Here is a 72,089-nt window from a genome sequence, read left to right on the forward strand (position 1 = left end):
TTATACCTACATTATTATCTATATATTTAAAATGAAAGATTGTAAATGCTTTCCTATCTCTGTTCAATTAAGAATTTGTTGTTGCTGTTCAGTCGCCAAGTTGTATCTGACTCTTTGCAACTTCGTTACAACCTCATGGAAACATGCCAGGTTTCCCTGCTCTTTACTATCACTGGAAATTTGCTCAAATTCATATCCACTGAATCGGTGATGCTATCTAACCATCTAATCCTCTGCTGCCCCCTTCTCCTTTGTCTTCAATCTTTCCCAGACCTAGGGCCTTTCTTAGTGAGTCAACTCTTTGCATCAGGTGGCCAGATTATTGGAGTTTCAGCTTCAGTATCTGTCCTTCCAATGATTGACTTGTTTGATCCCCTTGCTGTCCAAGAGACTCTCAAGAGTCTTCCCCAGTACCACAATTCAAAAGCATCAATTCTTTGGCTGTCAGCCTTCTTTATGGTTCAACTCTCACATCCATAGCGGAAAACTATAACACTGATTATATATATATATACCTTTGTCAGCAAAGTGATGACTCTGCTATGTGGATTTGTCTTAGTTTTCCTTCCAAGGAGCCAACATTTTTTAGTTTCATGGCTTCAGCCACCATCCACAGTGATTTTGGTGCCCGAGAAAAGAAAATCTGTCACTACTTCCACTTTTTCTCCTACTGTTTGCCATGAAGTGATGGGACTTGATTCCATAATCTTAGTTTTTTGAATGTTGGGTTGCAAACCATTTTTTTTCCACTCACTTCTTTTTCACCCTAATCAAGAGGCTTTTAAGTTCTTCTTTATTTTCTGTCATTAGAGTAGTGTCATCTGCTTATCTGAGGCTGTTGATACTTCTCCCAGAAATCTTGATTTCAGCTTGTGATTCATCCAGCCCAGCATTTCAAATGATGTACTCTGTATAAAAGTTAAATAAGGGTGACAATATACAGCTTTGACATACTCCTTTCCCAATTTTGAACCAGTCCACAGTTCCACATACAGTGCTAACTGTTGCTACTTAACCTCCATACAGATTTCTCAAGAAACAGGTAAAGCGGTCTGATAGTCCCATTTCTTTAAGAATTTTCCACAGTTTATTGTGATCCACATAGTCATAGGCTTTAGCATAGTCAATGAAGCAGCATTAGATGGTTTTATGGAATTTCCTTGTGTCTCTATGATCCCACAGTTGTTGGCAACTTGATCTCTAGTTCCTCTGCCTTTTCTAAACCCAGATTTTACATTTGGAAATTCTTGGCTACCATATTGCTGAAGCCTAGCTAGAAAGATTTTGAGTATAACCTTGCTGGCATGTGAAATGGGTGCAATTTTATTTTAGTTTGAACACTCTTTAGCATTGCCCTTCTTTGCGATTGGAATGAAAACTGATCTTTTCTAGTTCTGTGTTCACTGCTGAGTTTTTCAAATCGCTGACACTGAGTGCAGCACTTTCACAACATCTTCCTTTAGGATTTTAAAAAGTTCAGCTGGAATTTCGACACATCCACTAGCTTTGTTTACAGTAAAATTTTATAATGCCCACAACTTCACACTCTAGGATGTCTGGCTCTAGGTGAGTGACCACACCATTGTGGTTATTTGGGTTTTCAAGACTATTTTAGTATAGTTCTGTATATTCTTGCCACTTCTTCTTAATCTCTTCTGTTTCTGTTAGGTCCTTGTTATTCCTGTGCTTTATCATTCCCATCCTGCATGAAATATTCCCTTGATATTTCCAGTTTTCTTGAAGAGATCTCTAGTCTTTCCCATTCTATTGTTTTTCTTGATTTCTTTGGATGGTTCATTTAAGACAGTTTTCTTATCTTTCTTTGCTGTTCTCTGGAACCCTGCATTCAGTTGGGTATAAATTTCCCTTTATCCCTTTCTTGCTCTTTTCTTATTTCTTCAATTAAGTATGGTGATCATTTTATCATCTTTCTAATCTTCAACTTAGAAGATGTACCACTTGTGTTTAGAAAACCACCATTGCAGATGACAGAACTGGTTTTATTTGAATGTAAAATATGCAGATATACAATTGTCCATGTCATTGCTTTGACAGGAAAAATGTGTCATGTGTAATTAAGAAGTCATGTGAACCACATTTCTTTACACTCATCTCTACCTGTATCTAGCCCTTGGCATTTTGGGTAAAACAGTTGATTCTCTGTGTATCATTCCTCCCAAGCCCATTAACTGTAGCATTTTGCAGAGCAATCTAAGAGCATGATAAGAGCTATCAACAACAGAGCCTCTGCTTCTCTAACTGATTCATGTGCGTGCTACTTCATGGCAAAGCTTGCCTCTTTCACCATCTCTTCCTCAATTCTTGATGTGTTGAAAACTAGCGTTTGGTTTTATTGCATGACAATGGCAAATATCAAGACTCCCTCCCCCCATTATTTTTTGGAAATGCATATTCTGTTGGCCTATAGCCTTGTGCTCTTCCTGGGATTAACTGAAGACATTTCCTTACCAATTTGAAAGCTTACTGAGCTAATTTTATGAAAGTGATTCTTTCAATGTGTGAAGTACATGATACCATTGGTCTGTCAGAAATGCTGATTTCTGATTTGCTTTCATGAGCAATCCATTGAAGAATGTTTCTGGGTGTTGCTGTTGTTGTTTTATTTTGCTTTATAAAATGTGCTGATCATAATATTTTAGATAAGTGCATGAATCATGTTTGACTAAATTGCTAAAAAGCAAATGGGAGATGGCAACAAATATATGAACATTTTGTGAACAAGATGCTCCCTGTGTTAAGCTATTTCCTATGTAAATTATCCTTTGTTGGCAGTACGATTTTGTTCAGTTTCAAATTACGATGGTGCTATAGAATTTTATAGTTAGCAGTCGCCTTTGGAAACCTTATTTTTAACAATAAGGAACCCAACAGTAAAGAAACTATTCAATTCACATAAGAAATATGGTTAATAACAGACTGAGGACTAGCACTCAGGTCTTGTCATATTCTGTGTAGTTTTCTGCTTTAACTTTAAACTGCTCATCCAAGTAATCTATTTTAGAGATGTGTATGAATTCCTATTTCATAATTACTGAAATTTCACATTTATTTCATTTGCTTGTTGCTGTTGCAAAGCATACGTACAAAAATAAAACAAAATGAAACAAACAAGTATTTTTCTAGCAAAACTAACATTTGGTTCAGGGCAAATGTTTCTTATTTTCTGTTTCATGTAAAATAAATGTTAGGTTTGCTTTATTTTGTGTAAATGGCATGTTTTTTAACACATCAATAAAATTTTATTTAATTTATGTGCCACAGCTGTCAACTACATCCAAATCCTGTTAGTGCAGTGATATGGAAACCTTTCCCTGAAATCTCATTAAAAATACCTCTGGGAATTCATATTCATATCCATTTAAAAGAGTGGATGAACAGAATCTACCTAACGTAATTTGGGAGCAAAATCAATAAGATTCTCTTATCAACTGTCCTCTTTGCTTTCTGGTTATTGTTAACACAGTAAGTATTGAGAAGTTTCTTTAATTTGTTCTATTTATTTTCAGAATTGTATTATACTTCTTTCGGAAAGTAAAGACAGATGTTCTATGAATTTTGGATACAGACCCATTACTTCAAATATTACTTGAAGGTTTAATTAGCTATTTTTTCCCTACACATCAGCCATTTCATAAGTTATCTTAGAGATGAGATGGTAAAATTAACCTCTGATTTTATGGGACACTGGAGTTTAGAAAGAGTGTGTCATTACCCAGGGCTGCTCAGTGCAGAGCAAGATGAGATTTTAACCTAGGGATATGACACCTTTGTGCACTTTCACACTCTACTTCACAGTCTTTTATGACATACACATTTTTGATCCCTTCAGAAATATTTTATCAGTTAAATAGTTTGGTTGATTCAAATTGAAAGCATCTGTTGATTAAAAACAGGCAAGTAAATATATTAAAAAATTAAAATCAGTGTTAATAAGTACAAATAAATAAATACTTTAAAGGCAAATTGATAGCAAATTGACTGTCTTATTTGAAATTCAACAGATATTATTTACTTAGCCTATGCTGCTGTAATAAAATACCATAACCTGGATGGCTTATCAACACAGAAATTTATTTTTCACAATTCTGCAGGCTGGGAATTCCAAGATCAAGGTGCAGTCTGATTCAATGTCTGGTAAGAACTCTTCCTGGTTGCCAACAACCATCTTACTGCTGTGTCTTCCCATGGCAGAAAGCAAGCTACCTCTCTGGTCTCCTCTTATAAAGACACTAATTCCATTCATGAGGGTTCCACCCTCATCATCTAATTATCTTCTAAAAGCACCACCTCCAAATATCATCACACTGGGGCTAGGTTTCCAACATACGAATTTTGGGGGAGACACAAACATTCAGTCCATAACTTTATGGACAAAGCTATAGATGAGACAAGTCCTTTTCTCTCACACTCTGAAGTGGTTTATAAAATCATTTAGGGACACATCCAACAAATACATTTGTGAGGGATCAAATAGTTCCTCTCAGAAGCAGGTGTTCTGGTGATATGGGCCTGAAAGAGGGCACAGGTGAATGAGCCAAAGAGCAGAAGAGATACTAATTATATGAACTGAAAAGGTAAATAAACATTTATAGATGCAAATAGAATATATTAAAGTAAAATATGTGAAATATTTAGACTTTTATCTTACCACATTGATAATCCCTATCCAAATAATGTTAAATGGACTATTTGGAGTGTAAAGTAATGCAGTTATAATGGCAGTTACTTACCCAAACTAAAATTCAAATTTTAGGACTTAGGATTTGTAAATTAGTTCTAGAAGCCTCCAAAATGCTTTGATTCTATATCTCCCTAAGCCAAAATATCCACTAAATTTACTGAAGGCTGAATGAAAGACAGTTTTGATCAGACAGCTTTTGGAGCAGGATATAAAACTGTTTTAGGAGTAGAAAATGGAGGTGTTTAATGTTCATTATGTTCTTTTGATTATATTGCCACTCAGATTGAAAATATAATCTTGTGGATATAAACCTGCAAAGTTGTCTCTGTTATCATTTCTGACAGTTTTCCTTACTAAATTAGATGTTGCTATCAAATAAATATATTCCATTTCAGTTACTTAATTTTTATATTATCCTTAAGAAAAACAATGTCAAACATTTGATCCTTTTAAATGGGCTCATTGTTTCTGTATATCAAATTAAAATAGATTAACTTTAAAATATAGTTTTAAAGTTGTAATTCAGAACTAGATATTTCTAAGTGCATTTCCCCTAACTTACACACACACACATAATTTAAATGTTGGATTTTTTTTTTCTGCTGAAAGGAAGAAAGGAAGGAAGAAAGTACAGTTAAGTGATTGTGAGTTCTGGGGGCATAAACTACAACTATCAACTAATCACTATGCTCAGTCATCTGTTCTGACTTTATGCTTTAATTTTTTTTTTTTTTTTTTTTTTTTTAATTTTAGTTTTTTATTTTTTAAATTTTAAAATATTTAATTCTTACATGCATTCCCAAACATGAACCCCCCTCCCACCTCCCTCCCCATAACAACTTTCTGGGTCATCCCCATGCACCAGCCCCAAGCATGCTGCATCCTGCGTCAGACATAGACTGGCGATTCAATTCACATGATAGTATACATGTTAGAATGTCATTCTCCCAAATCATCCCACCCTCTCCCTCTCCCTCTGAGTCCAAAAGTCCGTTATACACATCTGTGTCTCTTTCCCTGTCTTGCATACAGGGTCGTCATTGCCATCTTCCTAAATTCCATATATATGTGTTAGTATACTGTATTGGTGTTTTTCTTTCTGGCTTACTTCACTCTGTATAATCGGCTCCAGTTTCATCCATCTCATCAGAACTGATTCAAATGAATTCTTTTTAACCGCTGAGTAATACTCCATTGTGTATATGTACCACAGCTTTCTTATCCATTCATCTGCTGATGGACATCTAGGTTGTTTCCATGTCCTGGCTATTATAAACAGTGCTGCGATGAACATTGGGGTACATGTGTCTCTTTCAATTCTGGTTTCCTCGGTGTGTATGCCCAGCAGTGGGATTGCTGGGTCATAAGGTAGTTCTATTTGCAATTTTTTAAGGAATCTCCACACTGTTCTCCATAGTGGCTGTACTAGTTTGCATTCCCACCAACAGTGTAGGAGGGTTCCCTTTTCTCCACACCCTCTCCAGCATTTATTGCTTGCAGATTTTTGGATCGCAGCCATTCTGACTGGTGTGAAGTGGTACCTCATTGTGGTTTTGATTTGCATTTCTCTAATAATGAGTGATGTTGAGCATCTTTTCATGTGTTTGTTAGCCATCCGTATGTCTTCTTTGGAGAAATGTCTATTTAGTTCTTTGGCCCATTTTTTGATTGGGTCGTTTATTTTTCTGGAATTGAGCTGCATAAGTTGCTTGTATATTTTTGAGATTAGTTGTTTGTCAGTTGCTTCATTTGCTATTATTTTCTCCCATTCAGAAGGCTGTCTTTTCACCTTGCTTATAGTTTCCTTTGTTGTGCAGAAGCTTTTAATTTTAATTAGATCCCATTTGTTTATTTTTGCTTTTATTTCCAGAATTCTGGGAGGTGGATCATAGAGGATCCTGCTGTGATTTATGTCTGAGAGTGTTTTGCCTATGTTCTCCTCTAGGAGTTTTATAGTTTCTGGTCTTACATTTAGATCTTTAATCCATTTTGAGTTTATTTTTGTGTGCGGTGTTAGAAAGTGATCTAGTTTCATTCTTTTACAAGTGGTTGACCAGTTTTCCCAGCACCACTTGTTAAAGAGATTGTCTTTACTCCATTGTATATTCTTGCCTCCTTTGTCAAAGATAAGGTGTCCATATGTGTGTGGATCTATCTCTGGGCTTTCTATTTTGTTCCATTGATCTATATGTCTGTCTTTGTGCCAGTACCATACTGTCTTGATGATTGTGGCTTTGTAGTAGAGCCTGAAGTCAGGCAAGTTGATTCCTCCAGTTCCATTCTTCTTTCTCAAGATTGCTTTGGCTATTCGAGGTTTCTTGTATTTCCATACAAATCTTGAAATTATTTGTTCTAGTTCTGTGAAAAATGTGGCTGGTAGCTTGATAGGGATTGCATTGAATTTGTAAATTGCTTTGGGTAGTATACTCATTTTCACTATATTGATTCTTCCAATCCATGAACATGGTATATTTCTCCATCTATTAGTGTCCTCTTTGATTTCTTTCATCAGTGTTTTATAGTTTTCTATATACAGGTCTTTAGTTTCTTTAGGTAGATATATTCCTAAGTATTTTATTCTTTTCGTTGCAATGGTGAATGGAATTGTTTCCTTAATTTCTTTTTCTACTTTCTCATTATTCGTGTATAGGAATGCAAGGGATTTCTGTGTGTTGATTTTATATCCTGCAACTTTACTATATTCATTGATGAGCTCTAGTAATTTTCTGGTGGAGTCTTTAGGGTTTCCCATGTAGAGGATCATGTCATCTGCAAACAGTGAGAGTTTTACTTCTTCTTTTCCAATTTGGATTCCTTTTATTTTTTTTTCTGCTCTGATTGCTGTGGCCAAAACTTCCAGAACTATGTTGAATAGTAGCGGTGAAAGTGGACACCCTTGTCTTGTTCCTGACTTTAGGGGAAATGCTTTCAATTTTTCACCATTGAGGATAATGTTTGCTGTGGGTTTGTCATAGATAGCTTTTATTATGTTGAGGTATGTTCCTTCTATTCCTGCTTTCTGGAGAGTTTTTATCATAAATGGATGTTGAATTTTGTCAAAGGCCTTCTCTGCATCTATTGAGATAATCATATGGTTTTTATTTTTCAATTTGTTAATGTGGTGAATTACATTGATTGATTTGCGGATATTGAAGAATCCTTGCATCCCTGGGATACTTTATGCTTTAAAATGTAAAGGCATTTCTATAGTGCTACCTTCTTTGTTTATCTGAAAGTTATATTCAAATTCTTAGCTTTCTAAAAATCAAGTACATATCAAAAACTCAGAGGAGTATCCTATCCATCACCACAATTTTTATCTTCAACAAAAGAATATATTTTTTCCTAATAAGATATTCGTAGGATCTCTTAAATTCATTTATTGAGTTTTAGATTAAATCAAAATATGACAGTAGCTTTGAGTTTTTTGGATGACTGCATCAAAGAATGAATGGTTGGAAATCCCAATGTGCTATACTATTCCATATCTCATGTTTTAAAGAGAGAGGAATGCCATAATCTATAATTTAATTCAATGAGCTTTGAAGCAATGGTACATACTGCTGTTTATGGTTCAAGCAGTACAGTTGGAAAATTCTTACTTGACAGGGATTGGAACACCAGCCCATTTCTTATTGATTTAAGTTTAACAATAGATGGACCCCTCTTAAGGAATGAAAACAGTGAGGGCGGTAGAAATGTTACCTGAGGAAAGAACGTGTCAAATGCTCTCAAGTAAATTAAAACATTTGAGATTTTGTTTTGTTTCGGTAAATGATATTTCTGTAAATTTTGTGAAGTCTCCACTTCATAATGAAAAAATAATTTGAGTACCTAGGCACACTGTTAAGTCTCCTAAAGGTTTTAGTTTTTGGAACTCCCTGGTTATACTATGCATATAATGAATTGTCTCCCTTGATGTGATAAATTATGCATTAGAATAATGGACAGATCAATCAGTGGAGCTGTATAAGTGAAACACACAGCTTTTGGCAGAGCAGGTTCTGCATGTTTACATTTATCACCCAAATGCCTTGACTTTGATGCAGACCTTTGAGATGCATTTATTAATCATGATTTCATTAAAATTTTTGGCAAACTAATGACTTTTATTTGTCAGAAATATTGCTGATGATATACTGCTGGTGTTCAGAAACACTCATCTTCTTTTTGCTACTTAACCTTCTGTGTGATTGTTAAACAATAACTTGCATGAGACATCATACTTTAGATTACCAGAAAGGTCTTAGTGTCAGAACTAATCAGATTGTGTATTTGCTGATAGTGGAATGATGTGACTTTTTCAAGTACAGTTCCAGTTAAAGTTCACTTACAATACCTCATCTATAGAAGAAGGAAGAATTCTACTGTAGGGGGAAAAATACTTTTACTGTTAATATGAATGGTATGATTAATGGTACAAATTATTACTATTTTAATATATTTCAATGATTGTGAAAAACTTGAGCTTGAGTAAACTACTAAAATAACCAAGTGCATTTCCTTTATGACCTATTTCTCATCTATAAATAAAAACATCTCTTGTGATATAAAATCTAAGCAAGTTACTCTGTGGGGAAAGAAAATTGAACTTTTCCATAATCCTAAATAATTTACAATCTACTTAGCTAGACAAAAATTATTATGGAAAGTGATAAACTCATAAAATGTACTCTATATTTTTGAAATACCTACAAATAATAAAACAGAAAATGGGAAAATGAATAATATAAAATATACTACTGTTGCTTTAGAAAAAGAGAAAGATCTTTACAGTTTTTTTCTACAAATTACATTTAGTGGATGAAATTTATAATTAAACTAATAATCTGAAGTTCTTTGGGAGAGTCTATTTCCCAATGTTTAGAACACAATTATTTAAATATGCTATTGAGTCAGTTTTAGGTTATGATGTTAACTGTGTAAGTTATTTCTACTTCCATAAAAACATAAATTATTATAGCTTCATTTACTGGAAATTACTTAAAGAGTGGTCCAGTTAATTTTTTGTGTAAAAATAGGTGCTTTGTGTGGTTATATATTGCTAATTAAAATCACCCAGGTGAAAAGGTTCTTGGACTCCATGTTACTCAATCTGGTGTTGGTAACCACATATTTTTCTGACTAACTGGAAATAAACTTTACTTATTCTCAGGAACATGGCTTTCACCAAAGAGAGGCAAGCCAAGCCCTAAGCTGCCCATCACTAAAATTCCCCAGAATTCAGCAACTGAAAAAGAAGAAGGGTTTGTAAGAGCCAAGTTTCTTGCTCAATACTGTTTTTCTCATACATTCTCTTATTGTTGATTTACACAAAGTGCAGTATTTCCTTAGTTCATATTTCTTGATGTTACACATAGATGTAAACCAGGAGAAACTTATAAAGTTTAAGTGGATTTACTCTGAAGAAGGATCTTTGTTTTCTATATGATAATAGTTTTAACCCATTGCTGCTGCTGCCAAGTCACTTCAGTTGTGTCCGATTCTGTGTGACCCCATAGAAGGCAGCCCACCAGTCTCCACCATCCCTGGGATTCTCCAGGCAAGAACACTGGAGTGGGTTACTGTTTCCTTCTATAATGCACGAAACTGAAAAGTGAAAGGGAAGTCTCTCAGTCATGTCCGGCTCTTCATGACCCCATGGACTGCAGCCTACCAGGCTCCTCCGTCCATGGGATTTTCCAGGCAAGAGTACTGGAGTGGGGTGCCATTGCCTTCTCCGTAACACATTGCAGGTTATAAATTATTTGTGTGTATGTTTGTGTATGTGTAGGCACTCAGTTGTGTCCAACTCTTTGTGACGAATGGACTGACTATAGCCCACCAGGCTCCTCTGTCCATGGGATTTTCCAGGTAGGAATACTGGAGTGGGTTGCCTTTTTTTCTCCAGAGAATCTTCCCAAACCAGGGATCAAACCTGGGGCTCCTGCATTACAGACGGATTCTTTATCAGTTGAGCTACCAGGGAAGCCAATAGATATATATGATTTTCAGTTTTCAATTTGGATGAAATATACATCATCTTGACTCCATAATTCTGTTTTTCCTACATGAATCTATTCCTTTTTGTGATGAAAGTATCAGTTCATCAAGAAATTAAATAAATGAAGCATCAACAAGGAGAGGTTAGGAAAGGGATTCATTCCAGGTAAATTTTCATTTTATTTGTCAAATTTTAGAAATCAAGAAATCAGCTGTTGCCATACATATAAAGAAAAAAATATCTAAATATTGTAAGTCTTCAATTTCAAAGAGTGTGCACTCTTTTGTGGGGTATCATACTATGTGTAAATACCATGGAAATGAAAAGAGTAAACTTTAAAATTGTATTCTTTTTTAACATAACTTCTATGCTTTCAGTATATGTAATGTAGTAAAATTAAAATTAATCACCTTAGCCTGAGTTACATTTTACTATTTCATTTAAATGTAGTGGCATAAAAAACATGAAAGTAGCTTGTGATAAGGGTAGTTTATGTAAACTCTTTTCATGGAAAAAAAAAAAACAATTTGACCTGGGCCTGAACTATGGATCGCATTCTGTCAGACCTCTCCACCCTGACCCTCCCACCTTGGGTGGCCCCACACAGCATGGCTTAGTTTCATTGAGTTAGACAAGGCTGTGGTCTGTGTGATCAGATTGGTTAGTTTTCTGTGATTGTGGTTTAAGTGTGTCTGCCCTCTGATGCCCTCTCGCAACACCTACTGTCTTACTTGGGTTTCTCTTACCTTGGATGTGGGATATATCTTCACGGCTGCTTCAGCAAAGCACAGCTGCTGCTCCTAACCTTGTACGAGGGGTATCTCCTCACAGCCGCCCCTCCTGACCTTGAATGTGGCGTAGCTTCTCTCGGCCCTCCTGCACCCGCACAGCCGCTGCTCCTTGGACGTGGGGTTGCTCCTCTTGGGCGCCAACCCTGACCTCGGGGATGAGGCAGCTCCTCTTGGTCCACTGGAGAAAGGAATGGCAAACCACTTCTGCAGTCCTGCCTTGAGAACCCCATGAGTAGTATGAAAAGGCAAACTGATAGGATACTGAAAGAGGAACTCCCCAGGTCAGTAGGTGCCTAATATGCTACTGAAGATCAGTGGAGAAATAACTCCAGAAAGAGCAAAGGGATGGAGCCAAAATAAAAACAATACCCAGTTGTGGATGTGACTGGTGATAGAAGCAAGGTCCGATGCTGTAAGAGCGATATTGCATAGGAACCTGGAATGTCAGGTCCATGAATCAAGGCAAATTGGAAGTGGTCAAACAGGAGATGGCAAGAGTGAACATTGACATTCTAGGAATCAGCAAACTAAAATGGACTGGAATGGGCGAATTTAACTCAGATGACCATTATATCTACTACTGTGGGCAGGAATCCGTTAGAAGAAATGGAGTAGCCATCATGGTCAACAAAAGCATCTGATATGCAGTACTTGGATGCAATCTCAAAAATGACAGAATGATCTCTGTTTATTTTCATGGCAAATCATTCAATATCACAGTGATCCAAGTCTATGCCCCAACCAGTAATGCTGAAGAAGCTGAAGTTGAACGGTTCTATGAAGAACTACAAGGCCTCTTAGAACTAACACCCCAAAAAGATGTCCTTTTCATTATAGGGGCCTGGAATGCAAAAGTAGGTAGTAAAGAAACACCTGGAGTAACAGGCAAATTTGGCCTTGGAGTAGAGAATGAAGCAAGGCAAAGGCTAATAGAGTTTTGCCAAGAGAACACACTAGTTGTAGCAAACACCCTCTGGCAACAACACAAGAAAAGACTCTACACATGGACATCACCAGATAGTCAACACCGAAATCAGATTGATTATATCTTTGCAGCCAAAGATGGAGAAGCTCTATACAGTCAACAAAAACAAGACTGGGAGCTGACTATGGCTCAGATCATGAACTCCTTATTGCCAAATTCAGACTTAAATTGAAGAAAGTAGGAAAATACACTAGATCATTCAGATATGACCTAAATCAAATCCCTTATGATTATAGAGTGGAAGTGAGAAATAGATTTAAGGGACTAGATCTGATAGACAGAGTGCCTGATGAACTATGGACTGAGGTTCGTGACATTGTACAGGAGACAGGGATCAAGGCAGTCCCCATGGAAAAGAAATGCAAAAAAGCAAAATGGCTGTTTGAGGAAGCCTTACAAAAGCTGTCAAAAGAAGGGAAGTGAAAAGCAAAAGAGAACTGGAAAGATATAAGCGTCTGAATGCAGAGTTCCAAAGAACAGCAAGGAGAAATAAGAACTCCTTCCTCAGGGATCAATGCAAAGAAATAGAGGAAAACAACAGAATGGGAAAGATTAGATATCTCTTCAAGAAAATTAGAGATACCAAGGGAACATTTCCTGCAAAGATGGACTAGATAAAGGACAGAAATGGTATGGACCTAGCAGAAGCAAAAGATATTAAGAAGAGGTGGCAAGAATACACAGAAGAACTGTACAAAAAGTTCTTCATGACCCTGATAATCATGATGGTGTGGTCATTCACCTAGAGCCAGACATCCTGGAATGTGAAGTCAAGTGGGCCTTAGAAAGCATCACTACAAGCAAAGCTAGTGGCGGTGATGGAATTCCAGTTGAGCTATTTCAAATCCTGAAAGATGATGCTATGAAAGTGCTGCACTCAATATGGCAGCAAATTTGGAAAACTCAGCAGTGGCCACAAGGCTGGAAAAGGTCAGTTTTCTTTCCAATCCCAAGGTAAGGCAATGCCAAAGAATGCTCAAACTACCACACAATTGCACTCATCTCACATGCTAGTAAAGTAATGCTCAAAATTCTGGAAGCCAGGCTTCAGCAATACCATGAACTTCCAAATGTTCAAGTTGGTTTTAGAAAAGGCAGAGGAACCAGAAATCAAGATATCAATTTCTGCTGGATCATAGATAAAGCAAGAGAGTTCCAGAAAAACATCTATTTCTGCTTTATTGACTATGCCAAAGCCTTTGATTGTGTGGATCACAATAAACTGTGGAAAATTCTGAAAGAGATGGGAATACCAGACCACCTGACCTGCCTCTTGAGAAATCTGTATGCAGGTCAGGAAGCAACAGTTAGAACTGGACATGGAACAACAGACTGGTTCCAAATAGGAAAAGGAATACGTCAAGGTTGTATATTGTCACCCTGATTATTTAACTTATAAGCAGAGTACATCATGAGAAGTGCTGGCCTGGAAGAAACAAAAGCTGGAATCAAGATTGCTGGGAGAAATATCAAAAACCTCAGATATGCAGATGACACCACCCTTATGGCAGAAAGTGAAGAGGAGCTAAAAAGCCTCCTGAAGAAAGTGAAAGAGGAGAGTGAAAAAGTTGGCTTAAAACTCAACATTCCAAAAACGAAGATCATGGCTTCTCGTTTCTTCACTTCATGGGAAATAAATGGGGAAAGAGTGGAAACAGCGGAAACAGTGTCAGACTTTATTTTGGTGGTCGCCAAAATCACTGTAGATGGTGATTGCAGCCATGAAAATAAAAGACCCTTACTCCTTGGAAGGAAAGTTATGACCAACCTAGATGGCATATTCAAAAGCAAAGATATTACTTTGCCAACAAAGGTCCACCTAGTCAAGGCTATGGTTTTTCCAGTGGTCATATATGGATGTGAGAGTTGGACTGTGAAGAAAGCTGAGCACTGAAGAATTGATGCTTGAATTGTGGTGATGCAGGAGACTCTTGAGAGTCCCTTAGACTGCAAGGAGGTCCAACCAGTCCATCCTTAAGATCAGTCCTGGGTGTTCATTGAAAGGAATGATGCTAAAGCTGAAACTTCAATACTTTGGCCACCTCATGCAAAGAGCTGACTCATTGGAAAAAATACTGATGCTGGGAGGGATTGAGGGCAGGAGGAGAAGGGGATGACAGAGGATGAGATGGCTGGATGGCATCACCGACTCGATAGACATGAGTTTGAGTGAACTCTGGGAGTTGGTGATGGACAGGGGAAACCTGGCGAACTGTGATTTATAGAGCCGCAAAGAGTCAGAGAGGACTGAGAGACTGAACTGAACTGAACTAAACTATGGATAAGTAGACTCTAGGTTATTTGCAAGAATGTGCTTCTTACCCTAAGGCAGAAAATGCACTTTATCGTATCTCCAGGAAGCTGACGTAATATTTGTTTTTGGCTCATATCCCTAAAGTACCCTATTTCACTTCCATTCTAGTTACTTTAGTCTGCCTAAGCTGAAAATATGTTTCCCTTTAAAACACAAGTGCTATTTTAATAACTCCCCTCAAGATCCAGAAGAGAGAGAATTATCAGCCAACTTCCTCTATGGCTTTTGTAGGGAAGAGATGAGCCTGTTAAACACTCTGTGGTGATTCTAATGCATAAGGTCTCTGACAGGGATAAGAACAGGAGAAGGAGAGGAAGATTCTCTCTTAACAGTGTGGAAGCCAGAGGCTATGGGTGAGGCTTGGGGACTCACATCATTGTCTACCACATATTGTTGAAAGTGGAACTCTTGGGATGAAGCTAGAACTTTACTTCTTTGGAGCAAAAACTGTCATGGAAATTAAACAACAGAATCCCTCATTTATAAATACAAAAATTGATGGCTAGAGAAGGTATGTTTTCTGTGACACATTTTTTTTTAAGTAGTATAGAGTGTGAATTTACAAAAAAAAAAATCTAAGCCTATTGCTCTTTCATAATATCCATCCAACTAGTTCAATTTAAATAACATTTATTTATCAAGTGTCTATTTTGTGCCATTAATTTCCTGATTGGAAATTGACAATGAGCCAGACACACACACACACAAAACTCTCAAGGAAGTTACTTTTTGTGAATTATATCGACAGATATTTGTGTAGTAACTATTAAATAGAATTTTCAAAGAATAAACTCTTGTGTTTCATAGGTTTTAAAATGCTGTGAATATTTTCCTTCAACCAGATGGTACGTTAAATCACCAACAGTCAGAAACTCATTTATCCATTTTCTTCTAAGCCTTAGTTGAAAAAACAAGAATTGCAATAAAATTACACTATAATATCACACGTTTAAATTTTTTAAAACTTCTATTTCTCAAGAAGTCCAGAATTGTTTTGCAGTAAAATCACTGTTAAAACCAATATGATAACCAAATAGTTGATACAGACTTGATTTCATGGAGATTTTCCCCCATTGAGCATTTTACTTCCATGCATAAAAGACAAAATGATATAACATCCTTGGAGGAAGCTGCATTGCTTGAGAAAATACAAGAATGCAAATTAAAAGCATGTCTCAGTTTTACACCTCACAAATTATGGTGGTGGACACAAATACCCTGGCTCCAAACAATGAAAATTTGGTCACTGTGAGTCAAATGAGGAATCAGAATATCCAAAGCTGCATTTTAGCTAGGCAATTTTATCTATAAACTGTTCAAATTGCATAGAAAGGATGATCTCGGAATTGAAAGCAATGATTTTATCGTTAATTACTTTAATATTTAGTTTTATTTTCTGTTTTCCTCATCCTCTAAAGATGATTATATTGAACTGTCCCTACTCTTTTCCTACCGCCAAACATATGAAAACAAAGATTCACAATTCTAAAGAATGGCTGGTTTATAAAGATGAAAGGAACAGAATTGTGAATTAGTTTTCCACTTTCCATTGACACATTAGCCCAATGATATTGACTAGATGGACCTTAGTCTGCAAAGTGATGTCTCTGCTTTTGAATATGCTGTCTATGTTGGTCATAACTTTCCTTCCAAGGAGCAAGTGTACTTTCTTAGACAATAAAACCAGGGTATTCCAAATGCTCCAAAGGAAGACTTGATAACATATTTAAAGCATGCAGCCTGGATAATAATATGAGTTTATGGATGAGACAGTGTCAAAGAATGTTATTATGAAGAAAAATAGAGTTAATCATTATCAGAACCACTGATGCTACTAGAAAAAAAGTGGAAAGAGCATAAAATTTTACTTCCATCTGTATTTTACTTTCTGTAGATGAGCATATTATATAAGAACAAACTATTCATTTTAAGATTGCTAAGGCATTTTGGTTGAACTGAAAGAAACAATACAAATCAAGGAACTGAGAAATGTATCCTTAAGGAAAGGATTTATATCTGGGATATATTTAATTCTAAGGAGTACCTGATCAAGTGTTATTCCCTTATGACTTTTTAAAATAATAATAACAGATGGAGTTGTGGCAATGATTCTACATCAAAAGACATAATATTATTTCCCTTAATAATTTTTAAACATCCTATAGTAATTCAGAGTGAACAGTAATATCTCTTAAGACTTGACCATGTGCAATATTGGTTTCGACTTGTTTGCCCAATTTGTCAATGTTATCCCTGCCACACATGTCATATGTGGTCTACCAAATAACAGTAATGTTAGGAATGCTTCTTGATGATGAAGTTAATGAAAATGTGAAGCTAGAAAACTATGGTAGTCATATTCTAAAATACAATGGATATAAATGTTCTATAAATTAAGATAAATAATTTAACCTAAGATAGTGGTATAACCTAGATGAATGTTTTATTAGTAAATTAACTAGATATGCACAAACATCTAAATGATAGGCTATGGGGGTTCAGACACTAATTTTTAGTTTCTTCCTAACTATGACATTTTAAAACCCAGCACTAACTCTGTTCTCTTTTGTTTTGAATTTCTCTTCTGTTACTGATATTCTTGTGCCTGATTCATGCTATTCATGTCCATATCATCATGTTCTTGGCTGACCACACCCTATATTAGTATCCATATTACTATGCACAGATAATTCTAAGTCTCTAAATATTCAAAGTTTATAATAATTACATGTTTTTCAGTCATACTTTTCAAAAGGGTTATTTTGCTCTAACCACCATTTTTTAAACACTACCATCTGTATATTTTTGTGTGTTAAGAGAGACAAGTCATGATTAATTCTTATAATAAAACCTCCCAAATCTCAGCATCTTAAAACAATTTCTAGTTAATCCCATAGTTTCGTGAAGGTTGAGCGGCTCTCTTGGACATCTCCTCCATCCTTTTTTTCAAACATTGCATTTCATTTTTCCTTAAATACACAGAATGCCCTCCCTTTTGCCCTGAGAGTGATAACAAAAAATTTCATCTCTCGATCTTCACATATGAAATCCCCTATCTCCAGTTTATCATAGGTTTTCCCATTAAGTCCAGATAGTTCTTTCCAGAAAAGTGACCTATGAATAATAATGGACAAATTGTTGCATGCATATGTACACACACACACATACTCTCTCTAAATATACATGGATGTAATGAGAAAAAAATAATCGTAATGAAATCCCCTACTTAGAAAGGGAAAGAATGAAAGGCATGCAAAGACTCTGGCTCACCTTGTTCTTGAAATCTGCAGTATCTATATACTAATAGAAGTATGGAGGCTTCTTCCATTGTGTGGCTTTGTCATATCATTATTCTTCAAATTTCCCCCTGAGGACTGAGGCCAATATATATGCAGGAGAATAGACAACATTTACGGAACCAGGCTTAAAATGTCATGTTCCTGTGGCCAGAACAAAGTCATATTTAAGGTTAACTGATAATTTATTCTTCTTGTGTGACTAGTGGAAAAGTGAATTGTTTTTTAGAAAATAAAATTATGTCTGCTATACCGCAATGGCTCGTTTCTTCTCCCAGTAATCTACACTTCTCCCCTTTTTTAAATCTGAAATCAACATATTGATCCACCTATACTCTACTTGCTTCATAAAAATAAGAGCAATATTTTGGTAGAACTCTTTCTTGCTAAGTAATAATTTTATGATTGAATCTAAGCTGCAATAAATCCTGTCTTAGACAAGGACAAGAAAAAAAATGATGCTTTTTTGTGTAACATCATCAATATCTTCTCTGACTACAGTGGCAAAGGGGATTTCATAGTTTGGAATTGAACTGTCCTTATCTAGAAAACAATAGAACTTGTTAGACATAGGTTTCTTACCTGAGTGGTATTATCCAAAATTCAAATTATCTAGAATTATATCAAAAGAAAATTGTTAATTTAGTCTTTTGAGTCAGATAAATGTGATCTTTCTAGTTTATAAGTGTATTTTTCACCCAATGTTGATTATAAAAAGCCATATCTACAATCTGGACCAAGATAAACTGAACTATATTAGAATTTTTAAGAGTTTATTTGGTTAGATTTTACAGTGGACAAATCAAAACTGGTTAGCAGTGTTCTGCCAACAGAAGTTGGGGAATAGTGCAGTGCATGTGAGTTTGCTCACTTGTGTCTGACTCTTTGGGACCCTATAGACTGTACCCCACTAGGTTCCTCTGTCCATGGGATTGTCCTGGCAAGAATACTGGAGTGGGTTGTCATGCCTTCCTCCAGGGGAAGCTGACCCAGGGATCCAATCCACATCTCCTGTGTCTCCTACATGGAAGGCAGATTCTTTTTTCTTTTTTTTTTAATTTTTATGCTTTAATGGAAGATAATTAATTTACAATAGTGTGATGATTTCTACCATACATCCCCATAAGTTAGCCATAGGTATAGGTATGGCCCCTCCCTCTTGAACTACCTTCTCACCTCCCTCCCCATACTACCCCTCTGCTGCTGCTAAGTTGCTTCAGTTGTGTCCGACTCTGTGTGACCTCATAGATGGCAGCCCAACAGACTCCTCTGCCCCTGGGATTCTCCAGGCAAGAATACTGGAGTGTGTTGCCATTTCCTTCTCCAATGTACACATGCATCCTACCCCTCTAAGTTGTCACAAAGCACTGGCTTTGGGTTCTCTGCATCATACAGCAAATTCTCACTGGTGATCTATTACTGCTGAGCCACTGGGGAAGCCCTTCATAAGGCAGACCCAGAAGCTAAGTGAAGACATCGCTTGGTTAGCTATAGCTTAAGTGCCTTATTTGGGAAAGCGTAGTTTGCTGAATAGTCATTCCAGACTATTCATTGGTAAGGTTGATGCTGAAGCTGAAACTCCAATACTTTGGCCACCTGTTGCAAAGAACAGCCTCCTTGGAAAAGACTCGATGCTGGGAAATATTGAAGGTGGAAGGAGAAGGGGATGGCAGAAGATGGGATGGTTGAATGGCATCACTGACTCAACGGACATGAGTTTGAGCAAGCTCTGGGAGTTGGTGATGAACAGGGAAGCCTGACATGCTGCAGTCCATGGGATCACAAAGAGTCAGATACAACTGAGCAACTGAACTGACTGAGTTTGCTGTTTGTGACTGGCTGTTCTTAATTTTTGGTTTCTGGGATATGAATGCATTTACACAATTGACTCTGGATTAAGTTTTTGTTAGCTTATATAAGTCACCAAGGGATTAGAGCCACCTCAGTCTAATGACATCTTGTTTAATTGCTTTCAGTTCAGTTGCTTAGTTGTGTCACTCTTTGTGACCCCATGGACTGCAGCACACCAGGCTTCCCTGTCCATCACCAACCCCCAAAGCTTACTCAAATTCATGTCCATAGAGTTGGTGATGCTATCCAACCATCTCATCCTCTGCCATCCCCTTCTCCTTTTGCCTTCAACCTTTCCAGGCATCAGGGTCAATTGCTTTAGCATGTGCAAAGATCTAGGCACAATATTAACAACAACAAAAATAGATGAACTCATTACTTTTAAGTTTATTCATATTGAACATGTGTTTATGTGTAGAGGCATTTTCTAAGACATTTAAATACCTGCACTACCCTATGAAATATATGCTGTTTATTGACTTGTAAAAATAAATGAGTGCAATCTACTGAACCAACAAAAGTGTATCCTTAAACAACAGACTAGGGGTCATTATTTGATGTCATCCAATTATATACATTGTCTAGCACTGGCTTTTCTGAATTGAGCAGGTGTCCCATCCTCCAAGTAGGGAGTAAGCATCAGGACTAAGTGCTGGAAAAAGAACAGTAACAACAAAAATAAGTTATTTTTATATGTAGTTGGAGGCTATACTATTGGAGAATGCAATGTTGAAATTAAGCTTTATTCTGATATTCTGAAAGTGGAATCATAACTGGAGAAGGAAATGGCAACCCACTCCAGTACTCTTGCCAGGGGAATCCCATGGATGAAGGAGCCTGGTAGGCTGCAGTCCATGGGGTTGCTAAGAATCGGACACGACAGAGTGACTTCACTTTCACGTTTCACTTTCATGCATTGGAGAAGGAAATGGCAACCCACTCCAGTGTTCTTGCCTGGAGAATCCCAGGGAAGGTAGAACCTGGTGGGCTGCCATCTATGGGGTTGCACAGAGTCAGACATGACTGAAGTGACTTAGCAGCAGCAGCAGAATCATAACAGATCTTAATCCTGTGCTAAAATTCTCCACAGTGCTTTTAATTGAAACATTTTTGCATTTTCCAAAACACTGATTCAAAAAAACTTCTAAATAATACTTAGATAAGTAAATATCAAAGATAATATGAAAATTAAGCCTATTTCTTTATGTATATTGAGTCCATTTGAGCCTAGCTTAAAATTTTCATCTAATGTCCATCAGACAACCTCAACCAATTCTGAATAAGCTCACCTGTGAACAAACATAAACTCTGGTAGTAGCATGAGATAGATTGATTGTCTTAACCCACCATTTGGATAATAAGTCCTTGAAATTACTATACTTCTTTGAAACATATCTTAGATATGTTTTAGATCTCCTAAGATATTTATGTGTCTACTTAGGAAAGTTTACAGTTTTATATGAAAGAAATAAAATCAATAATTAGCTTTTTCTTCTTTCCTATATAATCATTTAGACTCTAGAAATTTTATTATTTTGTCACTCAAAATCCTTAAGTTTCAGGAAATAGAATACCTTGGGCAATGAAGGGAAGTCTGTTAGGAAAATACAAGGGTGAGGAAGCAAGGAAAATGGTACATTTTCTTTTTCATACATATATTCCTTCTCCTTTCCTTGCTCAGTCCATGAAAGAACTTTTCTACTTCACAACACAAATGGTATGGAAAAGGCAGCTGAAACGTGGCTTATACCTCATATTCACTTTATGCAATCCAAGCTAACTAGAACAGCTAGGGAAGATGTTTAACAAGAAGAGGGTTTCCAGTAATATTCATACAAAACAAAACAAAAAGAAAGAAAAAAGTCATGTTAGTTTTCCATAGAAATTTTGAAACTCATTATCAAAAGCAAATCTAATTTTAGTCTTCAGTTATTTTTCTTCATAATACAAACTTTAAAGACTGCACAGATTTATTTATAGCCACATATATGATATATATATGCAATCCTACATAGAAACACCTTTACATGTCAGTTTTATTATTTCTAATCAATAAGAGCTTTGAAGGAATTTTTGTGGGATGAGAAATAGAAAGTTTAGTTGAAACTAAAATTAAATAAAAGAAATGAAATCTATTCTAGGCAAATTCTAGAAGCAGTGTATGTATTTTATTGAAAAAAAATCATTGCTCAACAGATTGTTTTGTATTAATCTACTGTATTATTTCAACACAGGTATCAGTTTCAAAAAGCTCTGCTCCATTTAAATGCTAATGTAGATATTGCTATGGAGATCTCTTAAAGATTATGGGTTCTGAATACTCTAGTTATAGAACATTTGGCCTTTATAGATAAAATTCCTTGACTTCAGTTAAAAAGCTGTATCTATAAATGGAAAATGACTTTGTCACTCTGTTGGTTCCTAATATTATTAAATGTTTATTAAGATTCAGTAGTACACTAAGCATTTATAAAGTAAGAAGAGAATAATATTTACTTTAATTAACCTAGTATCTGAAGTCTCTTAAGGGAGATGCATATAAGGTACACATGCTGTGTACAGCTTTTCTGGTTATAGGTTGTGATTCACAATCACAGTAGCTCAGGTCTGTTGTCTTTTGTTTATTACTATGGAATTAGTAATAATCACTGCAGATGGTGACAGCAGCCATGAAATAAAAAGATGCTTACTCCTTGGAATGAAAGTTATGACCAACCTAGACAGCATATTAAAGAGCAGAGACATTACTTTGCCAACAAAGGTCCGTCTAGTCAAGGCTATGATTTTTCCAGTAGTCATGTATGGATGAGAGAGTTGGACTATAAAGAGAGCTGAGTGTCAAAGAATTGATGCTTTTGATCTGTGGTGTTGGAGAAGACTCTTGAGAGTCCCTTGGACTGCAAGGAGATCCAACCAGTCCCTCCTAAAGGAAATCAGTCCTTTCAGATGCTGAAGCTGAAATGCCAATATTTTGGCTACCTGATGCAAATAACTGGCTCATTGGAAAAAACCCTGATTCTGGGAAAGATTGAAGGCAGAAGGAGAAGGGGACAACAAAGGATGAAATTGTTGGATGGCATCACGGAACTCAATGGACATGAGTTTGAGTAAACTCCAGGAGTTGGTGTTGGACACGGAGGCCTGGCGTGCTGCAGTCCATGGGGTCGCCAAGGGTCGGACACAAATGAGCAATTAAACTGAACTGAACTGAATGGAATTAGAAAAGAAAAGAAATGCTTGATATTTCTTATGTCCGTGATGGTAAACTCCTTAAACTGAAGACAGGTGCATCTTTGAGACTGCCCTTACTGCTAGCACAGTTTTGCTTTCCCTAATTTTTATTTTGATGTTTATTCTGCTAAAGAATGAAGATATCCAAATTGATCAAAATTCAGTATATATATTTATGGTTAACATGAAGGTGCTGTAATTTCTCTGTAGTATATTGAATCACTAACAATTAGAACCTCATGAGATTTTTAAGATAAACTCTTTCACTTTGCCAGAAAAAAAATTATGGCTTAGAGAACTTAACATCCATTGACAATGCAATGCTTCTATCAACCTGTTGGTTATGAGGACAGACAAGTTATCTTCTTTCTATTATTGAAATATTTTGTGTACTTGCATGGTAGATAGCTCACCTTTTAAAGTGAAACATTTCTCCTTGAATTTCATGAGTAAATGCTACTGTTAATGTTAATAATACAGAAATACACACAGACCAAAGACTAGAAATACATTTCTACTGTTATTATTTCTAATCAGATAACAGGAGAGGGGGAATGACCCTTCAATATTCCTTTGTGGTGAGAGATGACTCAACACTCTCCTAACAGTCTTCTTTTTGAATTACTATGAAATTGGTGCAGTGGAGCATGATACCATCTGGCCTCCACATGACAGGAAATGCTTATTTGCCAATTAAATTTGCCTCTGTTCTTTTCTTATCAGGCTGTGTTATGCCCAGTGAAACTACTTGGTATCCAAAGGCAAATAGAAAAAAAGAAATCACCTATTGTACTTTATCATGAAAATGATAATGATGATGATGGATGTGGTGGGAATGATAATTTGTTATATAATTGATCTAGGACCTCCTATATACTAAGCATTGTTATCACTTTAAATGTATTATCCCATTTATTTATCCCAATATTTCTATGAAGTAGTTGCTACGGTTATCCTCTTTTTAGACAAGAAAATTCATATATGGAGAGATATAGCACCTATGTTCAAACACTGTGCATCTTACTATAACATCCTCATTAATTCCATCCCATTTATAGAGTGTACACTCATTAACACTCTCATCAATATTTATGACCTATATCCTATATACTTATATATGTATACATACACATGTATATATATGTATATACACCATATGTTTATTTTAAAGAGTTTGGAGTTAACTTGATCTCAAAAAATAAATTATTGAATTCCAGTTTGAGATCTCCATTTTTATATCACTGAGAGAGAGCATCTTTGTGTATTGTCTTCTGTCTTCAAGCGATCACTGTTAATATGGTTATTATATATTGTCTTTAAGAGTTATAGGTGAGAGATTCTGTTTAATATAAAATATTATGACTTCCTTAATTTATTTATACAAAGTAATAAACAAAGACCATGGTGCAATTTCCAATACTTTACACTTTCAGTCATTTTCTTTAGAAAGTTTTCCATTTACATTTTAAATTGTTTTGGCTTAATTTAGTGACGCAGTTGCATATTTCATAGTATTCAGGAAAAAAATCAGTGGTCCAAAAGTCTTATAAAAGTATATATTGTTATGAACTGACTCTAGGTTAGACTAGATTAAAATGGGAGATTATTTGGAAATCTCCTACCATTTATATAAAGAGAGTTGCACTTACTTTATTTTCAGTGTAACCTGAAATATGAATTGCTCTATAAGGACTATTATTTGCTGAGATTAGGGTAGTCCTATTAGATGCAACATAGGTATTTGAGACTGTTCAAAGAGGCAATTCAATAATTGAAGATAATCATCATCTTTTACCTTCTCCCCAGGAGATATATAAGCTCCCTCTAATACTAAATGTCTGTATTCTCCTCAAATTTATGTGTTGAAATTCCAACTCCCCTTTTGGCTATATCTGGAATTGGGACCTTTAAGAAGGTAAGGTGAAATAAGGTCACAAAGGTGGGTCCCTGATCTGATAAGATTAGTAGAAGAAGAAATACCACAAGACTTCTAACTCTTCTCCATCTCCTGTCTTTCATAAGTAAATTCCTTTTAGTTTTAATTGAAGTATAATTGCTTTACAATGTTACATTTGATTCTGCTATATAACAAAATGAATCAGCTTTATGTGTGTATATATATGTGTGTGTGCTGTGCTTAGCTGCTCAGTCATGTCCGACTCTTTGCGACCCCATGGCCTATAGCCCACCAGGCTCTTGTGTCCATGGGATTCTCCAGGCAAGATTACTGGAGTGGATTGCCATGCCCTCCTCCAGGGGATCTTTCCTACCCTGGGATTGAACCCAGGTCTTCCACATTGCAGGAAGATTCTTTACCATCTGAGTCACCAGGGAAGCCATGTGTGTATATATGTATACATATATATATTTCTTCTCTCTTGGACCTCCCTCCCACCCCACAATCCCACTCTTCTAGGTCATCACAGAGCACCAAGCTGAGCTACCTGTGCAACACAGCAGCTTCCCACTTTCTATCTGTTTTACGCTCAGTAGTGTAATCATTGGAGAAGGCAATGGCAACCCACTCCAGTACTCTTGCCTGGAAAATCCAATGGATGAAGGTGCCTGGTAGGCTGCAGCCCATAGGGTGGCACAGAGTTGGGCACGACTGAAGTGACTTAGCAGCAGCAGCAGCAGCAGCAGTGTAATCATGTCAATGATACTCTTCTGATGCCTCCCACCCTCTACTTCCTCCCTCCTCCTTCTTTCCTTCCTCTCCCATGTCCATTCTCTATGTCTGTGTCTCTATTCCTGCCCTGAAAATAGGTTCATCTGTACCATTTTTCTAGATTCCTTATGTATAAGCATTAATATATGATATTTGTTTTCTTAACTTTGTATCACAGTCTCTTAATTACCACCCCTCGAATCCATCTAGGGGGCCAGGTTCAGATTTCACCTGGGAAGCTCCTGAGGTGGTTTCCCATGAACAAGCATACCTAGAGACATACCTCTTTCTTTTAAATCCTCTCAGTTCAATTCATTCGCTCAGTTGTATGTGACTCTTTGCGACCCCATGAATTGCAGCACACCAGGCCTCCCTGTCCATCACCAACTCCCGGGGTTCACTCAGACCCATGTCCATCTAGTCGGTGATGCCATCCAGCCATCTCATCCTCTGTCGTCCCCTTCTCCTCCTGCCTCCAATCCCTCCCAGCATCAGAGTATTTTCCAACAAGTCAACTCTTTGCATAAGGTGGCCAAAGTACTGGAGTTTCAGCTTTAGCATCATTCCTTCCAAAGAACACCCAGGGCTGATCTCCTGTAGAATGGACCGGTTGGATCTCCTTGCAGTCCAAGGGACTCTCAAGAGTCTTCTCCAACACCACAGTTCAGAAGCATCAATTCTTCAGCACTCAGCTTTCTTCACAGTCCAACTTTCACATCCATACATAATCACTCAAAAAACCATGGCCTTGACTAGACAGACCTCTGTTGGCAAAGTAATATCTCTGCTTTTGAATATGCTATCTAGGTTGATCATAACTTTCCTTCCAAGGAGTAAGCATCTTTTAATTTCGTGGCTACAATCACCATCTGCAGTGCTTTTGGAGCCCCCCAAAATAAAGTCAGCCACTGTTTCCACTGTTTCCCCATCTATTTCCCTTATTTTTAATTATTCAATCAAATCTTTTTGAAATCAAAGGTGAGAAGTCAAATAGTTAATACTTAAATGTCCCTCCAAAGTTTTGTAATAGAAAAACAGAAACAAGAGATTTCTATTTCCAGGTTTAGAATGGGATTAGAGCTGTTGAAAATTGTTGGATTATTTTTTCAGACAAATGGCATACTTGTAAAAAGATCCTGGAACTAATTTATATAGTAAAATATTCCTGAACTCAGTTTTATATTCACCCATTCCACTTCAGACTAGACTCTTGCATGTTGGCAAGATAGGACTTAAAGCAGATCTAGTCTGGCAGGCCAGCATGGAGCTGTTACTGGGTGAAACTGAATGTTTAGACATTTCAGTTAGATAGTTGTTTTTTATTGTTATCTTTTACTAAACAGCTTCTGAAAGTATTTTCTACTTCTGAAATAGAGTCATTTAAATAAGAAGAAAGTAGGTCTTTACTCTTACTAAGGCACTGACAAATCTTAAGCAACCTGAGAAGTTTTGATAATCTATATGAACAAAACTTTTTGAGAATACTGATTTAGAGAGATTATAATATCGGAGAGTTCCTAAAGCGGTCATTACATTCTTAACCTACATGTGACAGAAAGGTGAAATAAGATTTCAATATATTGACTAGAGAACTCTAGGCTGTTAATGCCCATGCTATAGCTGTGGCATTATATGAGACCTTATAATCTTTATTCCCTGTTAATCTATAATTAGTATGACTGTACCATTAGGATAGTAAAAGGATTAATTACACAGGCTATAATTATGCTTTTAAATAAACACTTATTTATAGATGCAGTTAATGTGAATTGATTCCCCAGCTCATTGTGGAATCAGTGTTGAATCTTGACATTAGTCAGGTAAAAATTTTTTTTTCCTCAAGGATACAGCCTGAATGAGTGAATGGCTTAATATTTTCTAATTTTGCACAAAACTACTTTTACAAAATTCTAAGGATTATAATTTAGATTAAGCTATTTTAATGGATTCTGGAGGTGAAATTTATTTCATCTTGTGTTGAGGTTCTCTCTGGAAGTATCTGCCTCTGGAGAAATTAGATTCCATTAACTGGCTGATTCATTTAACCTGCAATTCTCAGAAAACAAACACACTGGCCATCACCAGAGGCTGAATATTTGAAGAAGAGACCACTTTGGTTTTATAAGCCTGTGAATTCTTTTTTTTTTTTTTTCATCTGCTCAGAGTCCTTAAGTAAACAGTATCTGACTATTTACTCTGTGCCACAGAAGGATGGTAAAAAAATGCCTCCACTTTTTGGAACTTACCCAAATTAAAGAAATAAAGTCTCCATAGAAATGCAGCTGGCTTCAGTCAGCTAGGTGCTTCACTACATCTCTGTTTTCTACATTTTTCTCCCTCTAAATATGTTTTTCTTCTCTGAGATACCTATCTCCTTTATGCATACTGTTACCTAGTGGTGCTTTATTTTACCTGACCACCAAAATCCACAGAGAAAGGGAATGTGCCATCGTTACAACTTGCATAGGTAAGGTTTGAGATTTTGAAGCTGTAATTGTGCGTGTATCAAACACTCCCCTGCCTTCTTCTGCGTTAGTGTATGGCAATGTCATGCTTTATTCAGTCCCCCAAGTAATTCAACTTTGGGTTGAAAAAAAAACAGATGTTAAATAGATATTAGCAAATTGAACGCATATTGACTGACTTTTTAAAGTGAAGCGAAGGCATTATAAACATCAAGAAAACATCAAAGATTCACAGGACTGTATGTTTAGGCCAGGTGAAAAATGGTTCATATTATTCTCTTGGTTCCTTCTGCATTCTGCTTCACATTGAGCTGAAAAAAGTTAAAAAGCCAACATTCTGCTAAAAAATAATTACCTGAGACTTCTCTTGTGGTTCAGTGGTTAAGACTCCACACTGTTAACACAGGGGGCCTGGGATCTATCCCTGGTCAGGAAACTAGATCCCACATGTCACAGCTAAGCCACAGTGCAGCCAAATAAATCAGTAAAAATAAAGAATATTAAAAAGAAATCTTCATGCAAATAGCTTGAATAGATCTAAATGAACTTACATATTCATTTACATTTTGTGAATTTTTACTAAAATTATACTTTTTTAAATGTACCAAAAGTTAAAAAATCCTGAAAGTAACTGGGTTTTTCACCTGGAAAGTTTCTCCTCTGTAACCCCAGCCTTCCCATGTACACTGCGTAACCTGAGAAGATGTTGAATAGGTGATGAAAGATACTTTACAGCAAAGGAAAGAAAAGTTTTTAAAAATAATATTGTACTCATATTGTTTTATTCATTTTATAAACTTTCTATAGGATTCTTTAAAATTAGTACAAAATATAAAACTAAGTAGGCTAGAAATATGAGAACTGCAAAGTCAAGACCATGGTGTAAGAATTTCTATGTTAGTTCAGGGTACTTGAGTTTTGAGAATAAGATAAAGCCAAAGTGTGGAGTTAAGAGCACTAAGGTGTGCAAGGTATTGCCTCCCTAGGATCTTTTATCATAAAACCTCCTAAGACCATTGAGAAGACTGATCCCTTCTACTAAATCACCAGTGGATATTGTTGACCTGACTTGGTAGTTAAACTTTGGAAATTCTAACAGCTTATATAAGGTATCTCATTAGAGAAATTTATCTTCTCTGACAGCCAGATAGTATTGTGACCATGAAATAATGGGATATAAAATAGTCTGTCTTCATATACTTGGTAGTAAATTTTTAATAAACATCTCCCTATTGTGTAGTAATGTGAAAACAAAACAGAAATGGTTTTGGGGGGGGGCGGTGGCTAGATGTCACTCCTGGTTTATTGATTACTGTTTTATGAAAATTGGCCAAACAATCCCTTTGGATTTCAGCTTTGTATTACATGAAAGAGAACTTAAAATAGCCTTTTTTTTATTTATTTCACAGGGATTTTGTAAGTAATCAAAGTGTTTAAAGTGGGTGCATATGTGTAAATAACATTTTGAAAAAGGTTAACATCTAAATGTTAGGCAAGAGAAATATTAAAAAAAATAGCTCAAAAGGAATATTTGTTCATTTTTGCTTGTGTAGGCAGGTCATTTGTGTTAATCTTTTAAAATCTTTTGGTTTTAAATATTACAGTACATTCATTCTTCATGCCCAAGTCACTCAAACTGAACATGGTTTTATTGAGTGTTTGTAGCGTGTAGATACTGGAATAGGCTGGCCTTTTTAAAATTTAATGTCTGCACTTAGTCTGTAGTTATGCTTCCTATTTTGATCGAAATGAGGTTGCATTTTTGAAACCCTAACACTGGTATTTTGATCACATTAGGTATCTTACTCTTTTCTATCATACCAATGTTTGCTTGACAAAGATTGTTGTTTCTCACCTCCCACAGCTGTATACTCCACTTGCTGCATCACTTCAGGTCATTGCAATTTTAAACACAGGGGGCCTTGACAAATCCATGCATGAAAGGTATGTGTCTTGTTTTTTTTGTTTTTTGTTTTTTGTTTTTTTTTCCCTAATCTCATGTTCAAGTCCATTAGATATATGTTATCCCTTGTGAACTTGGAAGTATCGGGATATCCTCCTTCATACTCCCCCCACCACCACCACCCAAATCTCACTGGGTTTAGAGATTGTGGCATTATTAGAAGGTAATTTTTCAGCATTAGTAACATTTTGGAGGCTGATTGTCCTCAAATTCAACCTTTAGGAAAGGTGGAATATTTTCCTTTTTGAAAAGAAAGGTAACTGGTATCAAAATTTTAGTAAGTTGCTTGCTTTTCCAATATTTATAAATAGCATCTCTAAATGGTATACTAAAAACAAATGAACAAACCAAAAAAAAAAAAACCCACCAAAACACTATATAGCTATCCTGAAGGTGCATTGCATATATTATCATTAGTGTCCTATGATGTTTTCCTGATTAGTGGAGCTTATCCCTATGTTCTGGTTGATTGAGCTGTTTTTGTCTCTCTGAAGGGCAGTGCAGTGTTCGATAGTAGGTTTGCTGGTGTCTATGGGTCCATGAAATTAAAAGAAGCTGACTCCTTGGAAGAAAAGTTATGACCAACCTAGATAGCATATTCAAAAGTAGAGACATTACTTTGCCGACTAAGGTCCATCTAGTCAAGGCTATGGTTTTTCCTGTGGTCATGTATGGATGTGAGAGTTGGACTGTGAAGAAGGCTGAGTGCTGAAGAATTGATGCTTTTGAACTGTGGTGTTGGAGAAGACTCTTAAGAGTCCCTTGGACTGCAAGGAGATCCAACCAGTCCATTCTGAAGGAGATCAGCCCTGGGATTTCTTTGGAGGGAATGATGCTGAAGTTGAAACTCCAGTACTCTGGCCAACTCATGCGAAGAGTTGACTCATTGAAAAAGACTCTGATGCTGGAAGGGATTGGGGGCAGGAGGAGAAGGGGACTACAGAGGATGAGGTGGCTGGATGGCATCACTGACTCGATGGATGTGAGTCTGGGTGAACTCCAGGAGTTGGTGATGGACAGGGAGGCCTGGCGTGCTGCAATTCATGGGGTCGCAAAGAGTTGGGCACAACTGAGCGACTGAACTGAACTGATGGGTTCACTAAGTCTTTGGGCAGTCCTTCTGGCTTTGGCAGTGTTGCTGCTGCCGCCGCTGCTGCTAAGTCGCTTCAGTCGTGTCCAACTCTGTGCGACCCCACAGACGGCAGCCCATCAGGCTCCCCCATTGCTGGGATTCTCTAGGCAAGAACACTGCAGTGGGTTGCCATTTCCTTCTCCAGTGCATGAAAGTGAAAAGTGAAAGTGAAGTCACTCAGTCATACCTGACTGGTAGCGATCCCATGGACTGCAGCCTACCAGGCTCCTCTGTCCATGGGATTTTCCAGGTAAGAGTACTGGAGTGGCTTGCCATGGCCTTCTCCGCAGTGTTAGACACATCTATTTCGGCGCCATGTCGAACCCCACTAGGGCTTCCCAGGTGGCGCTAGTGGTAAAGAACTCACCTGCCAATTCAGGAGGAATAAGGGATGCAGGTTCAGTCCCTGAGTCAGGAAGATCCCCTGGAAGAGGAAATGGCAACCTGCTCCAGTATCTTCTCTGGGAAATCCTGTGGACAGAGGAGCCTGGGGGCTACAGTCCATGGGGTCGCAAAGAGTAGGACATGACTGAAGTGAATTAGCACATGTACACACACACACACACACACACACACGTGTTCCAGAAATGTATGTGGTTTGGGGGGTGATCATCTCCTGGAGTACATGGCAATTCCAATATATACTGTAATCAACCTTGAAAAAGGCAATTTGTTCATGCATGTTGTATGTTCATAAGAAATGCTAAGATATGCATTTAATAAGTGGTTACCATGTTTCCTGTACTAAATGTTTTATACAAGGTATATAATCTTAGGTACTATGCAAAAATAAGTTTCATTTTATAGAACCTCTTCAGCATCTGTTTTTAGATGAAAGACTCTAGGTATTAAGAGCTGGCTGAAATTTTCACAGCCAAGAAGATGTAGTCCCTAGATTCAAAATGAAGAAGAAATTTTGCTCTTACCCACTTAAGCACAGCTTCCTTCATGCCCGAAGCCCATCCATTTTCCTTATATACCTTCCTAGTGGAGCAGACATACAACAATAAGTAAACTAAATGCTCTTACATTTTTAAAGGTTTTAACTTCTCTCCGAATATTTCAATACATGTACCTGCAGGGTATATGACAGTGATGCATATGGCAGAATAAACATTTGTATCTTTAGGACTGTGTCAGTATTTAAGTGAATATCTCTATTCATGTGCTTGGCCTACTTCATTTGTCACTCCATCTAGAACTGGAGTTGGTGTGCCTATTTTACATATTCCATTTATCTGTTTGATTGTTATTTGTCAGTTTCTCTGTCTAGCAATCTACTTTAATATGCATCTAATGTGACTACATAGATCATTGTTCAACCTCAGAATGCTTGCTATGTCCTGTTTCATTTTTCAACTCTTCCCTCATCTAAAAGATTTAATGGTTTCTAAAATAATGGCAATGGAAGCAATTCATACTCTAATGGAATTAATCTGACATACTTGAGTATATAGTAGTAGGTATTTTTCCTCTTTCCCCTTATTATTTAATGTAGATATAATACTGAAATCAGGAGTGATTGTATTAAGTATACACTTACTATTAATATTTATTTTCATTATAAACATATATTTAAAAGTGTATAGGCATGTTAACCTCAAACAATTTATGTCACTTTGGTACCATATCTCTCTGGTCTTTCATATCCAATTCATGGGTTACAATACAGTGCTTTAAAGGACATAACTTATGTCCCAGTGCTTTTTCATAAGATTCTAAGAAGTTGATGGGAGAACATTTAGCAGAAGCAGGAGAAAATTCTTGTAATAGATAGCTTGGGCAATAGACCCACTAGGGTATGTAACTCTGCTCCAGTGATGACTTATAACCTTGGACAAGATACTTAAATTTTCTAAAACTCAGTTTTTCTCAGACAGAAATCACACAAGTTGTTTCAAACTGTCACTGTGGGATTTCTGCTTCTGGCTATAAGGCAATAATTGCCACCAGATTAACTGCAAAAAAAAAAAGAAAGAAAGAAAGGAAAGAAAGAAAGAAAGAAAGAACATATATACCAAAGGACTAATTTTCAAATGTTTGACATAACCTAAAAACAAATATTCTAAAGATAGAGCTGACTTATTGTTAAATTAGCTACCTGTCCCCCCAAAAAAACTTAAAATGAAATTTAGTCTCAACATTATAGCATTAACAATGGATAGCATACAATAAAAAATTACTAGATATACAAAGAAGCAGGATAAATCTAACTATTACAAATATATGCAACAAGCACATTGTCTGAGGTGACAGAAGTAGTGCTGACCTAAGTAACTTTGAAAAAGATTGAAGTCTGTAAATCCAAAGGCAAATAACTGTACATAAATGCTGTACACTAATTCATAATGTTGCTTACATTGAGAGTGCAGGTTAACAATATTGACACTCTAATCATGCATGCGGGACTGAAAAAATTGTGTAAATTAATGCCATATTGTGGGAGCTAAAGTTTTCACTTATGGAATGGAAATTTATAGATAAGCCTGAACAGGAAGTTAAAATGTGGCCTGGGGTAATGAATTCTAGTTGGAAACATCAGAATGAATTTGTGCATAGCTTAATATAGATACAGATGTTTACGTATAGAAGTATATATAGATATGTGAAAATATGTAGTAGTATACAGTAGTATATTTCCATGCTCTTTCAGCTGAAAGAGCCTGGAAGTAAAGACTCCAGAATCACCAAGTATCCCCAGCACTGACATCTTGATTTCTGATACCATTCTCCAACAAAAGGAGCCAAGGTTTCTGGAGAAATGGCTGATTTAGTATTGGTTCCCATAATATGCAAAATATAAAAGATGAGAATGGAATATGTTACAAAAAAAAAAACAATGACCCAACTGCCACACACACATTTGTGGAAATATGGTGAAGATCCATAGCTGGTGCAACTGAAAGAATTCCCAACATTTTGAGTGTAAAATAAAATAAAATTGCATAATGGCTGCATGTAAAACATTTGAGTCCAAACTGATATGAGTAAGTGATTTAAATATATAAATAAATGGGGAGAATAAAAAAACTCATGTGTAAAACAATTCCAGTAATATATAGACCTAGTCTGCCTTCAAGGAGTTTGTGCATAAATCCCCACCTCTTAGGTGTGGGCTGCCATAGTAACCTTCTTCCGAAGAGAGCAATACAGGAAGTGAGGAAAAAAGAATTTTAGGGTAGAGAAACTTGGCAAATGCTGGCTCAGCCTTGTGATCAAGGTCAGCATAAAAAGTGTTAATTTATGTTTGCAGTATGTACCCTTATTATGGTGTGATGAAAATGGCACTTTACCTGTGTTTTCTTCTTCTCCAAACACATAGCCCTACTATAAACATGAGAAAAATATCACCAAATCCCAATACTGTACCTGAACAATCCTCCTAGAAACCATCCAGATCAGAAAAAAATATGGACCTTCTAAGAAATTGTCACAGATGAAAGGAACCTAAGGAAAAAATTCAATCAAATATAATGTCCTATCTTGGATAGAATCCTAGAACAGAGAAAAAGGCATTAGGTAAAAGGCAAGGAATTTGGAATAAGCTATGTATTCTAAGTAATAACAATATATCAATATTAATTCATTAACTATAATAAGTGAAGTGAAGTGAAAGTCGCTCAGTTGTGTCTGACTCTCTGCGACCTCATGGACTATAGTCTAGGGAATTCTTCAGGGTGGAATACTGGAGTGGGTAGCCTTTCCCTTTTCCAGGGGATCTTCCCAGCCCAGGGATCAAACCCAGGTCTCCCGGATTGCAAGCAGATTAGTTACCACAAGGGAAGCCCAACAACTAAAACTGTAATAAGTGGGCCATAATAATCTAATATGTTAGAAATAGAAACTGGGTAATATGTACACAGAAATTTTCAGTACTGTCTTTATACTTTTTCTAATCTGTTCTAAAATTAATGATTCTTTTAAAATATCAAAAATAAAACAGAAGATTTGTACATACCATCCATAGGATTTTCCAGGCAAGAGTGCTGGAGTAGATTGCCATTTCCTTCTCCAGGGGATCTTCCCAACCCAGGAATCAAACCCGGATCTCCTGCATTGCAGGCATATGCTTTACCGTCTGAGCCACCAGGGAAGCCATATTATCAACTAACTCAACCTAATTTTCTTGGTGCAACAATACCACTAAAACCTGCATCATATGTATTTTTTTAAAGTATATGTGAAGCATTCACCATCATAAACCATATGGTAGACTTTGATATTCACCTCAATTTGAAATGACAGAGACATGTACACATGCATTCTCTGGCCTCAGATAAAATTATTTTATTGATTAAAAACCCAGAAAGATATCTTTTAAAATATCCAAGTATTTGGATACTTAGAAACCATTCTAGTGTATATATGTGTCAAATATGAAATAATAAGGCAAGTACAATTTATTTGGTTGTGAAGATTTATGTAGCTTTATTATCAAAGAAACAACTTACCAAAATTTGGGAATGCAGTTAGAGAATCTGAGAGAAAAAGATAGGTACCACAAAATTACTGTATTAGAAAAAAGTAATATTACAATAACTGATATTGATAGAATAAGAGCATATATCAATAGACTAGGTAAACAATAGAGAATATCAATTAAACCTAGATCTTCAGAAGCACCAATAAAATTAAAAATCCTTATTTAGACTGAAACTATAGTGAGGAAATATATTAATTTATGAGTACTTAAAATAAATGATAATTACTTGTGATTCAAGATTGAAATGTTGCCAGATTTGGGAAGGGGTCGAAGAGGACCCTCACTTGTGGGCCTCGATTCTTGGTATGGACACAAAGAAGAATCTTATGAGATTATGAGTAGTCATTAGAGGTAATGAGAGGTCTTACCCCTGGCAAAAATAAGTTTATTGAAGAAAGGGAAGAATGAACAGAAAGAACACCTCTGGTAGAGGTCAGTCACGCCAAGAGAGGCACTGGCGCTGAAGTGATGGGGTAAGGGGGTTTTTCAAGACAGGATCTTTACATATTCATCTAGACAGGCTGGACTAATAGTTTTGATTGACAGTTGCTAGTTACATGATGACACGCTGTATTGCGCATGGCTTTTACATAATTCAGTCTGTTGCAATCAGATATATGTATCTATAGAATATTTACGAACCCCTAATGATGGTGTGATCACTCACTTAGAGCCAGACATCCTGAAATGTGAAGTCAAATGGGCCTTAGAAAGCATCTCTATGAACAAAGCTAGTGGAGGTGATGGAATTCCAGTTGAGTTATTTCAAATCCTGAAAGGTGATGTTGTGAAACTGCTGCACTCAATATGCCAGCAAATTTGGAAAACTCAGCCATGGCCACAGGACTGGAAAAGGTCAGTTTTCATTCCAATCTCAAAGAAAGGCAATGCCAAAGAATGCTCAAACTACCACACAATTGCACTCATCTCACACACTAGCAAAGTAATGCTCCACATTCTCCAAGCCAGGCTTCAGTAATACGTGAACCGTCAACTTCCAGATGTCCAAGCTGGTTTTAGAAAAGGCAGAGGAACCAGAGATCAAATTGCCAACATCTGCTGCATCATTGAAAACGCAAAAGAGTTCCAGAAAAACATCTATTTCTGCTTTATTGACTACGCCAAAACCTTTGACTGTGTGGATCACAATAAACTGTGGAAAATTCTGAAAGAGATGGGCATACCAGACCACCTGACCTACCTCTTGAGAAACCTATATGCAGGTCAGGAAGCAACAGTTAGAACTGGACATGGAACAACAGACTGGTTCCAAATAGGAAAAGGAATACATCAAGGCTGTATATTGCTACCCTGCTTATTTAATTTCTATGCAGAGTACATCATGAGAAACTCTGGGTTGGAAGAAGCACAAGCTGGAATCAAGATTGCCGGGAGAAATATCAATAACCTCAGATATGCAGATGACACCACCCTTATGGCAGAAAGTGAAGAGGAACTAAAAAGCCTCTTGAAGAAAGTGAAAGAGGAAAGTGAAACAGTTGGCTTAAAACTCAACATCCAGAAAACGAAAATCATGGCATCTGGTCTCATCACTTCATGGGAAATAGATGGGGAAACAGTGGAAGCAGGGACAAAGTTTATTTTGGGGGACTCCAATATCACTGCAGATGGTGATTGCAGCCATGAAATTAAAAGACGCTTATTCCTTGGAAGGTTAAGTTATGACCAACTTAGAAAGCATGTTATAAAGCAGAGACATTACTTTGCCAACAAAGGTCCATCTAGTCAGTTTTTTCAGTGGTCGTGTATGGATGTGAAAGTGGGACTGTGAAGAAAGCTGAGTGCTGAAGTATTGATGCTTTTGGACTGTGGTGTTGGAGAAGACTCTTGAGAGACCTTTGGACTGCAAGGAGACCCAACCAGTCCATCCTAAAGGAGATCAATCCTGGGTGTTCATTGGAAGGACTGATGCTAAAGCTGAAACTCCAGTACTTTGGCCACCTCATGCGAAGAGTTGACTCATTGGAAAAGACTCTGATGCTGGGAGGGATTGGGGGCAGGAAGAGAAGGGGACGACAGAGGATGATATTGCTGGATGGCATCACCAGCTCGATGTACGTGAGTTTGAGTGAACTCCGGGAGTTGGTGATGGACAGGGAGGCCTGGTATGCTGCAATTCATGGGGTCGCAAAGAGTCGGACACAACTGAGTGACTGGATTGAACTGAACTGAATGAACTCCTGGCTGCCTAAAGGTCACTTGAGGACATAACCTGCCATTGGAGAAGCCCCTGTGGTTAATTTGTATCCTCTGTGCCTAGAGTGTGTGCTTAAGAGTTGGAAAAGTCTCTGGTTATTTTGTAGAATATCTGTGAGCTCCCCTGGGTGTGTCTAGGATGGGGTTTAGAGATAAGCTTGCATCCCTTTCAGCTTGATTCATGCTTAACTTCCTACCTAACAAATATATAGCTTTAACAAATAAGTAGCTTTTTTATAAATATACAAAATAAATATATTACATATTATTTATTTATAATAATTTTAAAAATTTGTATATGTAAGATTAGATTATAAAATTTAATTGTATTTTATTAAAAAACAAACATGGAAAATAGATCAAAAATGTAATCCTAAATGATCAATTTATTTCTAGTTTCAACAAAAACAACTACAAAAATAGCTGAAAGAAATGAAAGACAACCTTAATTAATGATGAGTTGTACAGTATTCATGCATTTGATGACTTAAATATTGATAAGATATGTATACTGTCATAGTGATGTGTACTTTCAAAGAAATCCTACTCAAATACACTGTCCTTTTTAATTAATAATTGAGAAACTAATTCTAAATTGTATATGGAAATGTAATGGACCTATAATAGTGCATATTTATTTGGAAAAGAACAGTAATAAAGGGCAGATATTTTTAAAAGGGACACATCTTGCCTGCCTTAATCAATTGATGTAAGCTATAACTGATAATATGGTATCTATGCTGAGAGCAGACATACAGATTAATGCACCAGAATAGAGAATTAAGAAATAGATGACTCCTTCATACCTGTATGTTCAATTAATGCCTGAAATGTACAAAAACAATTCAATGAGAGAAAAAAATATTTTCAACAAACTATTCTGGAATAAGTTGTTCTACATGTGAAAAAGAAACAGAAAGAAAACTACCTTACACCTTCCAAAGAAGGGCTGTATTGTACTTGAAGAGGGCATTAACAATGCATCTGTTGAAGGAGGTGACAGGATGCCTCAGCGTGTCAGTTGGTAGCCGAAATAAAAATAGTTCTGAAATAATTTGAGATCTGTTGGGGACTGTGAGGTCTGAATATTTGCTACCATCTGACCACAACCATGTGACATGAGCAATGCCAGGCAGGGATCATCCATTTGAGAGTTGTCAAGACCCAAGACAATGTGTGTGTGTTCTCAGTCTCTCAGTCGTGTCCGACTCTTTGCGACCCCATAGACCATAGACCTCATAGAATGTCCATGGGATTTCCCAGGCAGGTGGCCGTTTTCTACTCCAGGGCATCTTTCCGACCTAGGGATTGGACCCACACCTCTGTCTCCTGCAAGCAGGTGGATTCTTTGCCACTGAGCCTCCTGAGAAGCCCCACAAGACCATGAGAAAATATGTATGCTGCTGCTGCTAAGTTGCTTCAGTCGTGTCTGACTCTGTGCGACCCCATTGATGGCAGCCCATTAGGCTCCAAAGTCCCTGGGATTCTCCAGGCAAGAACACTGGAGTGGGTTGCCATTTCCTTCTCCAGTGCATGAAAGTGAAAAGTGAAAGTGAAGTCGCTCAGTCGTGTCCAACTCTCAGCGACCCCACGGACTGCAGCCCACCAGGTTCCTCCGTCCATGGGATTTTCCAGGCAAGAGTACTGGAGTGCGGTGCCATTGCTTTCTCCATTTAAGCCAATTGTACATGAGTAACATGACTGGTTACTCAACATAAGATGATTGAAATAGAAGAATCTTCCTCCTACAAGGGGAAAACAAGCAAAAAACAACAGAAGCAACTGCAAAGATCATGTACACAAAATTTTAAACATCCAAGAAATAACCCATAATAAAGGAATTCAGGTGGCAACAGAGGGTTAATGACCTCAAGAACTTATGATAATAGATAATCTGAAAGAACACATATTATGTAATAGAGCTAAGATAGGGACAATAAATGAGACTGTCCTTGTATTTTACTTTGGAGATCGTATTATGTCCTAATCAAAGTTGAGACTCATATGAATTATGAACAGTAGTGGATATACTTTATAAGGGGTGCAAAGTAGATGGCTTGAAGTAAAATAATATTTAGTAAAACAGTATAATTTATATTTAGAAGCCAGGGTATAACTGAAAGCTTTTGTGCTAATCTAATGAACTTGACTATAATAAGTACTTTTACTAGTAGTTTGTTTTATTTTATAGCAATAAACTATGCTAGAATAACAATTATATATTTAAGTATATTGCCATTAACTTGCACTAGTTTGAATTATAAATTGAAGAGAACATGCTAATTTGAGAATATAGACTCTATTTAGCATAATACATTGTTTCTTGGGGAATGATATTCTGCATATTAGAGAACTAGGTTATAAACAGATAATTAAATGTGAGAATTAATTTTGTTTCACGGGGCTCAATTACCTTATGTGAATAATGTAAATCATTTAAGCTTTGTTTTTAAATATAGCATGCATATTCAAAAAGCCCATGATTATAATCTATGAATAATAAGTAGATATATTTTTAGTCAAATAAGCCACTGTACAGAGGAGTGCTAACGTTGCTTATCTTTACAATGAACTTTCAGTTCCAGGTCAAGCTGTAGCAAAGCATCTGCTGTGGCCATATGTTTTCTCAGTAGATTGCCACCAGGTGAAATTCTTTATGAGACACACCAAATTCTAAAAACTATCACAGGAGATGCTATAATACATAAGGCTTTCCCCTGTTTGGCCTCTTGGTCCCAGTGGGGAAGATAATTCCACATTTCAGCTAATATTATTTTGGTTCCTGCCACGAAGTTGGAAGATATTTCTTGCAGTATTGAATCTCCCACCAGCATCTGGAAAGTGAGCATAAGACTGAAAGTCAGAGAAAGAATTTTACTCACCATGGGAAAATATTTTTGAGGACTGGAAAACAAAAGTGTGAAGATGACAGTATTTCCCTTTTACTATTACTCGTGCTGTGCTTAGTTAGTCATGTCCAACTCTTTGTGACCCCATGGACTGTAGCTCACCACTCACCTCTGTCCATGGGGATTCTCCAGGCAAGAATACTGGAGTCGTTGCCATGCCCTCCTCCAAGGGATCTTCCCAACCCAGGGATCCAACCAAAGTCTCCCACAATAGAGACAGATACTTTACCATTTGAGCTACCAGGGAAGCCCAACTGGCCTTAAGTTTCTCACTTTCAGAGACTCCTAAAGAAGGATTAGAATTTTCTGTTGTTTTGAGGCACCCATGAACCTCCTTGATTCAGTAGGGTGCTTTCAGTTCCTTAAATTCTTAGTTTTATATTGTACTTAGTTTGTTGTGTCTGTTTTTTATGAACATAGATCATTTTATTTGGTTTTAAGCAGAATGAAGTCTCAATTTTTCAATAAACTATATTAAAATATATTGAGATGATATAAAAAGTACAGTATTAATATGTTTACCACAAATCATTTTAAAATAAATGTGAGTCTATATTTTTCATATTTTTCTGAAATATTTTTCACATTTTTAAACAACAGTTTGGCATAGAAGAAGGATGGAGAAACTGAAGTGTGGAAAGTATCAGTGTAGCTAAAAGCACTGTCTCCAAATAGAATATAGTTTAGCATTTTACCTTTAAAATGTGCATAAAAAGCATGTATCTGGACATTAAAACTCCATTAAATAGCTGATTTTTAAGAGTTAGTTAAGCCCTTTCTAATTCAGTCACCTGGAAGAAGGGAAGTTTATAATATTTGTGTCAGATTTGGAAAAATGACCTATGGTAGACATAGTCTAAGACACCTCATGTTTTCTGCCTCCTGATATATGTACCCAATGTAATTCCCTCTTCTTTAGTGTAATGAACCTGTGCATGTGGTGGGATGCCTTCCTTGTAGTTAGATCAGTCAGTTCACTTTAATTTAAATGAAATCTGAAGTATCAGAAAGATGCTTGTCTGTTGGGCTTGAGAAAGCCAACTGCCATGCTGTGAAAGCCGTGGTACAGAAGACAGTGAGTGGCCTCTTAGAGCTGAGGACCTCCATTCTTTAAAATTATAAGGAAATTAATATTGGCAGTAGATGTTGGGTTTGGAAATGAACTTCAAGGCTAAAATTGGATTCTGTTCCCTACCAAAGCCTTGATTCCAGCCTATGGAGATACTGGGTAGTGGCCCCTACTATTTGAACGAGTTTAGTACTTCAAGGCAGGGACTGTTTTACAGTCGTGGGTAGTGGGGTTCAGCTTCCACAATGTCACTTTCATGTAAATCGGAATGGGAGAGATTCATTATCAATCTGGAGAAATGTTTCTCTGAACCAATTAAGAGCAAGGATTGGAAAGAGCCCCTGTAGGTCCTTGCAACCCCTTCATTGAGAACTGGGAAGTTGGAAAGGCTGGTTAAGTGAGCTGAAGGCCCTTAAAGTACTTAATTTGTAAACAGTCTTTTTTCCAGTGGTCTCGCTCTTTGCAGATAATAGCACAAACTAGGAGGGTTTGGTTGCATTTAGAAGTGTTCATTTACTGGAGTTGCAGATTAAGAATTTCGGTGTTTTTTGTTTGTTTGTTTGTTTCTGAGGTGATTCAACTAGAGTGTGAGAGAATTGATTTGCCATATTCACTAAATCTGGAGTGGACATGGTTTCCCATTCTCTCCTGGCAAGTTTTACTGTAAGGGAGTGATCCTGATTCACTCTATTCATAAATATAAACTTAAAAGATACCTGGGTAAAATAAACATCTGAAGGAAAATCAGAATTTTCTTTAAAAGCAAGCTGAAGTTTGTATTAGTTGTGAACAGGTTCATCAGATTTGTGTGTGTGTGTGAGTGTGCAAGTGTGAATTTTGTTTCAAACAGGTTTTGAAAAACCTTGAGGAATTGCTAGGTGAAGTCACCCAGTGCTTGCCCAAGCCTGATCATACAATAAATCAGTGGACTGGTCTCCCAGTTGTAATTCTAGAGACCTTTCAGGATTTTTCCAATCAATAATTTTCATCCAATGCTGGGCTTGGCCTTCACTGGTAAGCATATGGGCCAGCTTATACAAGTCAGAGAAATCAGGTTGATAAGTTTGGATGACTATTAAATTCCTGAGCAAGTATGTAAGGATCTTTGTTTTTTTTAGGAAAATCTTTGACAATGGTTCACAGATCAGCTTTATTCCAGGGAATATAAGAAATTAAGAGTTAGAGTGCTGGGTCCTCAGAAGACTTAATTTTAAAGGGAGAAGTTCTTATAAATTCAAAAAAGAAAGTAGAGAGAATTTTCAAGGAAGGAAATGAGGGATTTGAGGGTTTAGAAGGGGCATAGGTAGCATAAAAAAGAAGGAGGAAGGGATCTTCCCAACCCAGGGATTGAACCAGAGTCTCCTGTGTTTCCTGCATTTAGGTGGACTCTTTACTGCTGAGCCACCTGAAAAGCCCTGGAATCTGGCCACTGGGAGCCAAAAGAGAGAGACAAGATGGTGGCGGAGGCTGAGTCTAAGACAAGGAAGAGAAGCTGGAGGCTTTGGGAGCCTTTGTGTCTTTCTTTAATCATTTGTTTGTTAATCTTAAAATCTTATTTTGCATAGAGGCATTTTAAGGATACTGACGATGCTTGGAAGCTTCAAAAATATCAATCACTATCAACATTCCAGTAACTTCTAGAAATTTTAAGCTGTTGTAGTCCAGTTAGTTTTACAGATATTAAATTTGGGGATTTCAAAAGTTCCCCATAATGACCACTGGTATTCTAAATTGGCTTCGGTCACATCGGCCCATTTATTTAGAAAGGCACAGGAGGAAGGACTACAGTTTTTAATTATAAAATCAAATAGACCCTTGTAGCTGAGGGCACCATCAAAATACTTAGATAAGTGGAATCCCATTTCTGAGAGGATTTTCTCTAGAGTAAAAGTTTTCCAATAGCTCATATCACTTATAGCTCAAATAGTTCAATGCAAACAGCTTGCAAGCTAATCCCAGCCAATTCTACGGAAACAGCTTGGTCCAAGAGTTAAGCCAAAGGTTTTTTAGCCAACTTCCTTAGAATAACCCCAATTTCATAGGAATAGGCCAAAGGCTGGATAGCTGGCACAATTTTAGTGAAACAGTCTCTGTTTTAAAAGGAATGGGCTAAAGATATTTTTAGCCAGCTTTTGTTGAGAAGTCTGTTGACAAATCAGACCGAAGTACTCAACAAGTACCCACATAGAGAACAAGGCTTTAACCAAAAACAAACTTTTTAAAAATAGATCCCAAATCAAGCCTGGAGAGCTTCAAATGCAAACAGAGTGTGAACCTGAGTCAAGGAGAAAGAGATGTGCGCTCAAAGAGTGATGATGAGCTTAATTGTAGGTATCACACCTATTTGCTCACCAGCACTGGAACATTTATGGGTCTTCACTGGTCCCTGTATGGACGGCCAAAATATTGACTTGAAACAGAGAAACTGCCAGATATTTCTCCAGCTTAATTGTAGGTATCACACCTATTTGCTCACCAGCACTGGAACATTTGTGGGTCTTCACTGGTCCCTGTATGGACCGCCAAAATATTGATTTGAAACAGAGAAACTGCCAGATATTTCTCCAGCAAACATATATTTATTCAGGATCAGCAGGGAATTGCAAGTATCAGCAAGCCATGTGCAGGGCAATGAAAGGAGACCTCTCTTCTAGAGAGGAAAAAGAAGCTGGGAGGGCTGGAGTAAACAAAGAGAACACGGCTTTTTATTGACTGAGTCCTTGCCGGGAAATGAAGAGGGCTCTTTCTTCTTCTTGGGCTTCGCTATTGTTGGAGGGTATGAGAGCGCCCCTTTCTGGTCTCCTGGTTGAGTCTTAATTGAAGTTTCTGTTTATCTTTTTTTTTTTTTTACACTGGTATACATTTGGAAGGGATGACGTCTGTATTTTGAGGTTGAAAATGTAGTAACCGGATCACTAACACACACGCATTAGATATTATACATTATTATTATTATTACATATATATAATGTGATATATATTAATTCTCTCTGGCAAGATCATCATAATAACAATCTTTCTAAGATATTTAAGTCATCTAATACTATGTGAAAGGAAAAAAAGTGTTAGTCACTTAGTCATGTCCGACTCTTTACCACCACAAGTGCTGTACCTCACCAGGTTCCTCTGTCCACGGAATTCTCCAGGCAAAAATACTGGAGGGGGTAGTCATTTCCTTCTCCAGGTGATCTTCCTAATCTGGAGATCAAACCCAGGTCTCCTGGGTGCATTGACGGCGGATTCTTTACCATCTGAGCCACCAAGGAAACCCATGTGAAATGAATCCCTTCACAGTATCTAGCTATCTAGCTCTAGCCCTGCTCAAAACACAATTCAAACTGTTAGTCATCTTATGTTTAAAAGTGAAAATATTTGTGTACGATCCAAGTCAGAAGGCAGGAGGGCACCACTTAATAGTTTTGGCTGTAAAGCTACAGTGCATGGATTAGAAATGTCAGCTTTACCTCTTACTGCCTGGATATTCCTAAACAAGTCATTTAATCTTTCTGTGCTTCAGAATCTAAATCTATGAAGTGGGGATATTATTGACTTCTTATGTGTTAATAATTCTTTGAAGGCTGTGTGAAATAAAGTATGTAAAAATCTTTGTTTCTCACACATAATAAATGTTTATAATTAGCTTTACTATGTCAGGAGGACCTGAAGTACAGTATACAAAATTACTACAAATGTTCATTTTTGGGGTTATTTCTAGAAAAATTATACTTAATTTGAAATAGTTCTTAAAAATGGAAACTAAAAATGAGGTTTGTGTTTCATGCATGCTGCATTTCATTAATTTATTGCTTGGCCAGAGGTATAATTTAGTCAAGGTCTTTAAAGAAGATGGTATTGATTTTTAATTTAAAATTAGCAACGGATTTGCTTTGTTTGTTCTAGTCACCATTGTATTTCATGTTCTTAATTCCACTTCAAGTTACTTTATCTGTGATTCTTTTAACTACCCTAGTTGGTTTTATCATGTGCTCATATTGACACTTTGCTTAGTTGTTGATAAAATTGCCACACTGAGTTCATGAAAGGAATAATGAATACTCCATATGACATTCATTATTTTGATTTTCAAAAATAGTGTAAATTGCATCCACAGTTTGTCACTAATTTCACTTTGAAATTAAACAGATAGTTTCTGCAATGATTATTCTGTCTTCTTATTGACAATAACTGGCCTCTTACACGAATGTCAAAGAATAGTTCTATTTTATATCCATATTTTATAATTTTTATCAAATGCAAACATCAGGTTACAAAATTGATGATCTTTTTAATGAAAATTAGCAATGATTGAACATAATAGTGGAGAAAGTCCATATTGTCCCTGCAGGAGGCAGGATAATGCATTTCCTCGCCTCTTAGGGTATCCACATCCAGATCCCAGGAACCTGTGCATATATTCTGTTACATGGCAACAGGTAACTAAAGTTGCTTGTGGAAATAAACTTGTTGAGCAGCTGATGTTAATGTAAGATTATTCTAAATTATTGGGATGGACCCAATGTTACCACCAAAAAGTGGAATCGAAATGCAGAATGGAAAGTTAGAATAACACAGTCTGAGAAGGATTTAGTCTGCCCTTTGAATCTGGAAAAAGGTGGTATTGATGCAAAGCTTAAAGGAAGCCTCAAAGTGAAAAAGAAACAAATTCTCCCCTAGACTTTCTGGAAAAGAACTCAGTCCTGCCAAGCTCTTGAAGTTGCCAGGAGAAGCCTGTGTCAGACAGGCTTCTACAGAGCTGTAAAGTATCAAATGTCTTAAGTCACTCTTTGCAGTGTTTGTTACAATAGCAGTAGAAAGCCAGTAAGGTGCCATCTTCTGAGGGGGGCTCTCCTTGCTGTCTCAAAGTCCGAGCAGACTGGGTGCAAACTGAGCCTCTAGGACCACAGACAACACTTAAATTTCAGACAGTGTATTTGGCAGAAGAGGAATATTTCCTGAACGTCTATGAAAGAAATGATACGAGTGTGACAACCAGTCTACAGACCTGACTGCATACAGCCATTGATGCCAATTTTATAAAATCCCAAGCCACTTCCTTTGCAGAAAAAAAAACGTTAGCTTAACATACCATATGAATCTATTTTATATACTTTGAGAGTTTTCACAGTAATTTTACATTTTACTCAAATTGTGATAAATATCCTAAAATTTTCTATTTTCTGCTTTACAGCTTAGATATAGAATCCCTAGATCCATTGTTCAAAATGCTATATGTGTATATATATATAGATACAGATTTACATATTTAAATTATACATATATATAGAGTTATTCATATAATTCAGCTTTTTGAAGAGAGGGGAAAAATGGAGGCAACATATGGGTTTAGTTTTAGAAATATATGCCTGTATTCACGTATGTGTTTGCCCTACTGAATTGAAATGTGCCTTTTCCTTCCATCCTCTCACAAGAACATTCTTGCTTTGCTTGCTAGCATTTGAAGAGGAATGAAAGAATTAGTTCATAAGGTGTGAAGGAATAGGAAATTCCTTCCTAAAGTTGTCGTGTTATCTTTCTGGCCACATGGCCCATGTTCTGACACAAAAGAGACCAGTTTAGTTTATTATTTAAAGCTGAATACACCAATTCTTCGAGAGAAGGCTAAATAAACTAAAGGAAGTACTTCACTGCAGACAAGAAATTACTGTGACCATGACTCTATGTTTCATTAACGGTGAATTATTTTCATTTCAAGTGTCTTTTTATATCAGAGCAGCAGGTTATGTTGAACGGGAAACCCCAAAGAGAAACTATGATATGTTTAAGGATTGCTACTTTGCATTATTGTAACTATTCAGAGCTATTTGGTTTCTTTCCAGGATGACAACATGGTACATATTAGAAACAATGACCTAATCTATAGCACCCATTTTTTTTAAGGTTTACTTTTAATTGAAAAATAAAAAGCTTTTTCATCTATCAGATAAAGCACTGACTTATGAGTAATTATTGAAATATTTTTGAAAAAATATTGAAATATTGAAAAAAATTGAAATATTTTTATCTTTTCCTCTCTTCCCTCCCTTCAAGAAGCACTGTTAACCAACCTCATGATGGATTATTGCTCCCTGCTGCACTAAGATGTGGCATATAACATGGAATTGATAAAATTAAAATAAATAAATTTAAAATAAATTTTAAAATAAAATTAAAATTCTTACAAAAGGGGGATGATATTAGTAAGAGTCAACAGATACAGTTCTTACCATGTGAAGGAACTATTTTAAACTTTGTTTGGGTACTGATTCACTAAGTTGTCACAAACAGTAGGGATACTACACGTGCATCTTATGCAAAACAGGTGAAATAAGTTATAAGAGTCATGTAGTGGATCTGGTAAGCATAATAATCTTGCTTTTTTCTTTTTCATGCTTTTATCCACAGCTTAGATTGAAATTAGTTTGGCTTTTTGGTTGAAAATAACAGAATAAATTCAAGAAAGAATAGGCAAGTGTGTGTGTGTGTGTGTGTGTGTGTGTATAGTATTATGCTATAGCATAATAGCATCTCATGAAACACAAGTATTGTTATTGTTCTGTTGTTAAGTCATACCTGAATCTTTGTGACCCCATGAATCATAGGACACCAGACTCCTCTGTCCTCCACTATCTCCTGGAGGTTGCTCAGATTCATATGCATTGAGTCAGTGATATTATCTAACCATCTCATCCTCTGTCACTCCTTTCTCATTTTGCCTTCAATCTTTCCCATCATCAAAGTATTTTCCAGTGAGTTGGCTCCTCCCATCAGGTGGCCAAAGTACTGGAACTTCAGCTTTAGCATCAGATCTTCCAATGAATATTCAGGATTGATTTCCTTTAGTATTGAGGGTTTGATCTTGCTGTCCAAGGGACTCGCAAGAGTCTTCTCCAGCACTGCAGTTTGAAAGCATCAGTTCTTTGACTCTCAGCCTTCTTTAGGATTGAACTCTCACATCCATACATGACTACTGGGAAAACCATAGCTTTGGCTATACAGACCTTTGTTGGCAAAGTGATGTGTCTACTTTTTAATACACTGTCTAGGTTTGTCATAGCTTTCCTTCCAAGGAGCAAGCACCCTTACAAACATAGGAGGTCTTAATAAAGACATTTGGAGCCACGCAGTAATAAGCACTTAGAATCACATTTCCACCTTTCACTTCTTATCTTTTTCTTCTGCTGCTTTAGTCTTCCTTGTTTCTAGACTAATATTTTCTGTTCCCTTATATTCATGGTCAATAGAAACTAGCCACCACATAACTCTCATGATCAATGGCTCTTCATTTCATGTCCAGTGCATATGAGGTTTGTCTTAATTATACATTCTTATGCTGAGAAATTAGATTGGCCAAACTTAGCTTAGGTGTCCATATTGTCATGTCAAAACAGTTCTACTGTTGATGACTACATTTGAAGTACCTTGAATATAAGAAGTAGAGGAGAGGAAGTTGAGTAGAAAATATCATAATTTTAGTAACTGGAATCTTCCAATGTAAACTAATGCTTTTTTAGTATTTTAATATGCTAATGTATACATTGTATATTATTAATTCAAACTCATGCAATACTACCAATGAGAGGCTGATGATCTCTTTCTATGCAAATTATATGAACAGACAAAAGTACATGAAAACTAGAACAGGAAGCTCTTTGAATTCCACTCCAGCTAACACATGCAAAGGTTGTCTGCAAGAAGCTCAACAGTAGGACTATATATTATTATATTAAATTGATTAATACATGATTGATGTATACTTTTGTAATGGATTTTGGGATAAATATTGCTAAGTGTGAACAATCAATTCATTTAAATCCCATGATTATTCTCTATTATTTGGTTATATGAAAGTTCTTGATTTCTAAAAGAAAAAAATCCAGTATTACATACATATGATAAAAACAATCAGATATAATCTGAATTTGTGATATTTATGATATAAACTCAGACATAATCTGAATTTATAATCAGACCGTTTATGGTACCTACTTCTACACAAGTATCACAAGTATATGAATTGTGTCTTCCTGACCAGATATCTTTGGGCACTTACTATGAAAGAACTAAATTCTGCTAAACCATAAATGTTATAGATTTGGGGGTTAGAAGACTTTCATTGGTCAAAAATACTACTAAGCTTATGGGGATGGTAGGGTTCTCTGTGGGGCCCTCTTTAGTCGCTATGTCATGTCTGACTCTTTGCAAGTCTGGGTACTGTAGCCCACCGAGATTCTGCTGCTGCTGCTGCTGCTGCTGCTGCTGCTAAGTCGCTTCAGTCATGTCCGACTCTGTGTGACCCCATAGACAGCAGCCCGCTAGGCTCCTCTGGCCCTGGGATTCCCCAGGCAAGAATACTGGAGTGTGTTGCCATTTCCTTCTCCAACGCATGAAAGTGAAAAGTGAAAGTGAAGTCACTCAGTCGTGCCCGACTCTTAACGACCCTATGGACTGCAGCCTACCAGGTTCCTCCATCCATGGAATTTTCCAGGCAAGAGTACTGCCGTGGGTTGCCATTGCCTTCTCCCACCAAGATTCTATGTCCATGCTATTTCCCAGGCAGGAATACTGGAGTGGATTGCCATTCCCTTCTGCAAGGAATATTCCTGATCCAGGGATCGAACCCACATCTCCTGCTTGGGAGGCATTTCCTGCTTGGCTGGTAGATTCTTTACCACTGCCGCCACCTGGGAAAACCCCTCTCTGTGGGGTGGAGAGATTAATTAGATTTCCATACCAGCAAGAGATAAGACCATTGTCGTGGGATGGATCCCATGTGAATAGCACACCCTTGTTCCCACCAGAAGGAAACGAAAGTTCTTTCTGAGGGAAAGCATGATTGATTTAGGCCCCAGATTTCCACAGTCACATCTCTCTCTCTTTCTCTTTCTCTTTCTCTGTTACTCTCACATACACATAAACATTCTCTCACTCACTCACCATGAATGAGAATCTGTGGGAGCAAAAAAGTCACAAAAAATTTAGACTTTCATGGACCTGAATGCTGACATTTTAATAAATAAATAACGATTGATTGTATATGAAGAAAAAAAATAGAAATATTAAAGTGAGCCAGCAACAATAAATAAGGGGGAAAAAAACAGAAAGAACTATATGGAGTACATTATTAAAAAAAATAAGTGAAATGAAACAATATATTGTTTCAATGTAAACATGTGATAAAGTATAATAAGGCCAAGGATGATAAGTTTAAAATCCAGGATGTTATTACCTCTTTTCTGAGAAGGGACCATTCAGTTCAGTTCAGTTCAGTTCATTTCAGTCACTCAGTCGTGTCCGACTCTCTGCAACCCCATGAATCGCAGCACGCCAGGCCTCCCTGTCCATCACCATCTCCTGGAGTTCACCCAGACTCACGTCCATCGAGTCCGTGATGCCAGAAGGGACCGTTAGGGATTTGAAATCCTGAATGAAGGAAGTGTTGGGTGGAGAGTGACAGAATTCCTTAGAGTAAGGTTGCAGTTCTCAAATTGCCAGTAGGTTCTCAAGTACTGTGTTACGCTTCAAAATTTATACGCGCACACCACACATACTTTGCATATATGCATATTTGTTGTTGTTTTTCAGCCACTCAGTTGTGTCTCACTTTTTACGACTCCATGAACTGCAGCACGCCAGCCTTCCCTGTCCTTCACCATCTCCAGGAGTTGGCTCAGACTCATGTCCATTGAGTTGAGGAGCCACCCAACCATTTCATCCTCTGTCGTCCCCTTCTCCTTCTGCCCTCTGTCTTTCCAGCATCAAGGTCTTTTCCAATGAGTCAGCTCCTCGCATCAAGTGGCCAAAGTATTGGAGCTTCAGCTTCAGCCTTAGTCCTTCCAATGAATATTCAAGGTTGATTTCCTTTAGAATTCACTGGTTTGATCTCTTTGCAGTCCAAGGGACTCTCAAGTCATTTTATATATATATATATATATATATATATACACACACATACATGTATATAATATTTTAAAATAATGAAGAAAACTTCCAAAAGCATTTATATAAGCTAATATAAAATTAATTACTGTTTTATAAAATAACTTTAAACTTTGTACTTTAGATTACACAAGGTCTAAATTGATATTTCCCAGGGAGCCATATATCCTAATGTCCTGAAATTTTCTCTTCTTCCTCTATCTGCCACTTCTTCTCCTCTCTGACCTTCTTCTTTTTGGCAGTAACCCTGAGAAAAGTTTGTGTCTGCATTTACTTCAATTTTAAGTTTAAACAATGTAGTATATTCTGCAGTATTTCAGTGGTTACCTTAGAGGTATACGGTTACTTACAACTAAGATGGCAACAATCAGACTTAATTCAGTAAATGGATTTACTTTATGATTTGTGAGTCAACAAATCATTTTACTTTTTAATGGTTTCAGGTTAATGAGAAAAGAATGGAGGTTGAGGGAAAAATGAAATATTCTTGCTCAGCCAAGGCCACGGGACCTCATGGTATACTTAATTTAGAGTAGTTTGAATAGTAATGGAATTCCAGAATGGAATCATCACATACCTGAAACTAAAGTAAGTATACAGAGCTCAAAATATCCTTAATTGTGTGACAAAACTCTTTTTGTATTTTAAGAAGTGATTTAGTTTCAGCAAAACATTTCTGCTGCATTGCAGCTATTATCTAATTCCTCAGTATTAAGTGTAATAAATTTAATTAGTAATTTTTAGTGTTGTAATTGTATAAATGATATAATAGTTCCTTGCTAGTTTCATGTTTGAGTATATTTAGTTAACTTTATGACTACATAATTTGTCATCACTGAAACACAGCTCTTTAAAATTAAAAGTATGACTAATTTAATATGGTTGAGATCACCAGATTAAATCTGCAAAAGCTCAGTTAATTTTTAAGCCTGGTATATTACTGTTGACTTGAATTCTCATTTGAAAGTCCAAGGGACTCATAATTAATACAGTAAAAATGCAAAGTTCAAACCCAACTATAACATACCAAGAGCAAATTAAACCAATAATATTAGGTAGTAGGCAAGGAGGAAAACATGTTCATATTCCTACACTGAACATCATGTAACATCACTTGAAGAGATTTTTCTACGAAAATTTGGAAGACGTGAACTTCTTATTGGAAAGATATTATAATCAGTTCTGTAAAATATGACTGTTTGATATTCCTACACAGCATTCCAGTTCACTGCATTTAGCTTGTTACATTCAAGATATTAATGTTTATTTTTATGAATTGGTGAATGAGTGAACAAAGGAACAAATAAGTGAACAAATTCTTCAGGAATCTATTTTATATCCTCAGCATCACTCTCTTTCAGCAGAAGATGTATTCCAGGATCCTCAGTGTCAGAAACTGATTGTCTCTCTGGTCTATGGCCTGATTCTTTCATGCTTCCTTTAATCTCCTGGTGTTTTCTTTCTCAAATGCTTCTTATAAGTGCATCTAGGTATAATGATGATCCAAGATACCTTCTGAAGCTAGTGTCATTTCATTATTGTATGATAAAGGTTTTTTAAGTAGAACAGCTTAAGTTTGACTAATGTGCGATAGATAATGACATTCCAAAGACAAATCAGCATTTGAAGCATCTACAAAGAAAATTTAAAATAATTAAAATATCTTGTTCTTAGTGTCTTGAATCTTCTCAGCTTAAGTATATAAGAAACGAGAGAAAAAGAGAGGGTTTTAGGGAAGAAGATAGTGAAAGGAAAATATATTTTTGTATATAAATGTGAGGGTGTTATTTTTTGAATCCCCTCCTCCAGGTAGGATGTGATATTCCTTTCCACCTCTTCTCCCTCTCTCTGCTTAAACATCCATGTGGGGTGCAGGCTGTCACTGGGAATCTACAGAAAGTTTAATACACTACGCCTGCATTTGGGAGGCAGGGTGGACTAGGATCTGACTCTCACTGTGGGACTCTTGCAAAAGAAAAAGGCCTTAATAACTCTTTGGATAGTGATGCTATTTTAGGGTCGACCTACATACACTCCCTGGATAAGTCCTAACAATGGATGAAGGCCTGTAGGGTTCTCTCCTACCTGATGTGAACTGAGCGGAGAGCAAGTCATCCTGTCCAAGAGCGCCACCTGGAGTCACGGAGGGAACAAAGCAGCAAGGAACTGAAGGTGCATATTCCCAGCTCAGGGAAGAGTGGCAAAGGGCTATCGAGAATAGAAGTCAAGAGAAAGGTAGGGGAGAGAGAACTGGACTGCAGCGAATGTCAGAAGAAAAAGAAAAAGAAACTCTTGCAAAATATATCAGGACCTTAGAGCTGAATGGTGGTTAAGGAACTGTTTTTATCTAGAAAAGAGGGCAGGGAAAGAATTGTCTATGAGAGACGTTTCAGTAAACAAATAGAAAAGTCAACTCCCCATTTTTAATCTTAAAGGTATCCTAAAGGTATCAAAGTAAGTGGCTGTATTCTTTGACAAGGTTGCATTTGCTTTTATTTTTATTTCCTCTATTTCTTTTGGATTTATTATCCAAATCCTGTGTCTTGAGTGGCAAATATCACTATCCCACAAAAATTCTGTTTCTAAGAATACATATGAAATCCCAACAAATTTTGTTATATCACAACTTAACTTTTAAACATTTTAACAGTTAAGTCGAAAACTTAATATTATAGCAAAGAACAAATATTTCCTTATTGTCACCTGCCAGATTATTGTTGGAGATGGTATAATGCACTTTTGAAGTATTATTTAGTGCTCATTTTCAGCTAACATCAGGGAAAAGTAAGAGTGTGTGTGTGTGTGTGTGTGTGTGTGTGTGTTTCTTTATTACCTCCTTAATGATGAGTGTCTGAAATTGTCTTCTCTTTAATTTAAAGATTTGGAGATATCTTCCATAGTGAGATGAAGTTTCATTTAAGCAATCTGACAAGTCAAAACTTTATACTCGCTTGCAGAGGAAGCCTGCTGAATACATTTCCAAACAGATCTAATGCTGTCACTTTCAGATGTTTGTTTTAAACTTCTTCTATGTTTTTTCCGGAGAAGGCGATGGCACCCCACTCCAGTACTCTTGCCTGGAAAATGCCATGGACAGAGGAGCCTGGTAGGCTGCGGTCCATGAGGTGGCGAAGAGCTGGACACGACTGACAAACTTCCCTTTCACTTTTCACTTTCACGAATTGGAGAAGGAAATGGCAACCCACTCCAGTGTTCTTGCCTGGAGAATCCCAGGGACGGGGAGCCTGGTGGGCTGCCGTCTATGGGGCCACACAGAGTCGGACATGACTGAAGTGACTTAGCAGCAGCTATGTTTTTTCAATTTGCTGTGTTACAGAATCACCCAAGTACTTAGCCAATTAGTACTTCATGCTTAATTTTTATGATGAAAACAAAATCATCTGGATTTTCATCAACGTTTTTGCTTTCTTTGCACACCCACTAAATTTAACATCTTTCTTACAAAAGATATAGCAGAGGGCCTTACAATAGTTCTCATGAAAGAAATGCACATATTTTGAAGATATATCAATATAATATTTTATCAGCAGCTACCAACAGTTGAACAACTTCTTGTGTTATATGTCGGCATCAGTTGTTAATGAGCTCTGCTATGTTGGTATTGCTATTTACAAAATAACATATTTAAGATTTCTATTCTCAAGCAGCCTTTTCACACTGAAATAACAGTTATTACATTTGTATAAATATAACAATATACTTACAAATTTGTTTCCATGTCATTAGATTTATTTAGGGCTAAAAATGAATGAAGAAGATAGATTGATTACCAGTTGGCTTACAAATAGTATTTTTATTTTGTTGCGATATAGTCATTTTATGAACACATAACTGCAGCATGCAAACAAAACAACATATTATATGATTTTGATACTTGGAATTAATTATCTTTATCGTATTTACCCACTTGTGAAAGTAAGCTAATTTTCCATTCTATAAATATTTTTTCAATCATATTGCCAAGTTGTTGAGTAACATCCTGAAATATTGCATCAAGCAAGTGATCAGCAACTCAGTTAAGTTAATCATAAATCCATGACACTTTCTACATTAAAAGCTCTAATCTGATGTGTCATAAATAGCACAGTTTATTCTATAAGTTGGGTAAGAATTTGTATATCACTGTAATAATAAGAACTAAATATTCTGAAAGCATAAGGGAACAAAGAATAAGTGATATATTGGTGATAGAAAACTTTTGAGGGCAGGGATATTTTAATCTGATCAAAAAGAATAAGATTTTTCCAAACTAAAAGTTATACATTGATTTGGCTTCTGCCCTTCCTTCCTCTATCCCTCCTTTTTTCTTTCTTTTTAAAAACTGTACCATTGGTTTGAGTTTTTTTAAGTTTTCAGATAACTATGAATAGCTAGAGATTATTCCTTCATGATAGTAGCATGTGTTATGAATATTAGGCACAGTGTCTCAAATAGAACATTGAATATTCTCATTTCTTTCATGGACTGTTAAAGAATCGATTGTTTAAAATTTTACTAAACATTATTTATATTGTGCAATAAAAATGATAGTCTCTGGTGACTGTCAAATTTTGCCCAAATCCTGGCCTTGTTACATATCAGTTATGTGATTATATGTTATTTTCCAGTGGAAAATAATGACATTTACTTCATAAGAGTTGTTGTAAGGTAGCCCTAGTCCCTGCTGTCATGAAGAATCAGGAAGCCAAGAAGGTGGTAAACCACCTATTTGAGGAAAGGCCCAAGATTTCTGTCACTGGAAAGGACATCCAGCTTAAAAAGGCACTTCACTGGTTTGTGAAATGGCCAAGATGCACTGAGGTGGACTGACAAAACGCTATCCTCTGTAAGCAGTTGAAAGCACCCCCTGCAATGAACCATTTAACCAGGCGCTGGACAGCTGAACAGCTACACAGCCGCTTAAGCTGGCCATCAAGTACAGACCAGAGACAAAGCAAGAGATTGTTAGCCACACTTGAGAAAAAAGCTGTGGGCAAAGGGGATGTCTCCCCTAAGAGGCCATATGTCCTTCAAGCAGGGTTTCAGACTGTCCCACCTTGGTGGAGAACAAGAAAGCTCAACTGGTAGTCATTGCACAAATGTGGATCCTATTGGGATGGTTGTCTTCCTCTCTGCCTGTGTCTTAAAGTGGGGGTTTCCTACTGCATTATCAAGGTGAAGCCTAGGCTGGGCATAGAGTCCACAGCAAGATTTATACCACCATCACCTTCACATAAGTTAATTCAGAAGAAAGAGGGGTTCTGGCTAAGCAGCTGGAAGCTACAATATCAGGATCAATTATACTGACAGATATGAGAGGTTCCCCATCACTAGGGGAGGCAATGTCCTGGGTCTGAAATTGGTGGCTTGCCTTGCCAAACTGGAAAAGGCAAAGGACAAAGAACTGCCCACCAAACTGGGCCACGTGTATACTATTGAGTTTTCTATACTTAAATATAAGTTCTCCTTCAGACCGTGTTGACTAAGGGAGAAAAAAAATAGCATAGTGCATATCCATTAAAATGTACGGCTTACAGCATGTTAAAATAAGCCATTGATTTCTGACTTTTCGGTATATACTATCTTTGATAGTCAGTTCCCAGGTTCTTCACTTTAGATCAAGAATTATACTCTTCTCCCTATTATCTTCTTCACATGGTCTTTACAAAAGCTAACACTGTGCTTTTCAATATCATTTCAAGAAAGTACTTATTTTTCAACAGTCATTCAGTATAAAGAGATGCAATAGACTCTTGCCTCTAAATCCTGTCTGCATGTCAAAAAATACTAGAAGCTAATGTTTCCTTTCAATAAAACCAATGTCACTTTGTTTTTCTATAGTACCATTAAAAGGTCTCTATCAGCATCTTCACCAAAGAAGGTGCTTCCCTGTCCTTGTATTTGTGCTTCAAATACACACTGATTGTGCATTCACTCAGATGATATTTTGAGTCCCATTTATATTAGATCTTTGTCCTGTATACTAAGGTGTAAATCTATTTTTCCCCTAAAAGTAAAACATTTGGGAAATGTTAATCCCAGACTCTCCTTGTCACTATTCTCTTTCACACTTCCTTTGCATCATGCCTTTAGAAAAGGGAAAACCTGAATGTGTGCTGTGTGCATGAATATGGGGTTCCCTGGTGTCTCAGTAAAGAATCTGCCTGCAATGCAGGAGATCCGGGTTCAGGGGTCCAGAAGATCTCCTGGAGAAAGAAATGGCTACCCACTCCAGTATTCTTGCCTGGAGAATCCCATGAACAGAGGAGCCTGGTGGACTATAGTCAATGGGGTTACAAAGAGTTGGACCCAATTGAGCAACTAAGCACAGCACCTACATATATCAGTGCAGATAAATTAAATCTACAGGTTTCAAGAAATTTATGTTTAATGAGAAGAGACAAAAAAATATCCAAGATTTGATACCATTACATGTCACTCCGTAGACTGGTGATAAATGCCATGGGGCTATAGGAAGCAAAGAGGACAATAAGCAGTGATGAGAGTTGCTATTGTTCATTAGAGCTGATAAAGCAGCCCTTTCAGGTGAAGTGGCTTTAAAACAAAACCTTGATGAAAGGGAGGGAAGAGCTGTGTAATATTTGAGGGGTCAGCATTCCAGGTAGAGAGAGGAAAGAGCAAGTGCAAAGCCCTGAGGTAGGAGCATGTTTAGGAAAGTGTCCAGAAAATACAAGGAGAATAATACTACTGGAACCGAGTAACTATAAAGATGATGGCAGGTTAAGATGTAATGTCAGCCATGTGGAGAGGTATGAGGCAGTGCTTCTTGGGTGTATTGAATTGAGCACTTCCACTTTTGACAAATATGTGTGTATTTATACATATATGTAATACATATTGTTGTTATTTAGTTGTGAAGGAGCATCCGATTCTTTGAAATCCCATGGATAGGCTTCTCTGTCCATGCCTTTTCCGAGGCAAGAATACTGGAGTGGGTTGCCATTTCATCTCTAGGGGATCTTTCTGGCCCAGGAATTGAACCCAGGCCTCCTGCATTGGCAGACAGATTCTTTACCATCTGAGCCACCAGGAAGCCACATTCATATGTATAATAGGGAACTGAAATATGACACCCCCAAATATGCCTGGTATTTTGAGCTGAAGGCATTTGAAGTTCAACCAGTAGGAAAGAAGTCTTCCCAGAGCTTCCCTTACCTGATTAATCTCTTGAGTTTTGATGACTGCCATATACATCCCTTCTCCTGGGAAGTTTCGAGACCACGGTGAACAGAAAAAGTTGGCACTGAAATGGACCAGTACAAATACTTCTTTATTAGTTTCCCCATATGTTTGCCTTCCCACAGTTTATCACCTTGGAAGCCTGAAGTCTTTCCTTTTGTCTTGTCTCTTCTCTACACATTTATTATTAACATTCTAGATAAACTAAATTTCTAACCATTCCTTTGAGTTACTCATCACTGAGTTTCTCCTGCATGTATGCACTCTATACAGGATAATATACTCCATTTGTCTTTTCTTTTATTAATTTGTCTTTTGTCAGTTTAATTCATAGGGCCCCAGCCAGAGAAACTAGGAGAGTAGAGGAAGAAGAACTCGACTTTTTGTAGGACCCGACTGAACAATAGCAAATAGTTTTTGCTATCTTTAAATGAAAATCATAGTTTGTTTAATCGTATGCTTTGCTGCTGTGCTTTGTCACTCAGTCGTGTCCTTCTATTTGCGACCCCATGGACTGTAGCCCGCCAGGCTCCTCTCTCCATGGGGATTCCTCAGGCAAGAATACAGGAGTGGGTTACCCTGCCCTCCTCCAGAGGATCTTTGCAACCCTGGGATCTAACCCAGGTCTCCCGCATTGCAGGCAATGAGCCCCTGAGGAAGCCTAACCTATGCACATATAATGCTTTTAAAGCTAATGTACCATCCTTACAGGGTAATATGAAGAAAAAATAAAACTAAAATAACTTATAAAAGCGCATTTCAGTACAAAGGCACAGCTGTTCTTTAAGACACAACAAAGCTGCTGGATGCTTGCCTTCACATGTAGAGTTACTGTGACCCTTGTAGCCATACTTGTAGTCTGAATTGGCAACTCAGCACTACAGACACTTTAGGTTATGGCTATGTGATTGCTCAAAAAGTGAACAGTGCTTGGCAAAACTGAAGCAAGCTCAGACCTAACTTCACCTGATTTGCATAAGTTTTGTCTTCTCTGTAACGGGAAAGTAATTTACATCTAAAGTGGTGTTTGGGTCTGAGCCAGACAATAAAATACTGAAACAGGCAGGGTAGTTCTTCATTGTGTGGCATTGTCTTTGAATTTCAGAATGTCCTGCTGTCTGGTCTTACCAAATACAGTGTGTCACAATCAGTGAGATAAACAAAGCACTTTGAATAATTCCAATTTTCTCCCTTGCATCTTGGTAAAGATGTTGGTTTTATTCTTTCTTAAGTGTAATGGGCAACTATTACAGTCTTTAGAAGAAAAATGCCATGATCAGATATATATCTTTAAAAAATCATCTTTTGATTAAAGGTTAAGTGCTAGGACATGAGAATTAAAACTCACAAATCAAATAATTTTATTTTATATACTTTTTGTTTGTTTTGTTTTTCTTTTTATTTTGCCCTCAGTGTTTCAGAATAACATATTTTAAGGAAAACACTGAATTCATTTGAAACAAAAACATTTTAGCAATTATCAAGTTTAAACATTGTCATAGGGAACATCAGTTTGACAGAGTTCAAGGCTCCAGACAATTGGGAAGATAAGTCCAGAACTACAGATTTGGTGTTGATATATCGAGTTCTAATAGTGTCTATATTACTAACTGTTATGGAAAGTAGACAGTAGCTTCTCCACACTCATAAGTATAAATCTAAAATTGTATTCTACCTCTAATGACCCCACATTATAATTAACACTATATTGGGGGTGACATCATGTTCTTTCTCATTCAACAGTGAACCAAAATAATGGGGATCATTTTCTCTTAAAATGAGTTTGTTTTTCCTTCTCTCCCACACTGCGTATGTCTCTGGATACAAGATTTTCCACCCCATAATTCATCCTGAGAGTAAACTGGCTGGGGTAGCCAGGAAGACTGCTCAAATCAAAGAGATATGTGGTCCCAATGGAGACAGTACTTTTCTCTGAACCTTATATCATACTCAGTTGATTCAAAAAATGGTTGTTTAAGGGAGATGTTTTTTCCTAGGCCCAATTCATCAAATATATTAGAAAACTTTTCACACTAAAAACCTGTGCTTAGCAATAAATCATGCAATAGTATCTGTAAGAGAGGAAAAGGAAAGCTGCTTTAATTGTTTCAGCGATTAAATCAGTTAAGAAGGACACACCAATTTAGGAATTTTAACAGTCAAATCTTATCTATAAACAATCTGCTAAGTTCATCAAGTTTATCATTAACACTGTATATGAAAGTATTTGATTTGATGTTAATGAACAAATATTAACATACTTCCCAGGGGTACTAGTGGTAAAAAATCCACCATCCAATATAGGAGACACAAGAGACATGGGTTAGATCCCTGGGTCGGGAAGATCCCCTGGAGGAGTTCTTGGCAACACACTCCAGTGTACTTGCCTGGAGAATCCCATGGACAGAGGAGCCTGGAGGGCTACAGTCCATAGGTTTGTAAAGGGTCAGACACCACTAAATCTTCAGGCAGGCATGAAGATTACTAAAAATGTGGGTCTAGAACCACACAAAAATTGCACATATAGTGTTGGGGAATGTATAGTAGTATTTCATTTAGAAGTAGGGAATTTCGAGGTTGGCTGCTGCTGCTGCTGCTAAGTGCATCAGTCGTGTCCGACTCTATGTGACCCCATAGACAGCAGCCCACCAGGCTTCTCTGTCCCTGGGATTCTCCAGGCAAGAACACTGGAGTGGGTTGCCATTGCCTTCTCAGTCGTGGTTGGCTATCTGGGTTTAAATGTTAGCTCTACCACTAACCAGATGTGTTACCTTAAGTAAGTTATTTTTCTTTTCTATATTTTCCCTATCTGTAAAGGAGTTTCTAACTACATGTTTGTTGTGTGAACAAGATAACCCATGCACTTAAAATACTTAAAGTGTTTGTTGAATAGGAACTCATAGATAAAAATTTGGCATTATTGCTGTAATTTAGAAGATAAGCTATACTAGATATTTATGTTTCACTTTAAGAAAGATTAACAAGATTTTTACACAGGATAACTGGGAATATATAAATGTTCACTCCATGGTGCTGAACAAATACAGCTTTCCTATGATATAATGAACTGTGATACTTCAAAAATTTCTCCCTTTTAAAGTGGAAATGTTCACATCCAAGCTTTAATTTCTATTAAAATTTCTGCAGAATAGGCAGCTTTTATTGTTAGAACAGGTATTAAGCACCAGATGTATTTGTTGACAGAATGTAGACTATTAAAGAAACTCGTATATATGGCTCTAGTTTATCCCTTTTTATGAATATCCTAATATTCAGAAACAAAAGACAATGACCATTGTTAACTTGGTTCAGTTCAGTTGCTCAGTTGTGTCCGACTATTTGCGACCCCACAAACTGCAGCACACCAGGCCTCTGTGTCCATCACCATTCCCAGAGTCTACCCAAACCCAGGTGCATCAAGTTGGTGATGCCATCCAACCATCTCATCCTCTGTCATTCCCTTCTCCTCCTGCCCTCAAGCTTTCTCAGGAGCAGGGTCTTTTCAAATGAGTCAGCTCTTTGTATCAGGTGGCCAAAGTATTGGAGTTTCAGCTTCAACATCAGTTCTTCCAAGAACACCCAGGACTGATCTCCTTTAAGATGGACTGGTTGGATCTCCTTGCAGTCCAAGGGACTCTCAAGAGTCTTCTCCAACACCACAGTTTAAAAGCATCAGCTCTTCGGCACTCAGCTTTCTTTATCGTCCAACTCTCACATCCATATATGACCACTGGAAAAACCATAGCCTTGACTAGACAGACCTTTGTTGGTAAAGTAATGTTTCTGCTTTTTAATATTTGTCTAAGTTGGTCATAACTTTCCTTCCAAGGAGTAAACATCTTTTAATTTCATGGCTGCAGTCACCATCTGCAGTGATTTTGGAGCCCAAAACAATAAAGTCTGCCACTGTTTCCCCATCTATTTTCCATGAAGTGACGGAACTGGGTGACATGATCTTCGTTTTCTGAATGTTGAGCTTTAAGCCAACTTTTTCACTCTCCTCTTTCACTTTCATCAAGAGGCTCTTTAATTCTTAACTTTCTGCCATAAGGGTGGTGTCATCTGTGTAACTGAGGTTATTGATATTTCTCCCAGAAATCTTAATTCCAGTTTGTGCTTCCTCCAGCCCAGCATTTCTCATTGATGTACACTGCATATAATTTAAATAAGAAGGGTGACAATGTATAGCCTTGATGTACTCCTTTTCCTGTTTGGAACCAGTCTGTTGTTCCATGTCCAGTTCTAACTGTTGCTTTCTGACCTTCATACAGGTTTCTAAAGAGGCAGGTCAGGTGGTCTGGTATTCCAATCTCTTTCAGAATTTTCCAAAGTTAATGTGATCCACACAGTCAAAGGCTTTGGCATAGCCAATACAGCAGAAATAGATGTTTTTCTGGAACTCTCTTGCTTTTTCGATGATCCATCAGATGTTGGCAATTTGATCTCTGGTTCCTCTGCTTTTTCTAAAACCAGCATGAACATCTGGAAGTTCATGGTTCACATATTGCTGAAGCGTGGCTTGGAGAATTTTAAGCATGACTTTCCTAGCATGTGAGAAGTTAAACAGCTCTATGAAGACCTACAAGACCTTCTAGAACTAACACCCAAAAAAGATGTCCTTTTCATTATAGGGAATTGGAATGCAAAAGTAGAAAGTCAAGAAACACCTGGAGTAACAGGCAAATTTGGCTTTGGAGTACAGAATGAAGCAGGGAAAAGGCTAATAGAGTTCTGCCAGGAGAACCCATTGGTTATAGCAAACACCCTCTTCCAACAACACAAGAGAAGACTACACATGAACATCACCAGATGGTTGACACTGAAATCAGATTGATTATATTCTTTGCAGTCAAAGATGGAGAAGCTCTATACAGTCAATAAAAACAAGACTGGGAAGTGACTGTATCTTGGATCATGAACTCCTTATTACCAATTTCAGACTGAAATTGAAGAAAGTGGAGAAAACCACTAGACCATTCAGATATGACCTAATCAAATCCCTTATGACTATACAGTAGAAGTGAGAAATAAATTTAAGGCACTAGGTCTAATAGAGTGCCTGATGAACTATGGATGGAGGTATGTGACATTGTATAGGAGACAGGAATCAAGACCATCCCCAAGAAAAGAAATGCAAAAAAGCAAAATGGCTGTCTGAGGAGGCCTTACAAATAGCTGTGAAAAGAAGGGAAGCAAAAACCAAAGGAGAAAAGGAAAGATATACCCAATTGAATGCACAGTGCCAAAGAATAGCAAGGAGAGATAAGAAAGCTTTCCTCAGCAATCAATGCAAAGAAATAGAGGAAAACAACAGAATGGGAAAGACTACAGATCTCTTCAAGAAAATTAGAGATACAAAGGGAACATTTCATGCAAAGATGGGCTCAATAAAGGACAGAAATGGTTGGGACCTAACATAAGCAGAAGATATTAAGAAGAAGTGGCGAGAATATACAGAACTGTACAAAACAGATCTTCACAACCCAGATAATCATGATGGTATGATCACTCACCTAAAGCCAGACATTTTGGAAAGTGAAGCCAAGTGGGCCTTAGAAAGCATCACTACTAACAAAGCTAGTGGAGGTGACGGAATTCCAGTTGAGCTATTTCAAATCCTGAAAGATGATGCTGTGAAAGTGCTGCACTCAATATGCCAGCAAACTTGGAAAACTCAGTAATGGCTGGAAAAGGTCAGTTTTCATTCCAATCCCAAAGAAAGGCCATGTTAACTTGCTAGTAATTAATTCTTCAAAATTCTAGAATGGAAATCAGGAGGTAAAGAAAAAATTGCAGTTAAAAGCAGAGTAAGTTAGTCAAGGCTATGGTTGTTCCTGTGGTCATGTATAGATGTAAGAGTTGGACTGTGAAGAAGGCTGAGCGCTGAAGAATTGATGCTTTTGAACTGTGGTGTTGGAGAAGACTCTTGAGAGTCCCTTGGACTGCAAGAGATCCAACCAGTCCATTCTGAAGGAGATCAACCCTGGGATTTCTTTGGAAGGAATGATGCTAAAGCTGAAACTCCAGTACTTTGGACACATCATGAGAAGAGTTGACTCATTGGAAAAGACTCTGATGCTGGGAGGGATTGGGGGCAGGAGGAGAAGGGGACGACAGAGGATGAGATGGCTGGATGGCATCACAGACTCGATGGACGTGAGTCTGAGTGAACTCCGGGAGTTGGTGATGGACAGGGAGGCTGGCTTGCTGCAATTCATGGGGTCGCGAATAGTCGGACATGACTGAGTGACTGAACTGAACTGAAGTTAGTTTATTTACACAGATTTTTGGGAAATTTCTCAGAGGTTAAAGCATCTGCCTCCAATGCAGGAGACCCGGGTTTGATCCCTGGGTCGGGAAGATCCCCTGGAGAAGGAAATGGTAACCCACTCCAGTATTCTTGCTTGAAGAAGTCCATGGATGGAGAAGCCTGGTAGGCTACAGTCCATGGGGTTGCAAAGAGTCAGACACGACTGAATGACTTCAATTCACTTCACTTCACTTCACTTGTAAAGTTAAATGTCATCCAAAGTCATGATAGAAAGATATACCCAAAAAATAAATAAATAAAATTAGTGTCAAAATAAATGGTGTTGTCTTTTCAGACTCATGTTAGCCCATAAATGCAGGAAAATAAAAACCTGCTATAACAGTATTAGAACTATAGAAGTACTATTAATCAAACTGATTTTTTTAGGGGCAAATGCAAGGACTAGAGTGTTATTTTTATGGTTGTTAACTCCCCTGTTTTATGTTATTTGTCCATTAGGTTTTTAAGGAATTGTGCTTCCAACTTATTTGCATAGCACTATTGTTCAATATCCACACTGTCAGCTGTTTCTGTTTTTTCTCTGAATGATGTTCTTGTCTGTTAGTATGGATGGAGTTGTCAGCAGCAACAGTAGCAGTAGGAATCACCATGATGTTCTGGAAACCTGTGTAAAGACAAAAGGGTCTGAGAGTCTCAGGAGGGCTGAGGACTTTCTTTTTAGTTACCATTTACAGAGACATGTTCTTGGCAATATGGATTAGGTGTTTACTATGTATCTTGTGAGTTTTTTAGGCAAGAGATGCAAACCTGAATGAAACCAAGTCCACAGTTCTGACAGCAGCTCCACCATGGGATAAATTCATGCTTATACTGAGGTTGCTGGGACCACTCTTCTCTCCTCTTCCTTGTTATTAGTGTCGGTAATTAATTTGAACAAGCCCCTTCATCTCCACTTCAGAGGGAAAGCGATGAACGACCACTGGTTATGAAAACGGAAATGAGATTGCTCAGTGGCTGAGTCATGCCCAACTCTTGAGACCCCATGGATGATAGCTCACCAGGCTCCTCTGTCCATGGGATTTCCCAGACAAAAATACTGGAATGGTTGCCACTCCCTTCCCAGAAGATGAAATTAGAGTACTATTCAACCAAACAACTTCCCTATAAACTCATGTTTCTTTGAGAAAGATATTTACCTTTGGTGGTGTCACATTCAAGTGTTTCTGTTCATAAGAATCTGAAAATCAGTGTAGACCATGGTGGAGTTCTAATGGCTTTAAAGCAAAATTTTGAAGTACCTAAAATCAGATGAATGAGGTATATTAGGAGTGATAATTCTGTCTGAAGATAAGTGCTCTCTATACATGCTCTGCCTTAAAATTAAGCCCAAACATGTGCATATTTTCTATAATATATAATATCAAAATATTACTTTTATATTTTGAAACATAAAAAATAACTGGGTATGCCAGGTATATAAATGTATTCAAAGGCTAAGTACATGCAACAGTGCATAAAATATATGGACTCCAAAAATTATATTAATGCAAATATACCTGATTGGTATAGTTTTTAAATGTAATATCTGAAATTTCCTTAAGATATTTGAGGTAACTTGGCCTGCCTTATGAAAATTATCAACTTGGGAAACTATTCTATGTGTTACTAAATGTCAGTTGTTTAAAATAAAATATCTGCTTAGTTTATTAAAAGTCAATTAAGCAACTTATTTTAACCTTTTATTAATACTTCAGTGAAGCTGCACTGCATAAGGGACAGTTTTATTACCTAGGTAGAAATGGGAACCTGAAAGCTACTAAACACTATAGATTTCCCAGTGTATCATAATTATAGAAACACCTGTGTCAAATAACTCCAAGTTGATCCACTCTAAAAATATAGAGTGCTTAATAGTCCCGAGAATGAAACTCACTGCCAACAAGCCACAGGTGTTCACCGCAGGAAGCCATAAAAAATGTGAAGATGAAGGATGTGATGACATTTCCCAACATAATATATATATATCCCCAAATGAACTTATGCATTTATAATTCAGTTGGTTTTTAAAAATAGTTAATGCGGCATTTAGGTTGTTTTTAAAAATAAAAGGCTGTTAAACTTCCAAAATGTACATAATATGTTAGTTTATAAAATTGAATGCCAAGGGATAAAATCAAGCTAGAATCATAGTTTTAATTTTTAAAATATTTTATCTTATTCGTGATAGCACTTGGATTGCCTATTTCCTATACTGAATCTAAAGTTTATGCAGATGAGTAATTATATGAATGAATCTTCATTAAAATACAGCTTTTTAAATTTTATTAATTCAAGTAGCAGCCTTCAGATAGACTGTTTGCTGCAATAAAAAATTATAATCATGTTTCACCTAAGATTTGTTATTTTTCATATAAAAAGTTGTATCTAAATTGAACTGTAATCATATTGTTCCATATTTCTTTAACATCTACACTAATTTTTCTATTTAATTTCATTCAACATGAAAATAATACTTAGTAATGCATTTTGCAGGCTTTATTAATGCCTTCCAGACATTCATGTTTGTTAACTGAACACACTTGATTATCCATGCTGATGGAAGACTACAGAAGCATGGATAATTGAAAATAGTAGGTAATTCAGAAAATTGCTGTGCAGTCAGATGCACATTCACAGAAACATATTCACACATTTGTTCAAATATATCCCCTTTGTCAGTTCTGCAAGTAAATGATCCAAAGTAGTTGATATGGTTTCTGCCAAAGTACATGCAGATAATAAATTGCATGTGCCGCTGTCTCACTCAACACAGAAAGAGAAGAATGTCTGTATTTCTGCCTCTAGAACCTTATGTTTCCATGTAGGCAATCCAAACTCTCCTCTAGGTTAGTTCTATCCGAGATGGTCCAGTTAATACCACGGTGCTATGAATCTAGAGGGAAAAGTATGGGTTAAGGTTATAAACCAGTTTGACTGGTAGATCTGACCAGTAGACCAGAGTCAGCTCAGTGGACTATAGAGCAGAATCAGAAATAACCCCACATTCTGACATTTTAAATGTAAAGTTCATTAATAAGTTTATTTAACTACATCAAAAAAAAAATTGGCACTGGCGTAAAAACTAAGATAGATGTTTACTTCTCTTTTGTGTTAGGCATGATATGCTAGGAATGGCAAGATGATGTTTCTTTGCTCAGTCAGGGGAGCTTTGAGGCTTCTTGTACTTTCTTGTTCTGGTGCCTACTGCCAGTTGCCTCCTGACATGACCAGAGAGAGTTTACCACAACCATATCCACTTCTCAACCCACAAACAGGAGAAAAGGAAATGGAGGACAAGCAATTTCCATTCAGTGAGGGTGACCTGGGAGGAGCCAGTATCATATTTTCCAGAACTTAAGCAAGTGCTCCAGGCTGGCTCAGTGAGCCTGTGAATGTAATCTCCAACAAGGGGCTCGTTTACTCAACTAAAATGTAGGAGTTCAAAGACTAAAATAAGAAGAGAAAAATGAATGCTTGAAGATAATTTCAGTCTTTCCCATAAGAGATAACAAAGAGACAATATTATAGTAAATCACAGTGAATAGTCAGGATATTTATCCTCCAGAAATGGTTAAAATCAGGTCGGACTCTGAGGAAAGAAAATGAGACTACTGCTATTGATAGTATGAAACTCCCTATGGAAAGACTCTAGAAATGTTAAAAGGTCCCAACTTCCTTGTTGAGACAGTGACTATTACTATTTCTAATAACTGAGACACTATATTCTGAAAAAAACTGAATTTCATATTACATGAAAGCCAGAATTTAAAGGGAAAGTAGTATCTGTATTTTTCAGTATTTTCCAAGGTATGTTCCCTTGGATAGTAGTTCAGTGAAATAGTTATTGGAAAATTTCTTTTCTTATCAAAGAGATTTAGCAGACATTGACTACTGTGTCACCAACTAGACAATTTTAAGGTCTAAGCATGTGTTTTTCCAGTAGTCCTATATGGATATGAGAGTTGGATCTTAAATAGCTGAGTGCTGAAGAATTGATATTTTGGAATCGTGATGCTGGAGAAGACTCTTGAGAGTCACTTGGACTGCTAGGAGATTGAAACAGTCAATCTTAAAGGAAATCAACTCTGAATATTCTTTGGAAGGACTGTTGCTGAAGCTGAAGCTGCAGTATTTTGGCCACCTGATGCAAAGAGTCGATTCACTGACCTTGATGCTAGGAAAGATACAAGGCAGAAGGAGGAAGGGGTGGCAGAGGATGAGATGGTTAGATAGCATCACCAACTCAATGCACATGAATTTGAGCAAACTCTGGGAGATAGTGGAGGACAGAGGAGCCTGGCGTGTCGGAATCCATGAGGTCACAAAGAATAACACAATATTTTGTGACTGAAAAACACCAGCAAGCATATTAATAGATATAGTATCATATATGCTGCTGCTGCTAAGTCACTTCAGTCATGTCTAATTCTGTGAGACTCCATAGACAGCAGCCCACCAGGCTCCTCCGTCCCTGGGATTCTCCAGGGAGGAATACTGGAGTGGGTTGCCATTTCCTTCTCCAATGCATGAATGTGAAAAGTGAAAGTGAACTTGTTCCGTCATGTCCGACTCTTCGCGACCCCATGGACTGTAGCCTACCAGGCCTCTCTGTTCATGGAATTTTCCAGGCAAGAGTATTGCAGTGGGTTGCCATGTCCTTCTCCAATAGCATCATATAGTAAAGTGTTAATCAGGGGCTTCCCTGGTAGCTCACATGGTAAAGAATCTGCCTGCAGTGCAAGAGACCCAGGTTTGATCCCTGTGTCAGGAAGATCTGTGGAGAAGGGAATAGCAACCCACTCTGTATTCTTGCCTGGGATATCCCATGGATAGATGAGCCTGGCAGGCTCCATTTAAATGCCTTTATTCCAAATATATTAACCACATAATTATTATTCAAGTGTATTTTCAAATAGACTTTTAAGGAAATCTATTTGATCCAAACTCTTTATTTTATAAGATATTGTAACAAATGAGGACCAAGTATTTATATAATTTAATGAGAACTAGATAAATCAATTAACCTAACACTCCGTGCAGTGAGGTCTCAACTTTAAGTGTAAACTATTAATTGATTTAATTCAGGGTTCAGCAAACTATGGTTCATGGACTAATTCAGCCAATTGCCCATTTTATAAATAAAATGAGATTGAACTTTTATACTCATTCATTCACTCATATCTGGGGCTCATTTCTCACTGCAGTAGTAGAGTTTACTAGTTGTGATAGAGTTTGTGTGGCTCATAAAACCTCTAATATTTACTATTTTTTTTTTTACAGAAAGACCATAGACTCCTGATTTAATTCATTCTGAAATATACCTTAATTATGAGTTAATATGGCTTCCCATGTGGCACAGTTGGTAAAGACTCTGCCTGCCAGTCCAGGAGACGCAAAGGATATGTATTCTTGCCTAGAAAACATGGACAGAGGAGCCTGGCAGGCTACAATCCACGGGGTCACAAAGAGTTGGACACTACTGAGAGCTCACACACACAGATCTCAAGTACCACAATACATCTCACTTAAAAAACAAAAATAATTTGATATGAAATCGAATTAAGCTTGAGAAACCCTTTTGGAAGCAGTGATCTCAGTGTGTATTATTTTAACAAAAATTATTGATGAGAAATTCAGCTGAATAAAACAAGATATCTCAACTGGGTTTTATCTGTTACTTGAAAGCACTGGACTCCATTGGTGCTGATGTGGAGATGAATGAGGCATGGTACCAGTTCTCGACTAGCTCACTCTCCAGCAGAGAAATAGAAAAGAAATCCATCAAATATTATATGATGACAAGATCTCTAATAATGTCCACCAAATTCTATCTAAGAAAGAGGTATGCTTAAATGTACCTTTTCCCTCTTTTCCCCTAACAGTTATATATCATGCATACATCAGGCATATTCCAGTTACTTTACATATACACGAGTGGGCATGATCAGTCAAAACCATCTCTTTGTCACCCTATGGACCGCAGCCAACCAGGCTCCTCTGTCCATAGAATTTTCCAGGCAAGAATACTAGAGTGGGTTGCCATGCCCTCCTCCAGGGGATCTTCTCAACCCAGGGATCAAACTTGCATCTCTTGCATTGCAAGTGGATTCTTTACCCACTGAGCCACCTGGGAAACCGTTTAAATACATATACTAACTCATTTAGTAATCACACAACTGTAAATATAGTGCTTCTCAGTCTGTAAAGACATAATTATAAGGAAGGTAAAGTGTTTTACAGAACAGAATGTTTCAGACAGTGCAGTGGAGGTTCTGAAACAAGAGAAAGTGAGCGAAACTTCTTAAGTTTTCATTTCAAATATAATATTAAGAATAGGAAACAAGAGTGTGTGAATCAACTCAGAGAGCATCTTGTCTAAAAAATTTTATCACAATTATAAAACGGATAATAAAAATCTCATGTCAAATACTGCTGCTGCTGCCAAGTTACTTCAGTCGTGTTTGACTCTGTGTGACCCCATAGATGGCAGCCCACCAGGCTCCCCCATCCCTGGGATTCTCCAGACAAGAATACTGGAGTGGGTTGCCATTGCCTTCTCTGTGAAATACTGACATATGGTAAAT

General features: G+C 37.1%; 1 pseudogene; it reads left to right on the forward strand.

Moving 5' to 3' along the window:
* The first annotated feature begins 31,696 nt into the window (after nt 1-31,696).
* On the forward strand, nt 31,697-57,477 carry LOC138421721 (large ribosomal subunit protein eL8 pseudogene; annotated as a pseudogene).
* Nucleotides 57,478-72,089: the final 14,612 nt, after the last annotated feature.

The sequence above is a fragment of the Ovis canadensis genome, chromosome 16 (assembly GCF_042477335.2).
Source record: "Ovis canadensis isolate MfBH-ARS-UI-01 breed Bighorn chromosome 16, ARS-UI_OviCan_v2, whole genome shotgun sequence".
NCBI classification, from domain to species: domain Eukaryota; kingdom Metazoa; phylum Chordata; class Mammalia; order Artiodactyla; family Bovidae; genus Ovis; species Ovis canadensis.